A 72,089-nucleotide genomic window follows, 5' to 3' on the forward strand; every position below is an offset into this window, starting at 1 on the left:
AACAGGGATAACAGAGCTCAGGGGAACTCATGGGCTTCCCCATCACAGGGGCTGCATTCTTAAAGGAAAGAAAGCCTTGTACATAAATTATGTGTACTAATATACTGTTCATCCCACGCTCCCCATGACATCCATAATCACCCAGCAGGACTCGGCGTGTGTTTCAAGTGAACATGAGCCACCCTAGTTTAAATCAATGTGTTCAGTCGGTTTGCACTATCTCAGTATTGACACTCACCCCATCATGCTGCATGACAGTGAACAGCTGACAGAATAAATCAGGGATCCTGGACATTACAAGAACTCACTTGACCTTACTTGACTTGACCTATAATATCTTGTTGGCACAGGAGAAGAGTAGACTTTCTCTAGTAAAGTAATCATATCCTCACTAATTTTTCTTCATCCTATTCAGAGCCCACTGTTGTGTGTGCATGGAGTGAGGGGATTTGTGAGGGAGGAAATACCTTTTCCTTCTTGAATATTATTCTAGGAAACCGCAATATAAATCTTTATTCACTAGGGAAGTATTTGTACTGTGAAAAATGTTAATAGAAAAAAAATCTTGTATAAACTGAATTGGAAGTGGGAGTGAGAAAGGTCCACTGCTTTATTCCTGAGCCTGATCATTATTTTTCACTGGAGAGACTGGGGAAGTGTAAATTTTAATAACTATGTTTCTACAAATGACCACAGGGTGTTAACTTTGCATGCTAATCAGAAAGTAATGGCAATAATCTGCTGCCAGAAGACTAGAAAACAGGACAAATTTGTCAAATTTGACACTCCAGCTCTTCTATGCATTGGAAATCTGACTCAACCAACCACGTGTACTGGGGGAAGTGTTCAAAACTTAAAGGCACATGAGGTCTTTGCTCATATAAACTTCCCTGTGCCAGAATGGAGGTCATTGGGAGACTTAGTGAGCAAGACCGTCAGGCATCTATTTCTGCATCTTCCACAGGCAGATATCAGATAGATGAAAGAGATGCTAATGAATGCTGATCGGATAGTATTATGGTGGCTGAAAAAGATAGTATAAGCACATTGCAAGTTGGTTTGTATTTTCCCACACTTTTTTGCCCTAGGTAGAGTTATTACAATAGAATAGTGGCAGAAATTTATACTATTACTTTATGTAAGCATGCTACAGCCTGAACAACTAAACCGCTCACAGTAATATAAAATATATTGCAGTTTAGCCACTACAGTTCTTACAAGTCCATTCAGACTGAGACTGCTCATTTAATTTCTTGTGCTATTTTCATTGTTTCTGTCAAAGCAGATTTTCTTCTAATGGAAGCTCTTGTGATTTCTGAATGATTTTAGTAATAATCTAACCAAGAACGTAATTTTCCTACCTTGATTCCCAGTGAATTATTAAATAATGCATACCATTTATTCTCACATAGAAATTTCTTGCTGAGATCCATGACCTGCTGGAATTAGCTCTGAAGTGTTTGAAATTTTGGTAGTCATAAGTTTTACATATAAAACTTTTGCATGGATTCTTCCTTTTGTTTCTAAGCTTTGCATGCTCACAGTCATGAAATTTTTTCCTTTGTACTATGGGTGTATTTGTATTTACCTTTTTGTTTTTTAGTAATTTTGCCAGCATATGAGTGCTTGATATTTGATACATATTTGAGTCACACAAGTGCCTACATTTTCTGAAAATAAGTATTTTGACACAAGATCAGTCCTCATTCACCTGAAATGACTCACAACTGTGCAAGTGTGGTTTTAGTTTCTTAGACATAAATTAGCCATGACATCCTGAGAAATTAATCCCCAACTTTTGAAGAATCAGTTGTTTAGTTTCATCCAGGGTGAGACAAGAATTGCAGCTTCCATAACAGTCAGGTGCACAGAGGACATCACCTGTCACCTTGTTTAAAAATTCTAGGGGTAAAGGCAGTATTCGTTAAACAGATTATATCACAGTAACAGTGACAGCTTACAGTTTCAGGGTTCTGATCTTCTTTCAGACATTTATTCATCCAATACCCATTTTTTTCCTTTTTTTTTGTCTTGAGGAATTCATGTTTCATCCTAGGTTATCAAGTTGGCACTGTGGTAAAGAGAATGATAGACTCATTAGTGAGTTTTCTATTGGCAAGATTCCACCAGCTTCAGTGAAATTATGCTTGTTTACATGCACTGAAATTTGGCTTAGTGCCTGGATGTGCAATAAAAATTATCTACCTGCTCCTACTTTTTCAAATAGAGACATCCTGTGCATATCTTGGCTTTCTTCTTTCATTCCATTTAAATCAGAGGGAGTCTCCAGATAAGGAAAACCTAGCAGATATGCATAGTGGAAAGCATTAAACTGATACGACTTTAGCAGGAAGTTGCTTTAAAAAGGACTTGGAAATATTTTCAAAATGGTGCAAGGACTGACAAGTGACAGAACTGTCTCTTCTATTCCAGAACAGATGCTGGGTCTTCAGCTGGAACCATTTCATTTGCTTGACTCTTGTAAGCTTGTTTTGGAAAGAAAGACTTTCCCATTCATGCCATTTTATGGAAAAATACAAAACCTTTGTCTCCTGTAAAGATCATATCTTTCCCCTTATGTAGTGCCACATGTCAGTGGCAGGGAGCTCTCTTATATGGCAGGTCTGCCTAAAAGCTTCTTGTATCCGTGCCCTCACTGCCTAACAGCCTGTTTTTCTAGTGTGCCCTTAAATTTTCAGGAATTTGCCAACACTTTCCTTGAATTTTTGTTTTTGAATAAGGACATTTTCCTACTTCATAGCCTGCCACTGGCTTTAGTTAACTAATTAATGTTATTATTTTTAATAGCCAGAGGTTGTAGTCCTTTTCTCTGGGAAGTAAGACTCCTGACTTGTGACCGGTGTATAGTTGGGAGCTGTGGGCCCTGTGTCTCCCGCTTCATGTCAGGGAAGATATTTTGTTAAATTCCATTTCAGTGCAACTTATTTTGGAATTATGCATTTGAGGTTTCTGTGGAGCTTCTTGAGTTACTCGTTTATAGCAATGCTGCAGGGTGCAAATCATAACTCATTTTCCAGAGGTTTTTTCCAATGAGGCAACACTTACAAATTTAAAGTAGTATTTTCAGATGAAAAAGAAAGGTTTCTCAGTAAGCCAGTTCCATGCCTTAAGGCTTTAAAAAATAACTTTTATTTTGAATGATTCAGGTCTAATGGGAGTTCTTATTTTCTGCCGTGTAATCTGAAACTTAGTATTTTCCTTATGAGCCTAAATATAATTATCTGTTACATTATACCAACTTTAACTGATTTTACGATAGGGAATTCAGTTGCAGGTGTTCAAAGCAAAAGGAAAAACCAGAAATATGATGTCACCATCGATACATGTTAGAGTTACATTTCAGAGCAGTATTTTACCATTCGTGTCTATAGACATCAATTCTGATAGACATGAAATTCACATTTTTCTAAAAGATCACAATGCCCTTTTATTATTTATTTTAGTGGTAATATTGACCAGAATTAATTTCACTGCTAAAAGAAATCTTTTTCACAAGAAGTGATATGCTTTAAGGACATTTCATAGAATGATCAATAGTTTGCGTTGGAAGTGACCTTGAAAGGTCATCTCGTTCACCCCCCCTGTAATGAGGAGGGACATCATCAACTAGTTCAGGTTGCTCAGAACCACATCCAACCAGGCCTTGAACATCTCCATGATGGTGCATCCCCCACCTCTCTGGGCAACCTGTGCCAGTGTTTTACCATCCTCATTGTAAGAAATTTCTTCTTCATGTCCAGCGCAAATCTCTCCTCTTTCAGTTTAAAACCATCACCCCTTGCCCTGTCACAACAGGCCCTGCTAAGAAATCTCTTCACATCTTTTTTCAAGCTCCTTTTAAGTATTGAAAGGGCAAAAAGGTCTCCCCTTGGTCTTCTCTTCTCCAGGCTGAACACCCCCAACTCTCTCAGCCTGTCCTCATACGAGAGGTGTTCCACCCCTCTGATCATTTCTGTGGCCCTTCTCTGGACTCTCTCCAACAGGTCTTTCCTGTACTGAGGACTTCAGAACTGAACACAGTACTGCAGGTGGGGCTTCACCAGAGCAGAGGGGCAGGATCACCTCCCTTGACCTGCTGGCCACATTTCTCTGGATGCAGCTCAAGATGCAATTAGCCTTCTGGGCTCCAAGCATATATTGACAGCTTATATCCAATCTTACACCCACCAGTAGTCCCGAGTCCATCTCCTCTGGGGTGCTATAAATCCCTTCATTCTCCAGCCTGTATAGACACCGGGGGTTTTCCTGATCCAGGTGCAGGACATTGCACTTTGTTTAACATCAAACATCATGGCTAAATGTGTGTTTCTTTTTAACTTGGAGCTTAGCTTTAACTTAACTTGACTTTAACTTTAACTTAACCTTAACTTAGCTTTAACTTAACCTTTTAAACCCTGTTTTGTGTCATAAAATCTATTCTTGTGAACAGCAATTGAAGTTATTGCACTGGTGTGTGTGTTGTGATAAAAATAGTAAAATTAGCAAGAGACAACTGAAAAAGGCTACTGTGCTTTTGGGTAGATTGTCCCAAATAATCAATGAAGTAACCTTTTATACAACAGGGCAAAATCCAGAGAGTGTATTTGGTTTCTAGCAAGTGAAACCTGAGTTATGGATAGAAAGATCTTTGCAAGGATGGTATATCTGATGTTTGCAAGAAGTAAATGAAAGCTTATAATGGTGTTGGATAATAGGAACGGATGGGGGGCCATAGGAAGTCAGCTTTTGTGAAGTGCTAAATATCCATCCGTTTTCATTGTACACACTTGAAGTGCTGAAACCTGCTGCAAGAATCATCATTAAGGTTAGGATCTCCAGGGGAAGTAATGGAAATGCAATTCACATCATCCAAGACGTCTGCAGCAAGGCAGTTCTGCTGGAGGCAGGGGACAGTCCACCAGTCAGTGGAAGAGCCCATGCACCCATGTGGTGCCCAAGCACTCCCTGGGTGGGTGCTAACAGCGGCAGGGTATGATGTATACATGAATGCCGACACCACTTCAGCATCTTGGCTGGGTTTTAGAAAGAAAACAGAAGCCTGACGAGGGCTGACTGCCGGCAGGAGAGAGTGGGGTCAGGCTCTATTTGGAGCTCTGACATGGGCGGATGCCGCAGTTCTGGAGAGGGGACAAGAATTTGGCCACGCTTCTGCAATTAGCATTTTCAGCTCCAAGTGGCTCCCGCTCTACATGTGCTTTCTTTGATGGCCCTTCTGAGTGGTCTGACTATGCATGTGCTCAATGAGGGGAGGCTTAACACCCAGCTCCAGGTTTTAAATTTCACAGAAGAAGCCAGATGCCTAGAGGCCAGGTATTCAGTGCCTAATATGTGGGGGTTAACTCTCTTATTGTATCTACCTGCAAGTATTTGACCTCAAGGATCACAGCTCCAATTAAACGTTGTAGGAAATGGAAAACTGCACCCCATGCAGCCCCTGCACACAATTTTAAATAGTTATATATATAGGTCTGTGGCAATTCTTTGTGTAGGCACGTGTGGGGATTCCAACAATAAGCCCCCAGTAAGCTGTATGCAAGAAGCGAGAGGTTCTGCTTTGGAATGCCATGGACAATTTTAATGGCATGCTGCAACCTCCTTTTCTCTTCTGAAAACATTTTCTTCATTTGCTTCTGATTCCAAACTGACTAAGAACTGTGTTACAGAGCGGAGAAGTAAATGCTGCTTAAATTGGTTCCTTTTTTAAACTTTGCTAATGAGTTTCGTGTTGTGATTATCTGCTCCTTTATATTCTGAAAACGAAATTAATGAGACTTTCTGCCAAGCTGAGGGATTGGGCTGACAGAATGTGACTTTAATAGGGGGGAAGGAACAGCAAAGACTTCACATCACGGCGTGGCTTTCTGTTCATCCACCTACATGCGGAGACAACTGTAAAAATGAGAGTCAAATTGCTCCTAATTTCTGCACTTGACATATCATAATTTTCTACCTGCCACTGGGGCTTTTAATGCTGGGTTTTCTGTAAGCCCCATGCCAAAATGAAGGAAGAGTGTTGCCTGAGGCAATTTCCAAGATTGAGAGTCAACAGAAATAAAGTTCATGCCCCATTGCTGGGAGGAAAAGAGCTGGGGTTTGCTGCAGGAAACTTATGTACAGGTAAAGGATGGTGATGAGTTTCTTTTCCCATTAGAAAGTTAAGCAACCATGTGGTGGCTTTTTAACACACTTCAAAGTGTTAAAAAATGTCCCACTGACCCTGCACCATGCAGGACTCACTGTCCCTCACTGCATGCACAGCCTGCACTGGTTGAACACAGAAGGTGTATAGAGGGTGGGCAGTGCTGTGCAGGCCCTCTCCTTGCCCTCAATGCACTGATCTGTCAGAACCACTCCACTGACACCATGTGTTTGTCTCTAATGTATGATACTGATATGTGGCCACGTACAGGGCTCTGTGTGAAACACAGCTGATGCCCTCTTGGGTCAGGCATGGGCTAATCTGGACTAGAGCACATCAGAAGCAGTAAGGTTGTCCTGTGGGTGCACATGTTGGAGCACTTGAAGTCCTCTTTACCCCTCCTCCACTTGTGCCCTGCTCTCTTGTGCTGATGCTAAGAGTACATTCTGCTCAAGCATATCATGCTCAATACCAAGTCTGCTGCCTGGGTTGGATAAGACAGTTCTGCTCACACTTTTGTGCTGGATACCATCTTTCCTAGGCTTTTGGGGGTCCAGCAATGAAAGAGAGAATTTAAGTTCCCAAGAGTAACTTGGGAGACAGGATCTTTGCCACTGTTTCAACAGGGAGCGCAGAGACTTCCTGGCTGACCTAATCCAAATGTAAATGCTGCCATTATCATCTCTACTTCCAAAATAATACCTTCTGTCAGTTTGCAGCATGTATTTTTCAGGGCAAGGTGTTATAAAATTACTAAAGTGAGTCACGGGTTTACCTTGATATGGAGCAGTATTTGGCTAAATGTTTGAAACAATTTTAAGGCTTCTAGATATGCTATACTGGATAGCGCAGGAGTTTTGGTCTGGGAACTTCTAATCCCAGACAAGGAAGGAGTGTGTGAGGATATGTCACATTTGAGGGCAATGAACTGACTTGTTTTGTTAGCCAGGTCACCTGGGTCTCATTAGCCGCAGTCCAGGGCTATAAAAGGCCCGGGTGTCTTTTTGAGCCAAAAAGATAGTCTGTGAGACAGTGCTCTGAGTGGGAGTATGCCATACCAAAATGTAACAGCATTACAATGCACTTGGTATTATTTTCCACCCCTTTCCTTGTGCCTCCTAGTATTTTCTTCAGTTGGGTAAATGCTGTTTGCAAAGCTCAACACAGTGATTTTCAGATTATAGCTGCACTGGGCAATGTGATAGGTATCCAGAGATGCTCAGACTATTGTGGTTTCTAAGAAGCTGTATGGCTGCACCAGCATTAGTTTTTTATATGTCTAATGAACTCTGCTTACTTATTAGGCCTAATTATTCAGAATGGGTTTTGCACCAACAGGTTCTATTTTACATCATAGCCGCTAAGCTTTTTTTTTTATATTATTTTCTCTACATTTTAACTCCTTCTCCCATTTTGCATTTTACTGCATTTGTCACCATTGTCTTTCATCTGACGTTTTCACTATTGGTTACCAGCTTTCTTATAAGCCTTACTGGTCTTTTGCAGGCTTGGTGAACCAGAAGGACCATCCAGTGTTGTTACCTTGGTAGTGCTCTTCTCTGGTCCTTGCACTGTTAGGACCTCAGTCTTAACAGTGAAAAAAAATGAAAAACATGAAAAAACATTTATTCAGGTTTTCAGGATATATCAAGAACCCATCTCTATAAATGTTAAAATTCATAGGGTATCCACTGTTAATTCTGTTCTGTACCACTCCTTGTATTCTCACTTTAAAGCATTTTTTAATACAAATCAGAGATTCCTTTCCATCTAGTGAGTAATTCACCTTTAAGAAGGAGAAGCAGGAGATGGAGTGGAGATTGGTTTTTCACTGCCTTGTATTTTCTGTGTATTTATTTTTCCAAAGACATTTAAGAAACAAATACAGAATGAAGTAGTACCTTTTTTCTTGGTTTTGCTCTCCTCTGACAATTCCCCTTTCCTTCCCTGTCTTCTGTGCTGTAGAAAACTTCAGGCTAATGAATAAGTTAGGAACTGACAGAGAGAGAGTGTATTTTCCTTAGTCATTTACCTAACTGCAAAAAAGTTTTAGGAAAAAGCCTTGAAGGAGCTTGTGCTCCTTGAACAGAAGTTTGTTGGCTTGACTCAGTGCTGGGTTACTCTGGTTGTTTCTGAGGTGCCCTTAAGACTTGCTCTTGCCAAAGGTGAAGCCTGTCCACAAAGGTGAAGATCTTCTCGGAGTGAACTGACTGAACTTCATGTGCTCTCCCTACACAGGCTTTTCAGATGGGGAACAATAGCTCTAAGGGGTATATCCTTGGGAGTTTCATTTCAGTGCTGTGCTTCCTGCCCCATTCAGTAGAATTGTGAAATTGAAGATTTTCTTGAATGACATTGTTTGACCATAATGAAATCAGCATATAATATAGTCTTTCATTATCGTCAGCTCATGAGCATATGAATGCAGGCTGGACAAAAGAGACTGACTGCGCCATGGAGTCCTGTCTTCAGCAGGGTTGGAGAACCACATCTGAGATTGCTAGATCAGAAGAACTTTTACTCCATGTGCTTCAATCTATCAGAGACCACAAAGCATGCATGCTATACCAAATCTAGATCCAGTAAAAGAATAACATCAGTAGCCCTAAAACATTCAAATGCCTTGGTCTTTTTCTTTTTTTTTTTTTTGGTGAATGATCTCCAATATTCAAAAGAATAAAGAAAATAAGAATATACATCTCAAATTTCAGAATAAAGGGGAAAGCAGTTCTTTCCTGACCACAAGCTCCAAATGAATGCCATGGTACAAATAAACAGCATAAACAAAGGATGATCAAGAAGTGAAGATGGTGTATTTTTTCTGCTCTCATCACTGTCAGCATACCAACAAAGTAGCCATACAGGGACTCATAAAACTTAGAATGGTTCTGCTGTTTTCCAAAACGAGTATATATATATATATATATATATATATACAGAGAGAGATATATATATATATATATATATATACAGAGATATATATACATATATATATCTTTCTTGTTGGTCTTTTTGTCTCTCCTACAACAGTGGGTCCAAAAGCTGCAACACAGATAACAGAAAATAGAAGGATGGGGGATTTTCAGCCATTTTGGAGAATGTTACAGAAATTCCTGTGACTTTTATTGAATTTTTTGTTTAATCAGGTAGCTATTTTTTTAGGTTGCACAATGTGGATACCTGTCTCTGTCATGTTCCATCCAGTGTCTGAAATTTTCATTCACTCATCCATCTGCCATGTTAGACTAGTTATTCTTTATGTAACATCTGGAGGATTATTTATTTAGAGATGCAATTACTTATTCATTTGTAAAGCTTCAGCAATGCTTTCCATTCAAAACCAGAACTTCCAATAGTTTAGAGTTTATGGTATGACTGATAACACAATATATTTACTGAGTTGCTATTTAGATGTTTTTCCTGAAGTTGCACAGTGACAACTATCTAAACCTTGTTTCAGTAGGCTGAAGTGTATCATAGTGTATAGCTGTCCCACCCCTGGAAATGTTCAAGGCCAGGTTGGATGGGGCTTTGAGCAACCTGGTCTAGTGGAAAATGCCCCTGCCCATGGCAGGCGGGTTGGAATGAGATGATACTTAAGGTCTCTTTCAACCCAAACCATTCTATGATTTTATGATTCTATGATAGAAACAATTGCATAAACTTTTTTTGCTAATGTGTTTTCTTGAACTCTAGTTTCCCTTGATTTTTTTTTTTTAATTTATTTTTTTACAAGTTTGGAAAACATGAATCTCACAAGCTTGTGAGTTTGTGGAAATTCAACCTGACCAGCAAAGATATTTGCTGACACCCTAGCATCACACATTCAGTGGTCACTGTGATGTTAAGGAATGCTTTAAATCTTTGTTGCCAACATAAAATCATGAGAATTGTACTCATTTGCAGAAGATTTGATGTTGGCCTATTGCGTAAAGATGAAATCTTAGCATAAAAGCCTCAGTAATGACACTGCTCCAGAAATACTGCAGAAAAGGAAAGAATTTCATTAACTTCTGTGAGGTTTCGATTAGGATCTGTATCCGTTCCAGTCTTTAGAAACAAACATAAAACTGCTAGTAACAACCTCTGGACTACGGATCTATGACAGTAGATGAGATATTTTGGAGGGACATTCAGGAGATAATTTGGCTACAACATTTATACCTTATTTCTATAAAAAGATATATGTAATAAAGCAATAGTCATTTACAAGGATGTTTTTGTATATTAACTTTCAACCCTTGTTGTCAGAAGGTGCAGTTTAAGATGGAGTCAGTATATGTAACAACAAAAACTTGCTTGTATAGCAGAATACTGAAAGCCAGAGCTTTGAAATGCACTGTAATTCTGAGGCCTAATTCCAGATGGTTTTGAAATATGTAGAAAAGGAGTGTTCTGACTTTATTTTTATAATGATACTGGCAAAAGCAGATGACATGGCAGTAAAAATGAAAATTTCTGGTTGTTGTGTTAGTCAGAAACTCATGACTTTGCAATACAACTTTACAATAAAAAGAAGATAGGATTCTGCACTCTAATTCTCTGAGCAGTTCCTTTCATTACAGGGGGTAAAACCACCTTAGAAGAATTCAGAGTCAGAGCTAAAGGGTAACATAAAATAAGAACAGTCTCAGAGAATCAGTCTCATTAAAAAATAGTCCTGACTTATTCACAGAAGAGGCATAGCAGAGCTGAGCCTTATTTGTAGAAATCATCATGAACCAGCCAGTAAAAGCCCATGTTTTCTACTCCCTTGGTATTTGCAAAGGATAAGATTTTTTTCTTAGTATGTCTTCAGCTGGCTCTGGGTAATTCCAGCTGTATGCAAAAGTTTCATGTGTGTTGTTCATACTGCCCTGCAGAGCTCTGCAGCTACTACAGAGACATCCAAGACCCAACCCTGGGACAGAGGCAGACGGAGCAGAATTACCGAGACACAACAGTGGGTTGATGTAAACAGCTCTAGCTCTGTCAGTGTGGTGCTGCTGAAAGTTGGGGCTGGCTGGCTCAGGAGCAGCATCGTCCTGGGGTGGTTGGACTGAGCTAGCATAGCTGTTGCTGCACTTCGGTGCAGGCCTTACCACTGTTGATCAACAGCAGTCCTGTATTTCATTGTTGAGGGTAGAGATGCATAACATCCATGAACCCTAAGCTTGAGGATACTATCTCTTAGTGTAGGCTGTACATCTAAGTAAATACATTAGTAGAAGGCTATTGAAAATACTTCAGACTGACATAAGAAATTAACTTGTTAATAGCTTGTTCAATAAGTCTTTGCTGTGTCCTATGTTGTGTAAATTCTGAGGGAACTAATGGACCTGGAGATGTTCATGGAGATGCTCAAGTGATTGGCCTGGCACTATATATACTGTTCTGAAGGTTCTGAGTACAGACAGAGATTTCAATTTGCTTAGAACCTTTCAAAATCTTTCTAACTTTATAAGATAAAAAAGGAGGCAGCTAGATTATTTTGAAAGTAAATAAGGCTTTTTTTTTTTTTCTCCAATTACATTCTTTTTCCCTTAAACTCTGGAGGATTCAATTTGTCTAAGGAAAGCTCCTGTTCAATAGTCTTTCAGGTGCAACAACAAATACTTTTCCATTTTGGCAAAAAGAAGACAAGTTGCATTCTGTGGCTGGACCTGCTGGTGCTGCCATTGTTAAAATCTGATTATGTTTTAGAAAGCCAAGCAAGATAAGCACACCAAAGATGCAGAAAAGTGCAGTGAAAATAGCTAACAGACTCTGAGTTTCTAGGTCTCAGTCACTACAACCTTGGAAAACTTACTAGCATCTGCCTACTCACTGAACACAGCTTACAGGTTCCTCTGAAGACTTTGGATCACACCAGTGCTTTGTAAGACATGTTGTGGTCTGTGTAAACTGGACTTTTCTGAGTCAAATGGCTAAAACAGGTGACATAGCAAATGGAAAATGATGCCAGTCTGGATGGGGCTTTGAGCAACCTGGTCTAGTGGAAAATGTCCCTTCCCATGGCAGGCGGGTTGGAATGAGATGATACTTAAGGTCTCTTCCAGTCCAAACTGTTCTGTGATTCTATGAAACTTAGGGGGGACCTTATCACTCTCTACAACTACCTGAAAGGAAGCTGTAGTGAGGTGGAGATCAGCCTCTTCTCCCAAGAAACAAGTGGGAGGACAAGAGGTAATGGCCTCAAGCTGTGCCAGGGGAGGTTTAAATCGGATATTAGGAAAAATTTCTTCACAGAGAAGGTAATCAGACACTGGAACAAGTTTTCGTGGAAGTGTTGGAATCACCATCCCTGGAAGTGTTCATAAAACCTTGTAGATAAGGTTTCTCAGGGATATGGTTTAGTGATGATCTTGGCAGTCCTGGGGTAACTGTTTGACTTGATGATCTTAAAGGTCTTTTCCAACCTGGTTGATTCTGTGATTCTAAGGCTTATAAGGAAGGTGGTGGGCAAGAGAAGTGTAGGCAGGGGAGAGGTGACAGTAGGAAAGAAAGGATCACATCTGAAGTGGGGTTCTGGGTTCTGTCACTGATGGAAGCTCTGATGCCCAGAGGTCTCTTCCTGCTGTTCTAAATTCCTACTTAAACATCCCGAAAGTCTCTTCTTTTGGAAGGTTTCTAAAAAGTTGTGGTTTGAATAGTCCATAATTTCTTTATTCAGCTGAGTATTAATTATTTCCAGTACTTCTTTTAGGCCTTACTGGTTTCTGGTCCTGCTCCTAATATTTTTTTTTTTAGCAAACTTCATTTTGATGCAGCCCTTGGATGGCATTGTGAGACTGTAATACTTAATTAAATCAGCCTTTCTCACTCTTAGTAGCATTTATTATGAGTCTTGTAGCAGGTTCAGTTATGATCTTATGGGGTCTGGCTGAAGTTTGCATCTATACAAGGAGCTGGCGCCGGCACTACCAGCACTGCTGTTTTTCAAAAACAAGGAATTAATTTGTCAGAGTTATTCTGTATCCCGAGGCTCTTTTGTCTCTAATGGTTGATGCTCTGCCTGTCTGACATGTTCTTGGACAAAACAAGAGTCTTGGTGCTTTCTTTCTTTGAAGATACAAGCAGCATGTTGCTTAATCTTTAGTAGCATATGCCTGTCTGGTCTGCAAAATGCTAAACCTTGGTGAGACTGTGTTGCTTGTTAGTGATCTTGTTTTCTATTACAGTGAAGACCAAGCATACCCGTTTAATTTGTTGTGCAGACTCAGTTCAGCTGTAGTGTCTTTGATTGTCTGTCATGTCTATTGTTCAATAGCCATGTCCACCTCATCCCAGAGTGAATGTTTTTGTTCACATTGCAAATCATAACTGCTTTGTTAAGGGTTGTTTGTCACAGGTTTCAATCATCTGTCTCCCAGAGTTTTTGACTTTGATCCTAGTGACAATCTGGTTTGTGTTATGGACCCAGCTTGTTATCCTTTATCCTCAACAATTGTCTGTATGAAAAATTTGTTTTTCAGGTTTACATCACCCCCATACTCTTCTGTAGGTTGGCCTTCTTTCCACAGTCTGTTTAGGTGGTCATCGCTCATATGTTTCATTTTTATGTGGCATACAGAACTGATCACATTTCTTATGCACAGTTTCATACTTAGCCTTCTTTGCCAGGCATAAATGAAAATTGATGAACAGAAGTGCTTCAGAAGCTGCTGCTTTCTGAAGTCTGCCTTCTGCTGGACTCCTCTGCTGGCAGATACAGAATGAAACACTTTAAACATTTTCCAATAGTTTCACACTTTGTGGAGACTTTTAGCTTGGTGGTGGTCGTAATGGGAGGAGAGAACTGCTGGAGGTGTGCTTAACTGTAGTCTTTTTTTTTCCCCACATAGGATATTTGGTTGTGTAAAGGGGGATGTCTTTTTGCCCCAACTGTTATGGGATGCTTACCCATCAGTGACTGCAATAAATCTGCTTTATTCTGTGTTCTGTGTCTGTACTTTACAGTAACAGCTTTTCTACATGTGTTTCAGACGGGAGCTGCAGTGAAGAGATGCAGAAGTACCTTTGCAAATGCCAGCTCAAGTACTTAGAGAAATCAAAAATGAAGACTGCATCGGGTTAATTAACCCACTTCTTGTTGACTTGGACAGAAGAAATCTCATAGGTGTTACTTCTCACCCACTGATGTCCTTAAATACTACAGTCACAGAGGCTGAGGGAAATCTTAACAGAGAAAAGTAAGACAATGGAGAGAAGGTAAATGACTCATGATAAGCTAAATCACGTATTTGGTGTTTATCTTAATGAAGGAAAGAAATGCAGTGGCCATACTGGTTTTTCGCTTGTGTGAAGTTTTCCTCTGAAAAGCTGAGGAATGCAGTGGAGGTATAGTCATGAGAGTCTCCCATCTTTTCTGACTAAGGTTAATTAGTTAAAGTTTAAAACATAATCAGTAATTGCTATTTATTCATTGCCAGGATGCTGATGTATGAGCAGCCTGTATTGAGGGAGATTCAGTGTTTCTCAGGACTTTCATTGTTAACTGTTCATAAAAGTAGTCTGAGAAGAGTCATAAATATTTTGGAGAATAGGACTTCAAAATACTGTATGGGTGATAATCACTGAAGAAGACTGAAGTCAATCCAGTAAAGTTTCAAATGCAAACCCAGCATGTTTCACATAAGAAAGATTAAATATAGAATGTGGGAAATCTTTTAGGACATGTATTTAACCCATGGAGAAGTATCTAGGGATTGTAGTTGATGACGATTTGAGTATGAGCTGGTAAACAGTGCAACGATAATGAGAAAAATAGCTACTATTATATTTCATTCAGCTACCAAGGGTATTATATGTGAGGTAAGTGTTCTTAGCTTTCTGTAGTTAACACATGATTTGTAGTACTGTGTTCAGTTCTGGGCAACATGTTTTAAAAAAGACCCAGACAAGCTGGGGAGAGATCAGAGAAGAGCAGCTGATGAGATAAACGTCTTAGAAACAAACACCTATGTGGAAAGAAGTGAAAATATGTAATACAGAAATGACTGATGGGAACATGATACCTGACTATCTCACTTCAAAACAGTCTTGCAAAGAGAAGCAGCATTATTGTTCATGTTAAACCAGGAAGATGGTTGAAGTAGTGTCCTGGGTTCAGCAGCAGCAGTCATTTTTCTCCTTCTTAGTAGCTGGTGCAGTGCTGTGTTTTTGACTTTCAGCCTGGGAACAGTGCTGATAACACCCATGTTCTTGGTGCTCAGTAATGTTTACTCTGACGAAGGACTTTGTGAGCCTCATGCTCTGCCAGGGAGGAGGGGAAGCTGGGAGGAAGCAGAGACAGGACACCTGACCCAAACTAACCAAAGAGGCATTCCATACCACAGCACGTCATGCCCACTATATAAACTGGAGGCAAATACCCGGAAGGGTTAGATCACTGCTTGGCTCAGGCTGGGTATCTGTCAGCAGGTGGTGAGCAGTTGTATTCTATCCCGTTGTTATTTCGCTTATTGTTATTATCATTGGTGGTAGCCGTAGTGATTTGTGTTATACCTTAGTTACTGCACTGTTCTTATCTCAACCCGCGTGAGTTACATTCTTCCGATTCTCCTCCTCAGGCCTCTGGGATTGGGGGGGAGGAAGGTGGGGGAGTGAGCGAGCGGTTGCGTGGTTTCTGACTTAGCGACTGGGCTTAAACCACGACAAGTAGTTATGGACAGAGCAGGAATGGAAATATAAATTGAGCAGGGAAGGCTTGTTAAGGGAGTGGAACAAAAAACAACAGCTGCCAAGGAAGAATTTGAAACTGCTGTTATGGGATGAAGTTCTAGCTAGAATAAGTGCTCATCCATCAAGAACAGCTTCTGGGTTAAAAAAAAAGCCTTCTCAAAAGATGCAGGTGAGCGAGTTACACAGTCTCCAATTTTGTCAGATCCTAAAGGTGATCTGGCTTTCCCCTTTTTGTCTGGAATCTTCCACCCTTACCTACCCCTTCTTCCTCAGACGTGGTCCCATATTTTGCATCAGTGAAACACTTTACTATTTGAGTGACTTAAGTTCACGCAGTGGCATTAGTGGAGGTCCTGGAACTACTCCTGGATTTAAACCTGGGTACAAGAATCTGCTCAGAGATGTTGGGAAGTATCTGTAGAAGCTTTTGAGTGCCTCAGACCGTGAAAGAAGCATCCAGCAACTAAAGAAACTTTGCAATCGGAAGCAACATGGCTGTCCTGGTGCAGTATCTTTTAGCTATGAACCTCACAGCTGTTCTAATTAATACCAGACTCATGCCGTGCAGAGGAGGTGTCTGGTTTGAAGGTGCAAGGTATGGTTTCTGTGCAGCTTTGCTTGTTTCCATGTGTATACACTAGCATGTCTGGCTCTAAATTGGAGCTTTCTACCACGTTCTCTGTTGCACCATGTAAACATAATCCCCATTTTCCTGAAATGGCTGAGAACTAAGTGCTGAACCACGCACAGAATCTGTCTGTCCTGAAGCTGTTCTCCCATTCTTTCCAGCCTGGTCTTGATAAAGTAGAGCTCTTTGTGATTTATAACAAGGTATTGCCATCACACTGCAAAGCTTGCTGATACACAGTTATCTAGGGTTACAGAACACTTCTATTAGACTATTTACACAATAAAACACAAGGAGTAAAAACTAGGGGCCCAGGAACAGGATTTATGCAGGACTATAATCTGTATGGAACCTCTCCTTTTGAAAATATTTAAAATACTGATAGATTGATCCTTGTATCAGCTCAGTCAACCAGGGAAGAATTTTATCCTAAGTCTCCCAATTTGAGACAGTGTGATGAAATAGTTTAAGGAATTGCCAGCTCTCCAGGCAGTATTCTGGCTTCCACACCTTGCTTTTCCCCTCAAACACTCTGAACACTTGAATAAAAGTGAAATATTTAATAGGAAGAAAAAGCCTGGGGGACAAATGATTGTCTGATGCAAATCAGCACTGTGAAGGAATGATACTGCTGTTCTCTGTTCAGTATCTTGCTCTTTCTTGGCAGCATTGTCCTGCAGAAATGTGTTGGTTTTCCCTTTTACAAGATTAAAACCTTTTTGTATCAGCATACTCTAGCCCTGTATTTCTGACTTTTATCTAATTTTAATGGAACTGTAAAAGGTTTTTTTTTTCCAGATAAAACTTGGCCATCGGCAGCTGAGTGCAGGAAATACAAGGAAGTCTCAAGGCATCTGAAAGAGGCAATTTGATGATTTTTGAGATAAAAGAGTACAAACAATAATAAAAGTTGAAGACATTTTATGAGCACTTTTCATTGACATCTACAACTTCAAAGCCTTTTGAGACATATTATTATTTAAATTTCCAGGTCAGTGGTCAGGAGGATGAAATATACCATCTATGAAATATTAAAAAGGAAAGGAAGGAATTATAATAAAGCATTCACAGTCATTCATGTGCATGTGCAGACATATTTAAATTTACCCCACAGTTCTGAGTGTTTTTTTGGCCTGCTCAGGGTATTTGTCAATGCCAGCACTGGTGTAGTCTAAACACCATAAATTGTCTTCTGTTCAGCTTCATTAAAGTCACTTTACTACAGCTTTAACCAGTAAGCTTTCTTTGTTACTGCCAATAATACATTACTTTCTCTTTCTGGTTTTCACTTATGCATTCAGGGATATATTCATTTGCCAGTTAATTATACAAAGTATATGGACTCCCTAAGGGTCAGACAGACTTCACATTTGACTCTTTTCCCACTGGCAATATGGCAAGTACGCTGTCATTTAATTTACTAGATTTCCAGTCTACTATCAAAGACAAGATACAGAGCTGGTAAGACTTTTGTCTTTTGTCTTTTGTCTTGAGACATGGTTATTCTTTATTTAAAGAAAAGAAAAAAAGAGAAGAAAAGAGAAGAAAAGAGAAGACAAGAAAAGAGAAAAGAGAAAAGAAAAAAGGAAAGAAAAGAAAAGAGAAAAGAAAAGAAAAGAAAAAAAAGAAAAGAAAAGAAAAGAAAAGAAAAGAAAAGAAAAGAAAAGAAAAGAAAAGAAAAGAAAAGAAAAGAAAGAAAAGAAAAGAAAAAAAGAAAAAAGAAAAGAAAAGAAAAAAAGAAAAAAGAAAAGAAAAAAAGAAAAGAAAAGAAAAGAAAAGAAAAGAAAAGAAAAGAAAAGAAAAGAAAAGAAAAGAAAAGAAAAGAAAAGAAAAGAAAAGAAAAGAAAAGAAAAAAGAAAAGGAAAAGAAAAGGAAAAGAAAAGAGAAAAAAAAGGAAAGAAAAGAACAATAAGGTGCTAAGGAGAAATGTGACACATCGTACGCTTGTGCTGTCTGTGTAAATTGAGGTTCTCTTCTCTGTTCCCAGAATTCACCATTTGTGGACTGCTGCTAATATTTGCAGATGGCTTTTGTCACTGGGTATGCTCCACACAGCTGGAATCTTCACTTGGCCTGGAAAGAAATGTGTTTGCTGGGCACTCTTTAGTTATCTCAACAGTGTCAGCTTCTGTGGGAACAGTAACAACATATGGTCTGCTCTGATCACATCTACTTTGCTTTGTGACTTGCTGGCTGGTGCTGTAGCCAGGCTAATCATGAGGTGAATTGGAGTGCCAGAAATTTGTTTTCCCCTTTGCCATGGAAGTGCTGCTCTGTTTTCCCTCAGCCCAGTTGTGCAACATGAGGCATGGTCTGCTCATAAGATTGTTGTTTTGATTTAACCTTTTGTTGCCTCTCATCAGCTTGATATTTCCTTAGAAAAGCTTTTGGATCAACTTTTGACTTCAGCACTCTGGTTGGTGAACCTAGGTGTACCTGTGAAACCTACAGCAGCAGGTTGTGATAGCTGAAAGAAGCGTTCAAGACATGCAATTTATAGAATAGCTTCTTATGACTATGAGAACTTAGGTGGTAGACACTTACACCTACCTTCAAAGGGAAGCTGTTTATACAGCCTTATCTTTGTGGTAGGACATAAAGGTACTTTTACCTTCTCCATGCTCGAACTCCTGAGCTTTGTTCATTTGTACTTCAGGCCCAGGAGCCACCACATCAGGATGTGTTTACCTCTTTGGGTGATATTCTGCTGTATTCTCATATATGAAGCTGAGACAGATGCCCAAGACTAGTTTCTAATGGTCTTTCTTAGAATAGCCTCATTTCAAACCATCATATTAGATGTAGTGGGAAAAATCCTATTCCACACACTGACACAGTTGCCATACAGGCATCACAAAATCTTTTGTAGCTGGTTTAAATCAAGCAGTTTGAATGAGCCACAACCTTTACTCTATGAAAAAACTTACCTATACAAAAATGAAATTCTAATAATAACAACTGTTTATATGCAGAGCTTATTTTTCATTGTAGTTACTGTCTGGTGAAACTGATCTCTGCTTCCCAAGAAATATTTTATACATTTTCTAGTTGCAATTTTGCCAGGATTCCAGTTCAGCTTGGAGATTTTGTACTGATGATAATTAGTTTCAGCTCATACTTACTAGTAGGCATTTCTCCAAGTCAGTAAAAATTAAAAGAAGTATTATAGTATTTTTAAAAGGATGGGGTATTTTTGTTTCTAGAAGGTCAGAAAACCAAACACAAAAGGAAAAATACAGCAAGGCACTACATGTGTAAATTCAATACTCTAAAGAAGACAACAGGAAAATATTGCAGTGTTTTCAACCTCATCTATCAGAGTGCTGAGGATTATGTCTTTTGCATAAACATCTTTCGATGGGTAAAAACCCAAAAATCCTTCCATAATAGGGACTGTAGCTGACAGCTTAAATCTTTTGCAGTGAGAACTGAGAAAAGTTCTGGATGTTAATAGAAGCTTTTACTGATAATGGCTTGAAGTTCATGAATGCTACAAGTATGTTATTTCTGGTGTAAGGTTAAAAAGAGCATAATATGGTACTCATTAAACTATACAGCCAAAAATAACATCTGTCTCTCATGAATAAGGGATAAGGTCTCATTTTAGATCTCTTCATATTTGAAAACAGTATTTTTGCTAGAAAATTAAGAGTTTTTGTACCCTTAAAAAAAACCCAAAACAAACCAACAGCATTAAACATCACAGTAATATAATCATAACATTTTATCACAAAATGATAAAAATATACAAATATTGGTTGAATTTAGTTATTATACCTTTGGAAACTCCAGTCATGATTCACACTGCCCAAACAAGCCTTTGAAGTTTCCAGTAGGCAACATAGGTATTTGCCACATATGCTGGAGAGGGAAGTGGGTCTTTTCATCAATGACCATTGAGTGCTGTGGAACACAGTTCATATGTGAGGATGTAAGGTTTAGGCTCCACTGTAACGGCCTGAGGCTGTACAGAACTGAATGCCTTTTGGGATTCTCAGCACCTTTAGGTTCTTCTGGTTTAGTGCCTAGGACATGTTCATCATCACTGGTATTTGTTTGTTGAATTCATGGATTTCAGTTGTTTCAGAAATTATTTATAAATTCATCTAGAATTCAGCAGTTTGTTTCATATAGAAAAGGAATATTTTAGGAAAGCATTGAAATGCTGCAGCCTGATATCTTTGAGTAACAAAATTTTAGCAGCCAGCTGTGTTCCATTCAGTAACGTGCACGGATTTACTGCTACTGAAAAAAAACCCTAAGGTTAGCTTTCCTTCCTCTTGGAAATCAAATGCATCACCCAGAAGACATTTTTTACTTGCTTCCTGCAAAAAGTAGAACGTTTTGTCACAGTGTGGTGAGTTATTGTCATAGACCCAGGCCCTGCTGCTGCCCTTTGTTGAAGGCAAATGAAGTCTTGTGTACATCTGCGTTGGATCCTTACCGCAGTAACGTGGCACTGGATGTGTGTGACTTTTGACCTCGCAGAAGCAAGCATCACACCATCATGTTTTCATAACTAAGGTTATCTTTCTCTAAGGTGTTCTATGTCAGTTTTGGCAGGAGACTTGTAGCCGTTTTCAAGCCCAGGCTGAGAGCAGGTGAAAGCAAGCTCTGTAAGGCAGATGTTTAGTTGAAAATGTCCTCTGGAAAATGCCAGACCTTGTGGGTGAGCTGGGTGCTAGGTACCCTCAGATGGGCAGCTTCAAGTAGCTTGTAGAATGGCTGTGTGTCTGTGTGTGGGTGTGAGCTGGTGGCTCAGAGAGGCCACAATAAGCTTCTGCACTCCAACTGATCTTTAAAGTGAGTGCAGAGGCAGTGATTGTGGCTTGTGTAGTGCCTGGCTGCTGAGTGCGTGTGAAACAATGTGCAATAAAAATGATGGATAACAAATGTCATATTGCATTATAAATATGCATTTTTCACGGTTCAGGGCAAAAATGCATCCATCAATAATAAACACATTTTCTGTTTGGAACACCTGTTACAATTAATTCTGGATAATTAGTTATATTTTTTTTTAACCAAAACCAGCAGCAACAGGGGCATTACTTATCTTCAGCCTGATTTTCATTTTGATATCACACAAATCCTTTTGGCTTTGATAAAGGGTTTGTAAGCTTTATAGCAGGTCCATAGTATAGGTCAAAGAATTTGGCTAATACAGGAAAAAGAAAACTTCTAAGCACAGGTTATCTTGATTTGTTAGTCTGTTTTTTATTTTTTTCTTCTTCTTCTTCTTCTTCCCCCCCCCCCCGTTGGAATTTAATTAGCCAGGGTTGGTTTAAATGTAAATGTTGCAAAATGATGTTGTGAGTAGATAGTAACTCTGTAATCTCAGTGTTCATTTGGTAATAAAGTATTGTTATTTAAAAATGCTTAACCAAAATAAAGCATTGGAGCCACATGTTACTGTTAATCAATCTTAAAAATTTAGCTTTGTTCAGGATGAGTCTCAGATAGGTGTGGAAGTTGTCAAAGTTTTCTCATTCATATGCTGCAACCCTCATAACCCAAATAAAATGGGTTCAGAAATTTACACTTCTGGGGAGCCTCCAAAGGCAATGAGAAACTTGTTGGGTATGTATTGTGGTGCCCATCTTTTAGCCATTATTCCAAATGGGAGAATTCACAGTTCTGATGTAGGCATCTAGGGATGTCTGCCCAGTGAGCAAGGGAAGGACAGGAATGCTAACCCAGGACATTGAGCAAGGGGCTGATCAGAGAAGCTGAGGATGTGTGGGAAGCCTTTCATCCTACTCTGTCTCTCAAAAAGGCTTAGACAGCTAACTCTGAAGGAAGGTGCCTCTATCTCTTCTTGGCATTTGCAGCCATGAATCCTTTCCTGCAAGTAGGTGGGTGGCCAGGCCTTTCTCACATAAAGTGCAGCTGTAATAGGAGGAGGGGAAGGAGTGCGTGGTGCATTTGCACTTCTGGCAAAGAGCTAAGTCAGCAGAGATCTGTCTGAAATAAAGGAAGGTTATGTTCAAGTTCCTGCTCCAGTGAATATTTAATTATCTATGCAAAAATAGGTAATTGTCTAGCTTTAGTCTGCTAGTCTTTAAGTTCAGCAAACCATCCCAAATCAGTTATTCACACTGTTCTCATTTGGTCCAGTATAACACAGCTTCAACAGGAGAGACAGTATTCTTTCAAATGCTCAATAACCTGGTGGTTAAAGCATTTTCTTGGAAGTTGTCTCCATATCACTGTGCTAATTTGTACCTTACATGGACTTGAATTGGGTTCATTTGCATCCCAGTATTTTAGTACTTGAGTTACAGAGTACTTTGATCTATTCCACAGTTACAGGCTTCTAAGTGAAACTAAGAGGGTGGTTCTGGAATCAAATCTGACATTTTGTGTGTGGTGAAGCATGCTTACAATACTCTTTCTTCCTTAAAATGCAGAGAGCACCTCATGTGTGAAATCTTAAGCTGTGGTTTAACTCTGAGGCAGGGTCTGAGCTGCATGGTATGGTCATGATCGCTGCACCTCTGTGTGTGGCCAGCAGCAAAAATGGATTTACCAAAGATATGTTTTATGAAAAAATTAGGGTTACGTTTACACAAGCCAGTTCAGACATGCATCTCTCCTGCACTCTGATGTGGTAGTTGGTATGGCTTATGCCCTGAAACAGAACGGTTGCAGTGACATGGCTTTCTATTTGAACAAAGGAAGGTACTTGTAAAGGTAAGCAGAGCACTGAAGACTTAAATTCTGCATGTAGGTACCCATCTCTAGGTCCCTCAAATATGAGCATGGGTGTGTTGTAGTGTGCCCTGATGGTTTTGACCCATTTCTTAGAGGATGTCAGAGTAGGTGTCCTGGGTTCAGCAGCAGCAGTCATTTTTCTCCTTCTTAGTAGCTGGTGCAGTGCTGTGTTTTTGACTTTCAGCCTGGGAACAGTGCTGATAACACTGATGTTCTTAGTTGGTGCTCAGTAATGTTTACTCTGACGAAGGACTTTGTGAGCCTCATGCTCTGCCAGGGAGGAGGGGAAGCTGGGAGGAAGCAGAGACAGGACACCTGACCCAAACTAACCAAAGAGGCATTCCATACCACAGCACGTCATGCCCACTATATAAACTGGAGGCAAATACCCGGAAGGGTTAGATCACTGCTTGGCTCAGGCTGGGTATCGGTCAGCAGGTGGTGAGCAGTTGTATTCTATCCCATTGTTATTTCGCTTATTGTTATTATCATTGGTGGTAGTCGTAGTGATTTGTGTTATACCTTAGTTACTGCACTGTTCTTATCTCAACCCGCGTGAGTTACATTCTTCCGATTCTCCTCCTCAGGCCTCTGGGATTGGGGGGGAGGAAGGTGGGGGAGTGAGCGAGCGGTTGCGTGGTTTCTGACTTAGCGACTGGGCTTAAGCCACAACAGTAGGCTTTGATGTTATTAAGCTTCAAGGTCTAGAAAGCACAGTCAGGGAGTAGGACCTTGTCTTGTTCCATGCTGCAGGAGCAGAAAAACTGCTCTGCAGCAAATAAAATTTAAATATAAGAGGAAAATAAAGAAAGCATTAGTAATTATGGTCCTAGCACACTAGTTAACCTAGGCCCTATTATTATCAAAGTTTTGTGTAACGTGGAATATGCTGTGAACTGAGGTAGGAAAAATGAGTTATTTGTCAGGTACTTACAGCATGTGTGAGATGAGCTACTGGGGAAAGCCCAGGTATGTTAGAAAACTAAGCAAATCATTCTGGAAATTAGGAGAAAGACACTGATACCTTGATTCTAAAAGAGATGGTACCTAAAGGATATGAAAGGCCATTTTCAGTACTGGTCTTCCTTGTTCTCATTCCATTTGAGATGGTACCTAAAGGATATGAAAGGCCATTTTCAGTACTGGTCTTCCTTGTTCTCATTCCATTTATCTCAATATTCAATGACGCACAACAAATAAAATCACAAGTAGTTGTATAGCATCTTATCTAAGGTGACTGTGAAATGCATATTAAGTTATTACCTTAGTACTGTATTAACTTCTGAGACTTAAGATAGGATTCATTAAAGGCAGCATATTGTGCAAGGAGCTAATAAGAAACACCATAATGTAGTGTATATTGTATGCCTTTCTCTCAAAGGGATTAGAACTCCCAGATCTGGAAGAAAGGGCCTGTGTTTCCCACCACTTTATTAATACCTTAAATCACATTCCTCTAATCTAATCCATATCAGATGTGCTCTGAACAGGCAAAGATTCTTTTCTTCTGATAAGACTCATGGCTGTAACCTGAAGTCTGACTTGCATAGAAAGAAATAAGGAGTTGTTCTCACTGCATGTTTTAGGTCTCAGTTTACCCCAACACCTGGAAATCTTTTCATTGAAATCAAAGAACAATTTCCTAGAAGAATGATGTACGGAAAACTACTGGGGAGAAAATGTCAGCATTAACTTCATATTTTCTTGTATTTCTCTGGTTGTCACAGATTTAGTATCAGCCAGGGATAGCTTTTGTGTTCAGCATGTCAGGAAAATTGCTTTTAGTCTTGGTATCAGGATGTGGAACACTATGTTCAGCTAACTTATACTGTATGGTTTGGTTTTTATTTCAAATTTAATTTAATAAAGATGGGTCAATTGCAGTAGCTAATATAGGTTGATGTTGTAGAGGAAAAGGTTTGTGAATATAATCTCTGAAATACCCTTCATGGAATATGAGCCTGTTTTCAATCTCCCTTAAGACTGGTTTTCATGTAGTTTTTAAAACTCAAAGTGGAGAAGCATTAGTTTTAAAGAAAAACATTGTTAATGCAGCATATTTTCCATTTAATTAAATGAATCCTGTATACATGTACAATGTGAATTCCAGATCCTTTAGATTTTGCAGTACTAAAATCTGGTAAGATGCCAGAAAAAGTTAATTGAAGAGATACATTCCTAGAAAACGCATCATATGATAACTGTGCTTCAAAACACAAACCCATTTCTGGTCCCTATCTAGCACAAATTCAACAGCTTCCACAGGATGAAATCAGAGCATTTTGTGACAAGGCTTCAACAAAAACATACAAAAATCAAAATTAGGCTGAGAATGGGAAATAGGAATTAAAAAGCACTTACAATAATCATATTCTACTTATGCAAGCTGTGGGATGACATCAAAATACTTTTCAGGCATTAGCGACACCTCTCAACAGCTTCATTGTTGCTTATTGCATTATTTTACAGATGGGTTAAACTGAGAAAGCATGAAATTTAAATGGCTTGGTCCCATGAGGGATCATTTGCAGAGCTGAGAACAGAAGCTGTCCTGCCCAACTGCTTCCCAGTATTGACAAGACCAATCATTTTAAAATAAAAACTTTGAACTTAGTTTTCAAAATTGTAACTTCTTAAAAAATGCTGAGATAAAATCCTCATTGTTTCTTGAATAAAAAAAATTGGATTCCATGTCCACAGAAAAATGAAGAGAGGGTAACATTAGCTGAAAACAAGCAGAATTTCTCAGAAACTATTAGAAGAGGTTTGTTTTGAAGCCATTTCTAACCTTTATGTTAGAATTTCTGGTTTTACTGAAAGGACCAACTTTTTCCCATAAACTGGAGTATTGGTACATCTGAATTTGTACAGAGGAAAAGATGGAAATAGAAGGTCAGCCTACCCTTGGATTCAGAGAATACCAGCAAAACCACAGTTTTGGTATGATGCCAATGTAAGCAGATTTACACCACACATCCTATCAGGAGTGTTCATAACAAGTTGTTCCCTGAACAGAGGAATTGAGGATTTCTATGGATTCCTGACCTGTTGTCTGTACTATGTAGGCTGTCCTTCAAGACCCCTGGTTCCCTCTCCCTGCCCCTGCCTCAGCCATCTCGCTCCCTATACACTTTGTACATTACTGGTGTGCCCTCAGTTTTGCTCAGTAACTCACTCTCTCTTCTCCTTTAATACCTACAGTTCTGCCCCTTCACCCCCCAAAACACCTCAATCCCCTACCACAACCCAGCATACTTAGCACCGTCTCCCAGCTCCATCCTACTGGTCTGGCAGCAGGCAGCATATGTAGTGACGAGCTGGGGACCTCATTTGTTGCTTGAGGGGCTCATGGGCTCGTTAGCTACATGGCCTGTCATGCTCAGTAGCACTAAGTGGATGAGGAATGAGAGCACCTTTTCTTACAGCAAAGGCAGTAGCAGCAAATCTCTCTCTCTCTTAATGGCAAGTGACGGATTTTCTGTTAAATTCAGCTGAAATGAGGAAAAGGCAGTATTAGGGGAGACCTGGCAGAAGGATGGATGGGGTCACGTTCATACAGGTATCATGGCCACATACATATATTTTCCCTGCAAAACCCCCCAGTATTTTATAAGTTACATTATTCAGACACCTACTTGATTAGTATTCTAAACAATATGAGTTGATTTTTAATAACCATCATTTACTGAACTTGTGGTGAAAGGTGGATGTGTAGAAATATAAATGGCAGGAGTAAATGCATACATGCTAAAAAACTTGATGTCCTTCATAGAAAATATAAGAGAAATGCACCTCTCAGAGAAGCCTTGAAGGACTCTGTTATGCTGCGGACAGAGAAATGGAGGTATTTGTTTGCTGTCCAAAAAACTGATGTCTATGACACAGCTGAAGTATGATGTACTTCTTGTGGAAAAGCACCCTCTTCTCACTGGGGATTCACAGAAGTTTCAGGAATCCAGAAGAAAACTCCCTGTTACCTCAACAGCTTTGAAAAGGTACAGAAAACCTCCTCTTACCTTCCTGTGCAATGATGTCAGTATTCCCAATGATTTTGCTGCAGTGACAAACTCTGGATGGAGAAGGAGCTAAAGCTAAAATAAAAACTAAACCCCATTAGGACTATTTTTAAAGAACAACTCTGCTGCCATGGATTTTTTCCAAGAAATTTTTGCCCATCTGTCCATATGCCCTGGCCATATTTCCATCCTCTCCGTAAAAGACATTTCACATCCAGTTGAGTGTCATTAGCTGCCCTTATTGCACCCAAAGTTCTGCTGTTTTCTCACCTCCCACGCTTGGGACAGAAAAAGACCCCATCAAAACCAGTCATCAACTTTAATGCCTCCCATGCTTCCTTCCTTTTTATGTTCTACAATTATACAGGCAATGAAACACAGCTGTAACTAAAAAGCAGAATAACCATTCCGCCACTGCTTAGCAATTTGACTTCTGAGGGAAATACTCATTTCAGGACCATGAGATTGCAATAGGTTTCAGTGAGTTTTTTACATATTTTGCTCTGGTTTCCTATTGGGAATATTTCAGTGTATGGTCTTCATATAGCTTTCTGGCTTGCAGATTACAAAGTCACTGCTGGAAAAAGATTTAAGCCTAAACCCCATGTTTAATCTATTGTGCCTATGTTATGACAGTTTTATCTGATCTTGGCAGGTCAAAAGTCTTTAGGGAACAGTTGAAAACATCTTTCTAAACTTATTATTGTCAGTCTAAACCAGGTCTTTAAAACTAAATAGCTGCAAGCTTTGGCATAAAGCAGCTGTACATTTATTAGACATAATATTACACTGCAGAATTACTGCATCTTAGATTACTCAGGCTGATAATGTTTTGTACTATTCTGATACAAATGAGATTATGTGATGTCTGCTAACAATGCAACAAAACTTTTAAGTGCACTTCTAGTAGAACACACATATTAATGTTACAGCCTTGTCAAAGCTGAGAAGCATTCTAGATTTTCTGTAATTGCAGAATGCTTTATGATGCCTCCAGAATTTCCATTTATTAATAATCAGAATTAAAAGAAAAGAAGCATATTTATTCTGAATCATAGACTATCAGGTTGGAAGGGATCTCAGGGATCATGTGGTCTGACCTTCTTGGCCAAGCGTGACCGAGACAGTATGTCCTAGCACCCTGTCCAGCTGAATCTTTGAAGTGTCCAACTTTGGAGAACCCACCACTTCCTCAGCGAGATTATTCCAATGGCTGATTGTTCTCATTGTGAAAAATTTTCCTCTTGTGTCCAACCAGAATCTAGCCAGAAGTAACTTTTACCCATTAGCCCTCTGGTTTTCTGTGTGACTCCTTGTAAAAAGGGAGTCTTCATCTTCTTTGCAGCCACCCTTTAAATACAGAAAGATGGTGATAAGGTATCTCCTAAGCCTTCTTTACTCAGTGCTGAACAAGGCCAGCTCTCACAGGCTTCCCTCACACTTCAGTCTGCCCAGTCTTCTGGTCATCTTTGTCACTCTTCTCTGGACCTTCTCCAGCCTGTGCACATGTTTCGTACAGTGAGTACCAAACCTGATCACAGTAATCCAGGTGTGGCCTCACAAGTGCTGAGTAGAGTGGGATGATGACTTCTTTATCTCTGCTAGTGATGCCCTTGTTGATGTAACCCAGCATCCTGTTGGCTTTCTTTGCCACAGCTGCATACCCCTCACTCCTATTTAGCTTGTTGTCCAGTAATACCACTAATACACACAGGTGGAAAGTGACAGGGCTATGAAAGATCTCAAGTGTAGGTCAAAGGAATCGTAGAATCACAGAATGGTTTGGGGGTTGAAAAAGACCATAAAGATTATCTAGTTCCACCCCCCCTGCCATGAGCAGGGACATCTTCCCCTAGACCAGACTGTTCAAAGCCCTGCCAGGGATGGAACACCCACAGCTTCTCTGAGCACCCTGTGTCAGTGCCTTACCACCCTCACAGTAAAGAATTTCTTCCTAATATTTAATCTAAATCTACCTTTTTCTAATCATAGCCATTTCCCCTTGTCCTATCCCTAGATGCCCTTGTAAAAAGTCCCTTTCCAAATTTCTTTTAGGCCCTCTTTCTGTACTGGAAGGCTGCTCTAAGGTCTCCCTGGAACCTTTTCTTGTCCAGGCTGAACAAGCCAAACCCGTTCTATTTTCATAGGAGAGGTGCTCCAACCCCCTGATCATCTTTGTGGCCTCCTCTGGACTTGCTCCAACAGGTCTACATCCTTCTTATGCTGGGGGTTCAGAGCTGAACACAGTACTGCAGGTGAGGTCTCAAGAGAACAGAATAGATGGGCAGGATTACCTCCCTTGACCTGATGGTCAAGCTTCTTTTAATGCAGCCTAGCACATGGCTGGCTTGTGGGCTGCAAGCTCCCACTGCAAGCTCATGGTGAGCTTCTCATCAATCAATACCCCCAAGTCCTTCTCCTCAGGCCTGCTCTCAATCCATTCTCTGCCCAGCCTGTATTTGTGCTTGGGGTTGCCCTGACCCATGTGCAGGACCTTGCATTTGGCCTTGTTGAATTTCATGAGGTTTGTATTGGTCCACCTCTCAAGCCTGTCAAGGTCCCTCTGGATCTCATCTGTTCCCTCCAGTGTGTTGACTGCACTGCACAGCTTGGTATCATCAGCAAACTTGCTGAGGTTGCATCAATCCCACTGTCCATGTCACTGACAAAGATGTTAAACAGTGACGGTCCCAGTATGAACCTCTGAGGAACACCAGTCATCACTGGTCTCCACTTGGACATTGAGCTGTTGACCACAACTCTCTAAGTGCAACCATCCATCCAATTCCTTGTCCACTGAGTGGTCCATCTGTCATACCATGCTTCTCCAGCTTAGAAGTAAGCGTCTGTCATGTGGGAAAGTGTCAAATGCCTTGTTGAAATGCAGGTAGATGACGTCAGTTGCTCTTCCCTTATCCACCAGTGCCACAGCCCATCATAGAACACCACCAAATTTATCAGGCACTATTTGCCCTGAGTGAAGCCATGTTGACTGTCACCAATCACTCCCTTATTGTCCATGTGGCTTAGCATAGCTTCTGGAAGGATCTACTCCCTGATCGTGCCAGGCACTGAGGTGAGACTGACTGGCCTGTAGTTCCCTGGGTACTCCTTTTTTACCCTTTTTACAAGTGAGGCTACATTTTCCCTTTTCCAGTCAGCAGAAACTTCACCAGACTGCCACGACTTCTCAAATACAATAGGAAAGCAAAGAACCAGTTACGTCAAATCTCTCTCTAATCAGTAACAGAAAATAACTGTACTGAATATAGAAGTTAACATTAAAGAAATAAGATGATATGGCTTTGGTGAGTCCCATGCATCTGTGAGATCCAGAGCACAGAGACCAAATATTTAAATTAACCAAGTGTTCAAACACACTCAAGTTCAGCCTGTGATGCCATTAATATTTCTGGACTTAATGTACACAGAACTGGTACTCTTTAGGATAATTATAGAAGGCCTGGGCTTTGTAACTTGAATAAACTTCTTTGCTTAAAGGATACAAAGAACTGTAAGCCCAGACACGACCCAGCTGTGGTATACAAGGAGGCCTAGAATAGGCAGGATGCTGAAGCTCTAGGACCTGTGCTCAGACAGATCTCAAAGGTGTTAGAAAAGTGGCAGTCACTCTTCTGTCACCTCACATGGTGTACACACCACAACTCATCCTGGGGCTATCAGGAGTAGTCAGGCTGTGCACTCAGGGGCATCTGTGCCCAGGCAATGTCCGCAGCTGGAGGCACATGGTGTCATTGCCCTGCTTGCAAGGTGTTAACCCTGTCCATGATCTTAGCTCGCTCCCGTGACAAGTCTGTCTGTGCTGACTCTCATTGGATCTTGCAGTGCCCTTGGCTTAGTGATGAGGTAGTCTTGGGACGTCAAAGACACTCATGTATGGTGCAGACAGCTGCATGTCTGCTCTTGGGAAGGCAGGATTTATAGCTTGGACTCGGCATTACACTGGTGCAGTCACATGGCATCTGGACTGCAGCTGGTTACGGAGCAAGCTAGGAATGTGAGGGACTCTTCATGGGACTGTAGATGTGCTCTGATTCTCCTTGTGAAGATGATTTTACAGAGTTTTTCCACAGGAAATATAACGGTTAAAAATTCTCCAAAAGAAAGCAAGAGTAACAAATACCAGTTATCTCTTTGTTTTGTTGGCTGCACTCCCAGAAGGCCAAAGAACTGCTATTCCATGTATTTCTTCCACGTCACCTGAACAAAATTGAAGCATTGTAAATTAATTGAACTCAAAAAAGCTCCTGGGGTCTGGTAAGTTGCTCCATTTCATGTAAAATCCTGGGCTTCTGGCTATTAGCACTGTCCTCTGACAAATTCAGGAAACTCTTGCTATACATCACGTATATCTCTGGAGGTAGATAGAAACACATGCGCACAGAATAAATATTCCTGAAAGAATTAGCTGACAAAATCCTCATGGTAGATTTGGCCATTGGAAATAAGTTTTCTTTTCCATTTGAGTGATAAAATTGCTTTTGAAATTCTGGGATTTAGAAACTATTTCATATTGCTTACAGAAAAGGTACCTATAATCCATTATTTAGTTTTACCACTTAAAGAATACATTTGTACAGCCCAAATGCTACATTATTTTTTAGTATGGACTTAATTATTTTTTAATATACACTTTAATACTATATTGCAGGTCTTTAGATAATTGAATGTTCAATTAATTGCATAATGGATTTATGATATGATTTGTATGGTGCTTGCTCCCACAACGACTCCTCAACTCGGATTCATTTTGCTCTGCTGTAATTGCGTAGTTATAGTAATGTGGTTTGGTACAACATTCTTCCTCATCCAGTCCTTAAAAAGTAAAACCTTTCATTTTGATTTTGTGCATTTGATTTTTTACAGCAACAATCACAATTTGCAAATTACTTCAGTACATAGACTAATACAGAGCCTGTGTTGGGTATTGCATGCATCTTGTTTCTCTGCATTTTTACTTTAATGATTTGAACTCGTGGCAGTATCTTCTAGAAATCTGTTTTATTAAATGCCATTCTGCAGCCATTAAGATAATTTAAAAAAAAAAATGTTTCTTTTGAACTAAACCTATCATTGACTAATAGTTTTTTCTTTTAAATTATTAGACAAATATTGTTAGGCTGTAACATGGATGTTAATCTGCCCAGCTTCCATGTGTTTATGTGTTGCTTAGTATTTGCAGTTATTTTCATTCCTGTTATGCCTAAAACCCCCTTATGTCTAAGCATCCTTTGAAAATGCACCCAATAATAATAGTATAATCCCTATGTTATGGTTTGCGCACAAATGTAGCTGACATATCAGCTTGCTATCCATTGAGTCTGCTATTGCTTGATAACACACATGGGAAAATATATAACGTGATACGCATACACACCGCTTGCTTTGTCAGAAATACACACAAACATGAATAATTTGACTTTCCCATTGGTTACAATGATTGCATTGTGTTGGGATCAATTGCTTGGAAAGCAAAGGAAAATCATGAGGGATTCAGAGAGCTGGGCCTCTTTTTGAAAGACGGTCTAGTTCCACGTTGGTCTGAACACACTGGAGGACCCCATCTACATCTCCATTTAATAAGCTCGAATACATAGTATCATTAGACTGTATTTCTAATAGCATCACCATTTAGGCATTGATATTAAACTCACAGAGGTTTATCAATTGAAGTAAAATAAAGACAACTACACTGAAACGCTAGTGGTTAACATCATGGTGATTTATATAGACTTCAGACTTGCATACAGTGAAATATGATCTTCTGATGAATGGCATTTTTTAGAATCAAAGATAACATTTTTGTTTATTTTTAGGTACAATTAGGACAACAATAAAACTTAAATTTGTCTAGCAAGGCAATTAAATTGGAGACTGATCCCACTACATTACTACTTACATGCTCAGAAACAGGCATTTACTAAAATACGTTCTTGAGTTTTTCCAGATATATTGCTTGATTCTGTGTATGTAAAAATTATGCAATAGTTATTAATACAGAATATAGTGTCTAATGCACAGGTGGCATGTGAAGCTTCCTATTTCCTAAAGTAAGAACCTTGAAACCACAGGAGGAAAAAGCATAGGAGAAATAGGAGAGCTACCTGGAATGGCAGACTCACAGAGTGAGACACAGCAAGAAAAAAAGTGACCGTTACTGTCTGAAGATAAAATCCTGATGCTGCATTTGTATTTGCAGAGGATCACAGATTATGTTAGAATAAAAGTTGAAACCAAGACCTTAATTTAAAGTAAAGTAAATGTAAAGCCCAGTACACTTAATTTTTATGGGCTTAGGGTTTGGTTCGATTTTCCAAGGGCAGACTTGTGTCCTAGTTGAAGCTGTCTGGGATATCTCCTGCATCAGCAGTGGCAGGAAAAGTTCCTGCTCCCTTACAGTGAGTTGCTCCAGGGGTAGGAGGGCTTTTCCACTTTGTAGTTCTGCTTGCTACAAGGTGAAGGGAGACAAAGTGTCAGAGGACTGGAAAGTGGAAATCCATCCACTGCCCAGATTCCTGCTCATGGGTCAGCTACAGTCACAGGCTTTTTATGGAGGAGACATGGCAATGACGGATGTGTGTAGGAAGATGATTTAAAGTATGAGACTGGCAGGCGCTTTCAGGGAAAGGAGGCTGTATCAAGTAACCTAGAGACCCTGAGCTTGGCATGATCCTCTCCACATACAGTAGGGTCTATAGCATGTACAAAGCAGGTATCTGACATCCTTGCTGACTTTCCTGAATACTGCTTCCCCAGTGTTCTTTGAGGCTAGGCCTGAATGTCCCATACAGTAAAATGGCATTGAGAAAGGATGCTGAAGGGAGGGATGAGGTCTTCTTTCATATTACAGCTGTTCTTGTAATTTATATTTGCCTCTTGAATGTCAGGGATTGGTCATTTTTTAAAGAGAAATCACTTTCTTTATCATGAGCTGTGTTACTATAGGCTGGAAGGAAATCCTGCGCTGTCACTGCAGTTGGTGGAGAGAATGGCAGTCAGTCAGTTTTGGTCTGGCTGCTGTCACCAGCACTGGTTTTCACATTAATTTCAGTGACTTGTGGATATGAATTCCATGTGCACACAGTCTGGCAGAGTTTGTTTGTTTATTTCTATTTTGATGGCTTCTTTGTCTCGGAGATTATTTTAGGGCAGGGCTGACATCCTCACCCTGTCCAAAGCAAAGACAGACTGTAGCCTTGCTGCCACAGTGCAAGGATCCCATTTGAAGCTTTATCCCCTGTCAGAACAGGCAGCAACGTTATAGCATGGAATCTGACAGGAGGAACTTCCTCAAGTTTCTTTTTTTTTTTTTTAATTGAGCCAGATTAAAAATATGAATCTACTATTATATATGTTCAATGGAGAATTAATTTCACTGTTGTGTGTTCAGGTTTGTGCCACTTGTATATATATTCTGAATTGTGATTTGAATCATGAAGTTTTCTGCTTTCCTTATTGAAAGAGTCTGTATACATACAGCATCATCAATTAGTCTAAGTGAATGATCCCATTTTTTTATACAATGCTTTGAAGGTACAAAACACTGAAGTGTTTCATGTCATCTCCTTGATGATCATGATCCTATTTCAAACATAGCTGTTTGCTACACAAGGCTGTTACAACATCTAGCCTTGGCGGCAGCACTGTATATGTAATTTAGCAATTCTCCACATACTTGCAATTACAGAATTAGGAACTAGGGTAAACCTTCCTAAGTTTTAGTAAGAAGGGAGTCCTTGGAAAACCTCCTGAGGGGACTTCGGCCATGAGAATTAAGAGGGCTGCATGTTCAAATCAGTAGGCTCTGTTGCTGTTTCCATACCAAAGCTGGGGAGCTAAGGTGAAGATGAAGGTGCTTTGCTTCTTTGCTTTCTGTGCAAAGGAAATTCTTCCATGGCTGTATATGCTGCTGTTAAACATTTCCTTTCTCATTCAGTGTCCTTTTCAGATAAATGGTATCGCTGTTCTCAGGAGCATGCACTTCTCTAGATCAGCCTGCAATACTGCAGTAGTTTGACTCTATGTGCTCTTTAAGATAGACAGCTTATATCTGGATATTTGAGAGCAAGAAGTTTTTTCAGCACTTTCAACAGCGCCAAGTATTTTGTTGCTGTTGTGAATCATACTAGACACAATTTGACTTTTTTTTTTTCTTAAATAAAAACAGGCTTATTGGTTTATTCTGTCAATGAAACACTTTCTGTCCAACAGTTCTATCTGCTACACCAACACAATGTGCATCTTTAGTCTGACCATTTCTATTAGATAAATAATTTTTTAAGATCATATATTCTTTCTGCTTTGAGGGGAAAAAAGTGTCTACTGTAAGACATATTATTTTGGATTAGTATCACATAATTTAGTGGTTTATGTGTATGGTACATAATTTTTTTAGTGGAGTAAATTCATATGTGATGAGTTCCAAAGCCTGCCATCAAAAGGTCATAATTCTGAACTATAGAGGTCAAGCCTTAATTAGCTTTACATCATCTTGATTTTTTATTCCAATCTTGGAGCATGGTTGTATTGACTTTTGGCCTTCCATCTCACTGATTGCAGCTCCAGTCTTGGTATTTAAATAGACTTGAAGAGCAACAGGGACTTGGAAGGCATTTAACACAGCCAGAAGGATGTAGACGTTTCTGGAAATGGATGCGAGTGAAGCATGAGGCTAGATTGTAAAACCCAGCTGACCTTGTTACCACTTATTGTCTCTTTCTTCCTCATGCAGACAGACTGTAGTGGATTAATAGAAGCCAAGAACCTGATTTTATGTATCACAATTTATTTTTCTTTGTAGATAGGATCAGACACAAAGCATTTCAAACATAGACTGAGTTTTGTTTTAGACTTCCTCCATTTTTTGGTATTTGAAGAGAGGAGCAATGACTCTTTTACCTGCATTAAAAGGTCATTTTCTAATACTGTACAATACAGCATAACTTGGTGTCATGTCTGTCTACTTTCACAGGACATTTTCTGATGCAAAGCACAGCCTAGTGAAATATAGGTCAAATACAGTATGCAATGTTGAGAAGCAAACTCCATACTTCATTGTTAACTCAGATTGTGCCCTGAGCAAGCAGAGCAGAAGGCAAACACAAATAACGTGCTGTCTAACCTGAGATAGGGAAAGGAACTAGTGAAAAAGCAGAACAGCAGAGCAGTGTCTGTAAGCATCATCCTAGTTACATGAATGTTTAGTCTTTTAATTTTGAATGGAATTTTGTTTATGTAACTTAATCTGGTCAGAGAGGTTTAGATAGTGATTATAACAGATGACTGAGAACCTCAAATTGAAAATATTACTTGCTTTGAAATACTGTTTTTCAGTATGATGCTCTAAAAATTATCTATTACTGAAAAGCAAGTATTTAAAAGGTAGAAATATACATTACCCTTTTTTTAGTTTTGTTTTCTTTCTTTATTGTTCACTTCTATTGCCTGATAGAAATGAGCTGAATGTAGGTTTCTATTCATGAGGTGACTTAGAAACCTCTGTGTCTTGTAGTGCATTAGCCTTATTCATCAGGTACGCTCAGTGCAACACGATATCTTGAAACTCACAAATCTCAGATAATGTTTTTTTCTTGCAGAGTCCCATTTCTTAAATCAAGGCACATTCTCACTGTGATTTGTTTTCGTTTATTTACAGGTTGAAATGCGAGCATCCACATTTAATACTCTATTTGCATCTTTGTTGTCCTGGTCACTAAAGACACTGCATAGCCACCATGGTAACAAAGAAGATGATTTCTTTTTTCATACCTCTTGTTGAACTTGTCCACGTCTTAGTTAGAGTCAGAAGGGTCCTTTGCAGATGAGACAGCTGAACAGCCACACAGTATTAACCAGCTGCATGTTAAAATGGAGTTAAGAATAGAATGATCTTCCAAAAGAGCAATATTATAAAATGGAAGAGAGCCATAAAATGATTTAAACTGATGACACAACAAAGGCGAGACGCTGTGGGTTTCCCATGACAACTAATGCATTGTCTCTTCCTCAGACTCATGGTGTCTTGTAAATTTTTGCAAGTTTGTTTTTTTTTAATAAAGCATGGGAAAGGATACAATGGACTGAACTTCTGTGAACAAAATGTGTTAAGAGTAGGGTTTTCTGTTGGTTTTTAAAGATACTGAGAAGCTGTGATTCTTAGCGGTTCGTGTCCTCAGGAATAACTTAGTAATGTGGTAAGATCAATGTCAGTTATCTCCATGGGAAGGAAAGGCATCTCACCCAAGTCACCATTTTTCTTGACTCTTCAGAAACAGAAGCAGAACTGAATTGGAGAAAAACTGCTGTCAACGGTGCTGCTCATTTTTCCTCAAGACAATATCTTATGAAATGAGAACTGTTTTGGCAGTAGAATTATTGCCCATTGCCAAAAGTGAAGTAGGGAATGGAATATAGGGAAAACCCCAGCTGCCACAAAACCTGTGGAGTGATATGAATATACCATGAATATACAGCTCCATCAAATTTTGGGCTCCATCTTTATGTTTCCTCCCAAAACATGAATGTGATTTACAGCCCTCCACATATGAGTCTTAACTTCTTTTTTGGATGCTAAAAATTCCATCATTGACATCATTGTTTCTTCTGCCAGTTTAGTACACTATGTATTGAAGTCAAATCAAATGCTGTAGAAGTGTAAAATTCAGGGGCTTTCCCTTACCAGTGGCTTCAGTGCCAGAGCTCCTATCTTGGCACCTCTATCTTGTCTAGTTCATAACTTAGACTTCTGGTTTAGGACAACCCTAGTTTGGTCTGGAGAGCACAACCAAGCAGATAAATGCAGACAGCATTTGGAGGATGAATCCACAACGGTACAGTTAGCTAATTGGAGCAAAGATTTCAGTGCAATATGGAGTCACCAGTCTTAGTTGTACTGCAAATGATTACAACATAAGGAAGCATTAGTGCCTCAAGTGGATCTTAACAACAGAAAATCAAAGATACCCTGGAAGGTCTGGAGCTTGAATATGGCTTGACATAGTATTTCTGGGATTTTTACCACTCAGGCTCAGACCCAGTTTAGAGGAAACATAACAGAAGTGAAGCAATCACTATTAGTAAATATAAGGTCTGATCCTGGTGTTTTAATATTTCTATAATTAGCTCTCTTTCAAATACAAGGAAATTGCTGCAGCTGCATTATGCTTCCTGTTAATGTTAATGGGTTTGATTCTGATTTCAAGAGGATTTTTGTCAGTAGTCAAATGTAATTTAATGAAGTGCTGCCACTGCAATGCTAGTATTGCATTTGTACTCCACTGAAACCACACAGTTCAGCATTGTACAGAAATAATTTGCACTTAAACAACCAGAGCAGGGAAAGGTGCCTTTCCTGTTCATATGGCACGGCACTGTCAGGCTACTAACGTGGTTACAGGCATTGCAGGTGCCTTAAAACCACATTGCATTGACAAGGAATTCTCTTTCATTGTACTGGAACATTTTTGAAAGCAAAGATATGCCTAGTTATAAATATTGTGTGTATTTTTTTAAATCTATTTATATAATCTACTGTTTAATAACTGTTTGCCATTAAGGAAATATATTTAGCTTTTGCGTAGGTGCCAAAAAAAATTTACAGTATTTAATTTTCTCAGGAAATCAGTGTTTCTGGGATGCATTTTTCTGTGGTGAATGGATTGCTTCTGCCTTCTGGGGTCTTTTCTATTCATTGTGTTTGGACTGTGTTTGGGAAGCTTTTGCTTACTTCCAGTCTTCCAGAGCTTGCAGCTGATTGCATCTCTGACTTGCGTGTGAAAACAGATTCAAATACTCGTTGCTTGTTGCTAACAGTGCAGTTTTATGTTGCAATGCTCATAGTCTGGTACCTGTGGCCTGTTACCATAGATCTCTGAAGTCTTTTCTGTAGAGAGCAGGTGGCAACACACATACATCCCCTGGTGCATGGCAGCGTATTAAATTGCCCAGTGATAATGGGGAAAAAACAGTAACACCTGAACCTGCTTGCAAGAGCTACAGCATTTCTCTGCAGTCACGGCTTCCTCACTCAGGCAGATGAGCTTAGGTCAGGGTGTACTGCTGTCACTTCAGGACAAAAAGCCCATTCTCGGGCCTCATGCAGCTGAATAAGGCTGTGCATCTTGTGTGCACAGGTAAGTAGCTGAATCAGGGCTCTGGTTGTGTGGCTGCACATGCAGGACAAGATCAGAAGCCTGACTGTGTGAGCTCAGAGATTGTTCAGATCCCACTTTCCAGTGTTATGCCCCTCCACAGGAAGCCCCTCTAGGGCTTTCAGGTTTGGCTGCATGCATCTGTCAAGCAATATTTGTACTTGAAAAGGAACTCTAATTAGTTGTATAATAACTGAAGAATAGAATTTCTACAGAAGCAAGGCCAGCACCAGCCAGCATTAACTGTGGGAAATGTTTCTTATTCATAGCTCACACTTGGGTTTTTTGCTCCAGCTGAAATTTTTCTGTGTTCTGACTATAAAACTCTGGTTAGAGGCCGGCTACTGGAAAGGAAAAAGGAACTGTACAAGATAGGCCTTGGGCTGTGCACTTCAGCCAGCGTGCACTGATGGTGGGTTCTGGTTTGACCTGAGCAGCAAGCAGAGGGCAGAAGTCTCCATTACGGAAATCAGAAGCGTTACTTTTGTGAATAGTGTTGGAGTCCAGGGATACTCACTTCACGTGGGTTGAAACCTCAGAGCTAGGTCAGTGGGGCTGCACTCGGGCCAGGGACTGCATCAATGGCAGAGCTACAGAAATTCACAGTTCGATGTTATTACAACAATCAAACCAGAGTAATAACAGCAAAGAGCTGATTTTGCTACAGAAACTCAATTATCAGAATGAGAGTGCTGTTGAGCTGACTTTCCTGTGAGATCTGGCTGTTGTCTGTATAGTAGATTAAACAAAGCTGGGCACTGGACCCTGATATTCTATGTTGTTAAATTGTTAGAATGGACCCAGGTATGAACTCTGTGTGTGGATGGGGAGTTCAAGATCAGGCTAACTCCAGTGGGCAGTTTGGTGGCAATATGGGTTGATAGCATAGAATAAAGTCATTTCATGCTAGCTGGTGTCAGAATGTAATATTTGATTGTTATTACAGATATAGTCATGGCAGGGGGATTGGAACTAGATGATCTTAACGTACTTTCCAACCCTGACTATTTTATGATTCCATATAGTCCATTGATGAAGCCATGGCACATCAGAGGAAGTTCTCTGATGTTCTTCGTGGAACAGGCATACAAGGGATTTACAAACACCTGGTACATGGTTGTAAGGAAGCTTTGAAGTGGCTGGGTCTTTGGTTTATTGTGAGTTTTATTAGTATATTTATCTATAAATAGATAGCCAAACAATATGCAATACAAAATAGGTAAAAAATTACTTTAAATGTGAATGAATGTAAATATATGAAGAATTGAAATTACATTTTTTTCCCTTTTTCATTTGTACACCACAGAATTTACACATGCTTGAGAAAGTGGAAGAACCACGGTTAACGTATCTTTTTATCTCAATTGTCCAAAGCCAAAATTAACTGAGCAGAGGAAAGCTTAATGGCCCTGGAGGGTGTCCTAGAATATTGTTTTATTTATATAAGAAAACAATCCTTGCTGCAGCCATGGAGTTTGCAGGCTGTGCTTCACAAATGTGGGTAGTCCTGTGTGGTCAGGAATATGTTCACAGCAGCAAGACAGTAATGTTTCATAAATGATCTCTGTGGAATGCTGAAGCTGGAATTTCAAGGGGTCAGTGACCTAATCCTCTTGTATCTTAACCCTTCTGCCTGTCATTCAGAAATTGTCTGCTCTCTTGATTTGAAGAGACGATGTCACACTAAAACAAGACATTCTGACATGGGTTCACCATAATCCTACAGCAGTAGAGTTGGAAACAGTAGCAGACTGCTTTTGATCAGCATTCTTGCAGTGGTTGCGATGCAGCTATTTTACACCAAATGTCCATCTCTTGGAAATGTTATGTATCCTTTGCATCTCCTTTTAGTCTGATTTGCCTGTATTTGCTGAGCTGCCCCAGGACTCCTCAGACAGTATGCACTCTGCTGTAAATTAGTTGCAGTGGTGGAAGTGAGAATTGTGTTTGGTCTTTCTTTTGGATCTGGAACCGATCACCCAAACTACTATTTTGGTAAATTATAATCCAAGTTTATCTGCAGCACAACCTATATGAATGCCTAAGGCTACTACTTCATGGGATGATCATAAATCAGAAATGCATCAGTGATTACAGGTTTAGAAAATCTGTTTATGTAGTTGTTTGGTATCAGACTTAAAAATTCAGCTCATCTCACTCGCATAAACTCCTGCATTCACAGATACCTTAATAGCTGTCTCCCACTGATTTCCATAATCTGCCATGAATGTGACCCCAATCCTTTTGTTGAAACGAAGTCTTGTGATTATTAAGCCTTTTTCTGTCTGAATACCAGGGTGTGTCTTGATCTGCTGTTTTCAGTTTGCTTTGGGTTGTTACTGGCTTTAGGACCATTCACAACAGCTGTATGGCAGATTGCTTGGACACCACTCCAGCTAAAACAACACTGGCTGAGAATTCTGTTCTCCTTTGTCTGTGTCATTTTGTTTTGCTGAAAATCATCAAGACCTCTCTATATATGACCTATCCTCTGTTTTCAACCCCTGCAATTCAAGCTGTACATTTAACTGTGTTTAGGTGCTATGAGTTGGTTTCACCTCCTCACCTAACTTGGCTAGATGGAAGTGAGGCGTCCAGGCTTAGGCAGTAGTTAGGCTTCCTCTGTAGTCAGTATTAGACACTTGTTTTCTTTTGGATGTACCTGTCTAGCTACCTCGAAGAGATGCCTGTAAAGTTGCTATAGACTTAACAGAAGAAAAAGAGGCATCTAACTCTTAGTCTACTAATTCAGTAGCTCCAAAACATACAACATTAAGATATTAACCATAATTTATAGCCAGCAAAATCCTAAGAGATGCTTGATCCTCTTGACTTCTTTAGGATAAGTGGCAAAAATGCAATTCTCTGTTGTACACCACCTCTGTAACTGAGCTCCTAAAAGAAATTCCGAAAAAAAGTTTTTTTTTTTCTTGAGGTTTCATTTTCCAGATGGTGTTATTGATATTTAGGCACCAAAGAACTGTGTGTTGGCTGAAGTCTGACTGCAAGTTTGTGAGCAGTTATGGTCCAGATCTCTCCAACTCTCTTGGTCAGTAGCAGTCACCTTAATCTACAGGCAGACACTGGGCAGCTGCGACCACATCACAAGCTGGTGTACCATGTGTCAGAGCAAGCAGAGAGAATGGGAAACAGAGGTTGTATGCCCTCAGACATGAGTTGGGAACAGAAGAATTCAAGGCTTTGATTTCGGAGAAGCAGAGTATTCCAATGAACTGGTTTTGTAAGACCTGTACTGAAATTACTGATTTCTATGAATGATTCTAACTGACACAGTGCAAATATTGTAGGAAATAAATACCTAAGGAATACGATTGCTTTAAATAAACAGAAAAAATAGTCTTAATATTGAAACTCCTGGATGTGTTATGATGCTAAAAAAGGAATAAACTAATTACTACCATGGAGACTTTAAATATGAAATTGATGGGAAGGGAGGGTTTATTGCACTATCAGGGGAACTTTAAATATGAAATTGATGAGAAGGGAAGGTTTATTGCATCTCCAATTGGGAAGCTAAGTGTAAACATCAAATGGGAAGATACCACCTTTTGTTACCTCACCTCTAATGTAGAGTTCCTTCTATAAAATATAGCAAGTGCATGTACTTAACTAATCAAACTATTTATAGGCATACTTGGTAAAGCCTTTGGCCTTAGGTTTTTTTTTTAATTTGGTTACCTTAGCAGGTCTATTCTTGTTCTTTGGTTAGTTCTAGTTGTATAAGAAGTAAATTCATTCCTTCTGTCACTTCTGATTTGTTCCTGCTCCTTCTGAATCTTCTTCCATTGGCATCTCTTTCTGGCCTTAGACTAAAAGCATTAATTTATACAGCATTCAACAAAACATTTCCAGAAGTCTGTTAGCATTATTATCTTCCCCTCCAGTGAACTCAGTACTTGTTTGTACAGCACGTACTGCATAAAGTCTAAAAGGTGTTGGATATAAAGGAGTCTTGGCTTCCAGAACAAATCTGTGTCTGTGTATCTAATCAGAGGCATCTTTCTCACTCCAGGCTGGTGAAAACTCAATTGCGATAGAGATCAGTGAAGACCAGCGTTTTTGCAGGTGCATCTTTTGTTGCGGTAGTTGTAAAGCTGGCTTCTGGATTGTTTGGAAGGTGGTCCAAGTCCAAAGAAGAAAAACATTATGAAGAGCAGAGATTAATACAAATATTAATGTTCCCACTGACTGTTTAGAAGCCATAGCATTTGATAGCATCTGCGAGAAGTTTCCTGTGTGTCTGTGTAGTACAAACTGCAGATTTTAAAATGGATTTTTTTTGTGAAAGCTGAAACAAGTTGCTGTAATCTTTTAAAGCATTTAAAAAACATAATATTTTTCTCAGAATGAGAATATATTTAACTCTGTCTACACCAAAAGAGTTTTAAAAATGTTCTCTAGCTATTCAAGTTCTTTCAGTTCACATGAGCATTAGTTACACTGCAATGTTTGGAACACTTGCACCAATTTTAAACCTATCCAAGGAGCTAGGTAGGTACAGAAAGTACAGAGACTATTTGGCCGGACACAGCTTTACTACTGAGATTTTATTGCCAGCTATAGCTGAGGTGTAAATTCCAGTCCAACTTTAGGATAATTTCATAAAACACACAGTTCAGCAAAGGCTACCTGGGATCAGAGGAGAGATAGCTGTTTAAGGAATAGAGCTGACATATGAGCTATAATATTCTACCCAGTAATTGAACTGGAAATTCTGTTTTCTACTTTTAGGATTTACAAAAGGTTAATCTGCCTGGATCCAAGAACCTTTTTTGACTAGCATGGTTAATCTATTTAGTTTCCACAGCTGAGTGAACACAGACATATGGCATGGACCACAGCCAGTTCCTTTGACCCTCCTGCCTGAGTGACCAGTGGCCCATTGATTAAGAAATAACTTTTATCCAGATTCGATCCTCTTCTTGTAGGTCCTGTAATGACTGACTGTGTGTGAACATATGTGTAAACACAGAATCATAGAATCAGCTAGGTTGAAAAAGACCTTCAAGATCATCAAGTCCAACCATTACCCCAGGACTGCCAAGTGCACCACTAAACCATGTCTCTGAGGGCCTCATCTACACATTTTTTGATCACTTCCAGGGACAGTGATTCCACCACTTCTCTGAGCAGCCTGTTCCAATACTTGATCACCCTTTTGTTGAAGAAATATTTCATAATATCCAGTCTAAGCCTCCCCTGGTGCAGCTTGAGGCCATTACCACTTGTCCTATTGCTTATAACCTGGGAGACGGGACCAACCTCCACCTCACTACAACCTTTCAGGTAGTTGTAGAGAGTGATAAGGTCCCCCCTAAGTTTCACAGAATCATTGACATCCTTTAAATTCCCTATAGAACTGGAATTCAGTGTTGGTTTTAAATATTGCAAAGCTGAGTCTTCTCCCTCTGTCCTGTCACCTCCCCTGAAAAAGAATTGTACATTCCTACATTACATTAGCATTTAAGATTCCTAGAATAATGAATAACAATTGTATCAGGTTGTCTGAGTGCAGGTCGTGCCAAATTTGTGTAACAATTAGAAATACAAAACCAAATGTTATATTTCTTGTATGAAAACAGTGCAGGATGATGGGAGAAAAAAGTGCCCAGCTTGAGCTTTGCTTTGCAAAAAACCTCAAAACCTCAAGGACCAAACACCTGGTCCTGCTGAATTTTTAAGCACTTTTCTAATCCCAGACATGTGAATAAACAAATTGGTTTTGGAAAATTCATAAATAGACTTCAAAGATTTGCTTAAGCGTTTTGCTGGTGGAATCATCAAGGATCTGGAAGATCTTATTTCTATTTCTCTGTCAGGTCTTTCATGATGTTTTTAAGAGCAGCTCACTAAAGTTTCATGTCAAAGCCCATGTAGAAAGGCCACACATTTGCAGAGATTTTAGGTATGGAATATGTATGGCTAGGGCACGTGCAAATCTGTTAGTTTCATGAGACATCCTTTCAAAGTAATGACACAACTATTTGATGGATGTAGGATCAATTTATTTAAAACATGGTAGTCTGGCCAATCCAGCAATGTAGATATCCTTGAATAACCTTTGACAGCACTCCCAACTGTTCTTTGAACAAGCGGAGAAGTATGTCAGAGGCCTTAGTTTTGCTCATGTTGGGCTTCCTCCAAGATACCACTTATGGACTTCTGAGTCAGTGGGGCCCCTGTTCCCTGCAGGGTATTGTGAGAGCACAACACACTCGGGGCTTCAAAGCCACTGCCCCAGGGAGGAATTGTGTTTGTGGCAACCAGGATAACAGAGAGAAAGACAAAATAAGTGACCTACGGAATTAATCTGTAAGAAAACTCATACTTTAGGATTTTTTTTGTTGTTTTTTTGTTGTTTGCTTGTTTTTTTAACCCAAGGAAAATGAAGGAAACAATGTAAATGTCCAAAGAGGTGTGAGTAGGATGTGTCAAATAGGCTGAGCCCTGATGTAGGAAGCAGTTTTAATCCACTGATAAAACTCTACTGTTAATTTCTATTGGAACACTGACTAGGACAAAATCATAGCACACATTCCTTAGTTGTTTTGGTTTTGGTTGTTTGGTTTTTCTATTGGTTGGGGTTTTGTTTTTTATTATGTCCTTCAACCCAAACAAGGGGTCCAGTCCCTGGAATCAAATGACATGTCAAATTCACAGAAACAATCCATGACATTCCAAGAAATGTCACAAGGTTAAATCACTTTTCATTGTTTTGAAGAGAGACAGAGAATACAGTAAAAAGAAATAACAGGGGAAACAAGAAAGGAAGGCAACAACTAAAACAGAGACACAAATTTGTTTTACAAAGATTTATGCCACCAGTTTAAAAAAAAAAAATAAAAAAAGAAAAGCAAATCACAGTGCTTTATTCTGCCATCCCTCCAACTAGGGTAAAGGGGGAATACAATCAATTTATTTACTGAAGGTTTTTAATGCTCTGTTTTTTCAATAATGACTCTGGTTTTTTTTTGTTATGCAGTGCATTTTCTAACAACAGAAGAAAGAACAGAAGAAATACTGTATCAGGCTGGTACTGTGTGAACCCCAATGTCATGCTTTTATTTCTCTGCATGTTTTATAGGTATCTGAGTGAAGTCACACTGACCGCATGATCATGGGTCTGAGAGAGAAAGCTCCAAATACATTATGGAGTTACGTAAGCAAAAGTAATATATTGTAGATCAACATGAAGTCTAAAGGCAACCTGTATCCTATTTTTTAGGCCTAATTTCACTTATGTCAAGTGAATTTGTGTTTGTACGTAGTGTGCTAAGAAAGCAGTATTACAAATGTCTATTACACTACATCAGATCAAAACATGTTGAACTTCAGTGGCATAGAGTGCTAGCCAGATTAAGATGCTTATTAATTATGTCAAGGAATATTGATAGAGAAGGTAATGAAGAAGAGACCAAATCTTGGCAGTCCCACTGGAGAGTGAGGCTGACAAATGGATTTTTCCTTAGGGGACTTTCAGATGCATAATCCAGTGTTTCTATGTGAGAAAAATGCATCTTAAATTAAGGTTTGGCTGAGGAGACTGTAATAAACTTAAATGATAACAAATGGCAGCTCTGTGTGCTTCATTCAAAGAAATCCTGATAGCATAACCTTCCAATAGGAAGAGCATTCTATATACCACAGAAGATTAAGTAAGAGAAACCTGAAATGCAAACAAAATACCATGAATAGCCCCTTTAGTTAGAGATTATAATAAAATGTCAACTGGCTTAATGGGGCAGATCATCTACAGCTTCCAGTAAACGTCCTAATTCAATTTGTTCTCTAAAGACAAGCATTCTTGTTCATGAGTGGCTACAGGAAGTGGAATTTAATTTCTCTTACATAATTATGCTTTTCTAAGTAAATATGGGGACTTCAGTGCAAAGCATTCACATAAATTACCTCAAGAATACATAAGAAATTACTTAAGAACATGTAGTATCCATCTCCTACAGCTTCACATCTGATTTCCTAGGTAGAATTTGATAAGTGTTGAGCATCGTATCTGCAAAATAAGCTTTGATTTAAAAATTGGTGGGAGTCAGTTATAATTTTCTGCCTCTTTAGGTTTTTTTTTTTCTTCTGTAGATATTGAAGTGAAAGAGGTTTGTTACAGCAAGAAAGAATATTAAATACTATACTTCAAATTGCCTAGTGAGTAATGATACTGGTTCAAATGTTCAAATGTTTCCAAATGTTTCCAAAGCTGGCTTCAAATCCTATTTTTGTGTCCTTGGCTGATTTTAGACCTTCTGGCTCCACCAACTTGGTCCAAGCCATTCAATTTTCCCCAGTAATTTCTGCTTTTTTCTCCATTCTTGCTAGCTCAGCTTTTGGCCCTTAGGTCTTGTCTGTTCAGGTTAAAATGTGCTGCAAGGTTACTGGGTGGTGAGGTAGTGAGTACATGTATGCTAAGGTGTAGCACAGGCTTATTTTTCCCTGTCTTTTAGATTGCTCTGAAGGTTACCTGAAGCCTGATATTACAGATGTCAAATAGCAGTATAGATGTCAAATGTGTTGGACAATCAGTAAGATATATATAACCTAAAGTCCAGTTGCTATTGCAAAGCACTTACCACCTTAGATGCCTGATGGTTATTTAAAAGTATAGTCAGTAACTTGGCAGTTCCATTATATGTAACACTGTGAACCAGCAGCATGAAAAACATCCCTTCTTTTCTACCTCTCCTTCATGTTACCTCTTTAGCAGCTGTCCTCAAACAACCTGCCTTAGAATATGTCCTGATAACTCATTTGTTTTGCAGCAAAGGATAATTTTTAAGTCCTTGGAGAACGGGAGCAGAATCTAAATCCTGTATTTCTGCAGTGGAGGCAGGCGGAAGATCCAGGAAATGCCCAGTGATTAGTGGTTTGAAGGGTGTGTTGGGGGCAGGCAGGCCAATGGCCACTTGCAGTTGCCGTCTGACAGCTGAGCAGATGAGCTGAAGAAATTGGAACCAGCTCAGGGAGGAGGTTATAAATTTGGGGGCTGATATCAAACCTCTGGTCTGATTAACTGGGATGTGGCTGCTGAGGAACTGGTGCTTTAGTAGCAGGCTGCTGATTTTTCAGTCCACCTGTAGAGCTGAAGAGGTAATTTGTGTTGGGTCTGTAAGCCTTTTGCCAGAGCAGCTGTCACTACTCTCCTCGAGCCGAAGTATCCAGGTAAGTGCTTTTTGGACTGCATAAAACTTCAGGTCCTGCCTTACGCAGGGTCCTTTCTAGGGTCCCTGAGCTCAGTCTTAAATGTAGTCAGCTTTCTGCTTTGTGCTCCTCTCATTGGAAAACTGCAAAATTGTGTCAGGGAGGGAGAGTAGAGAAAGTCACATCTGTATGTTTGTGTGAGCATCAGCTTCTGCAGGTCCAAAGGTGGGTATTGAAGTAGCATTGCCAACTGACCAGCTTGCTCAAAATGAGCTAGATTACAGTGGAAATGTTTGCTATAAGTATTTTGTTCACTAAATTGTATGGTTCTTTTTCTGAAGGTGATTAAATTCTTCCTGTTGCTTCCTTGTAGGGATTTGCATGTCCTAACTCTAAGGCTGCAATGTGGGAAGATGCTTCTTCTTAATTCTGTAAAATTCAAACATAATTTCCTTCCTTCTTTTGTGTGGGCTGAGTTCCCTGTGACATTTTAAATCAGACATTTCACACTCATTAAGTTTTAATTTAAACAGTTTCAAATTAACGAAAAGCCTTAAAGTAAATAAAAGAATGAAAAAATGTTTTAAAACTTCTAAGAAGCTTCATACTTAAGTCTGTGCCTGAATAGTTACAGGACACATGCTTGACTTTAGCTGAGACCAGTTAGACACAGAACTGAGCCCAGGCTGTCTACTATTGTTATCAGCATTATCAACCTCAAAATATGATTATGCCACGAAGTTTATGACTTCGTATTTTTCTAAAACTAGCAGTTAGTTCTGATGCATAGTTCTAACTGACCTCCTTTTCCCAGTTTTAATAACTGCCTCCTTTTAAACAAAATTAAATGACTACTTCATGGTTTAAAAAAAAATTGAATTTGGACTGCTGGTATGCTTCTGCTTAGCTTGGTGAATGCACATGTGTCTTTTTCCAGTCATAATTCAACAACATTGAAGAAAAAAAAAAGTATCTTGCATGTTTGGATGCCAAAAGAAGAACTTTCACTTTGCCAAGTTTCAATCTGGTTGAATTTGGATAGCTGAATAGCTATGGCCCCACTGGGAAACCCACAGGTATTATCAGAGATCAAAACCAACATAAACCACAGCAGCATCCATTAACAATTCTGTAGCTCTTGTATGAAGGCTATATATAAGGCCAACTAGCACATGGCATAGGGTCTTCTCCTGGTGGCTTGTCCTCTATTGTCATTATGCCATGTTTCTCCTAAGTGAGGAGGCTCCTTGGTTCCCTGTGCAGTGTGTTTTCCCCCTGCTGTGGGACATATTCTCCAGCTTTCTTACCTCCTCCCTCCCACTAGAACCAGCAAAAGAATTATGATGCAGAAAGCCCTGGTGAGGGGTTGTGTTAGCACTTTCGGGCTGCTTTTCCCATTCTGTCTTGATCCCAGCCAGGCTGGCTCCAAAGGTTTTCTTCTCATGCTTGGCATCACAGGCAACAGCTGCTCACCTAAATAGTATCAGGGCAGGCCCCTCTTGCTTAGATTTCCTATATAGTGGTTTTTGTAATTTATAATTTAACAGTGTATGGGGCTTGTCATCAGGCATCAAATGAGGAGGCTTAATGCAGGAATCTCCACTGTTAATTCTTGCTGTTTTTTGTATGTCACTTTAAACTGTACTTGTGTTCATTTGAGCTTCCTAGGTGTTACGTTTATTGCTGTCAAGAGGTTTACAGTTTTGACACTAACTAGCTGAATTTTTGATATATTGCTCTAAGTTGACAAATGCCTGATCAACATTTGCCGAGTTGGAGGAAGACACTGATCTTACAATGTATAATTCCATGCATTCATGACAAATATGGTTATTTAAGAGCTTTTCTCAGAGTTACAGTAATATGGCCAGTCAACAGGCAAACTGAGCTGCAGTAGGACTAATTTATAGCAGAATGAACTTGGATGTCTTTCTAGAATGGTAGCACAGTTTAACCCTTTACTTAGTTAAACAACATTTTCTTTACGTGCTTTGGTGCTAGCATTATTTTGAAATGGAGCAATGCCCATTTTTTGCTAGCTAAGACCCTTCGCTGCTGCTTTAAATGGATACATGTAAATAAACTCTAATGCAATTAACTAAACATAACTTTAGTAGACTTTAGGATAATGGTTGTTTGTCACATGCTTTGAATTTAAGGGTGGGGGTGATAAGACTTGGACTTATGTGTTTGATTTTGTAGACTCAGTCCAGACATGAAGTTTCACCAGTTTGTCTGGTTTGTACTAGCATTCTTTGTCACTGAAGAGAGCAAAGCCTTTACTGTAAAACTTACGTAAATAAATCGGTTCCAGTTCCATCCTTATTTGTGAAAGGAACAAATCTTGTGTGACTGTTTCCTGTTTTACAGTTCAGTGACAAAAAGGGGAATGCAACTGCCAAAAAGGGTAGGGCCAGATGGCTGAGAGACTTCTTCCTTTTTTCCTCATCCCACCCCTGGTGCTAATTAGTCAGGGAGAAGGGGGAGGAACCTTCCTCCAGATAACCTGCTGCAGATGTTCTTTTTAACACAGGTAAAGGCAAACCATACTCTTTGAATAGGTTTTGTTTGCCCTTACACCTATTATGAAATAAATTAGAGAGACAAATAGTCATGACACAAAACCAGAGAGTGAGCAGGCCAGAGGTGTGAGTGTGCTATATTTCCTTCTTGGTGGTGGGGACATTCTCGGCATTGGAGAATACAGCCAGGCAGAAATTAAGGGGTCATCCTATGGAGTCAAATTCTATCTTCTGTCAAAATGTTTGGGGAAGTTCCAGAGGAGTTTGTGTGTTACCACTGACACACAAGCTCTCACACAGGTAGTCCCAGTCAAGGGTGAAACCCTTACCTTGCCTGCAGTTCTGGTATCCTCAACGTAAGAAGGACACGGAGCTGTTGGAGAAAGTCCAGAGGAGGGCCACGAGGATGATCAGGGGACTTAAGCTCCAGATAGTCTGAGAAAGTTGGGGTTGTGCAGCCTGGAGAAGAGAAGGCTGCGTGGAGACCTCAGAGCAGCCTTCCAGTATCTGAAGGGGGCTTACAAGGGTACTGGAGAGGGACTCTTCATCACGAACTGTAGCAGTAGGACAACGGGTAACAGGTTAAAACTTAAACAGGGGAAGTTCAGGTTAGATATAAGGAAGAAATTCTTTAGTGTGAGGGTGGTGAGGCACTGGAATGGGTTGCCCAAAGAAGTGGTGAATGCCTCATCCCTAGCAGAGTTCAAGGCCAGGCTGGACAGACCTTTGGGTGACATGATCTAGGGTGAAGCATCCCTGCTTCAGGGATGTTGGAAGTAGATGATCTTAAAATCCTTCCCAAAACCCAAACCATTCTGTGATTCCATGATTCTATGATTTTGGACCCTGCCCTTCAGCACTTTCAAGGGTACCAGAAGACGCAAACATAAGTTTGACTGTAACGGGATTATTCATGAGAAACATTATTATTACTTTGCAAGAAGCCCTAACTGAAAGTTGAATATTATTTTTAAAATGTTAAATTTCCTGTTGTAGAAATATTAAATAGATGGCCTCCCCTTGGCTGGCTTAGAGAGTGGGACTCAGTTCACTTGCCGTTTCCAGCAGGAAATGGAGCTGGCAGGTGCAACCCTGCCAGCCAGCACAGAAACATAAACACATAATTTTTTTTTTCCTCAAAATCTTTTCCACAGTAAGTTTTGGTATTTTACTTTTTTCCTATGATTCAGGATATTTTTTATTATAGTAGGGCTTTTCCAGTTCCTCGGCAGTGCTAATAACAAATTCCAAAGCCCAAAAGAAGAGTTATAGAGAAACTCGGTAGGAGATTCCATAAAAATATCTTATTTTCTGAAGAACCATTCCTTCCTTGATTCAGCTTCTCATTTTGTCATTGCTACAGCTTGCTGGCTCTGTCAGCCTTTGCAATAGCTTGTGTCTCCTGCTGAGTCTTCTTTAGGTTCTTTCTCAGCTTTTCTTAATGCATGTGTTGAAATTTTCTATCTAGTAAAAACACCTGCTTATTAAACAATGTAAAAAGACACTGGACTCAGCTATACATCAAACTATCAGGTTGCAGTAGTTATCTTTGGTCTGTTAAAAAATCATGTTTACAATGAAAAAGTATACCACATGCCATTACACTTTTCTAATGGAAACAAAGAATACCTGAGTGACATTACTAGTCCTTGTATTTATTTTGCTCATTCAAGTTTAGAAAAGAGTTGAGTTTTCTTAGAATTCTCATCTGAAAACAGATGGTGTAAATGAAGGAATTCCTGAACACTTTCCTGCAATTAGGAAACTGCCATTCAATTTAGGAGAAAGCAGTTCAACTGAATTTAAGTATTCAGTTGAAATCTCTCAATGAAAGTCACTGTCAGTATGCAGTCATCATTTCTACCCTAGGGAATAAAGCTCTTAGCTGTTGTCAACAAGATCAATTGTGAGTGTAAGCAGGTTTAATTAATTCCTTAATTTTAAAATGAAAATGGATAAGACTATTGAAATACTCTGCTTATAAAATAAGCTACGTAGCTCCCTCTTGAGTCAAGATCCCTGTGCTCAGGACAAAGTAATGAATATTTTAAAATTCTGCTGTATTTATTTTGCTTCTCCTTGTGCATAAATTGCATCAGAATCTCTTTCCTGATGTTATGTAGATCTCAAAGTGATGCTTCTCTTTGAGGACGTATATTTTAATTTCAGCTTTTTACACTTACGTATCGTGGGCTAAAATGTGAACAAATTGTCAATTCTTATCTTTATTTGTCTGAATGTTAACTTATATAAAACCAATACTCTGAACACAAAATCAGGGGGACAAATGTTCAAAATCTGAACAAATAGTACGAAAAGTGGTGAAAATATCCTTTGCAGAGTTCCCCCTATTTTCATAACAAAATGCTTGTATTTTAGGCCATGAATTATATGCTGATTATCTGCTAGTGAGATATGCCTGGGCTGGTAGGAATTAGCATATCAGTGTCCTGCTGTGTCTGGGGCTAAAATGAGGTAGTTTGAGCTGCATGCCTGTCGTTTCCCTATGTAGGCAACAGAACTGTGTTGAAATTAAAATCATACCTTGATTGTCTAAGAAGGATAATGGATGCAAATGAAGAGTGCTGCTGTTTTTGCCTGTTTGCAAGAACAGATGATGAGTTGGCAAAAAGCATCTCCTGGGGTGGAAGAAAGACTGAGGGGAGCTGGGAAATAGGCTGAGACTTGATGACTTCATTGCCTTGTAAGTGTTGTCAAAGTGCAGAAGTTGCATCTCCGGGGCTGCTGCTTCTTAGTTCCCTCTGAGACTGAACCTTAAACTGAGACTACGAGGACTTCCAGGGTTTCTTCTTTTGCTTCTCTTGTGCTTTGCAAGGCTTTGCTTTGCCTGTTCCTCCCTGTTAGCTTTCCTTCTTCCACCTGGTTTGGACAGCGTCCAAAGGGCTATGAATGGCTTCTCTGGCATGGCCAACTGAACCAAGAGGTTTTTGCTGCCTCTGAAGCCTGTTGCAAGATATGATGCTGCTTGCAGAAAGTGAAAGGGGAAGTGAGATGAGGAAGTGAGAAGGGAACAGTTGCAGATGGTCAGCATTTCCCATACATGTTGCACGATGAGGAGAGCCTTGAAAGGTGGGACAGAAAGATCTCATCCTTCTACTAGACCATTGGCACCTTTGGATTTCAGCCCTGACTAAGCTGCTTAAACAGAACTCTAGGGTTAAATATTTGCTGTGCCTGGATCCCTTTCCTGGCTCGGTTCATAGAATCATAGAATAGTTAGGTTTGGAACGGATTTTAAGATCATCTACTTCCAACTTCCTTGCCATCATCAGGGATGCTTCACCCTAGATCATGTCACCCAAAGGTCTGTCCAGCCTGGCCTTGAAAACTGCTAGGGATGAGGCATTCACCACTTCTTTGGGCAACCCATTCCAGTGTCTCACCACCCTCACACTAAAGAATTTCTTCCTTATATCTAACCTGAACTTCCCCTGTTTAAGTTTTAACCTGTTACCCGTTGTCCTACTGCTACAGTTCCTGATGAAGAGTCCCTCTTCAGCACCCTTGTAAGACTCCTTCAGATACTGGAAGGCTGCTCTGAGGTCTCCACGCAGCCTTCTCTTCTCCGGGCTGAACAACCCCAACTTTCTCAGACTATCCATCTTCATACGGGAGGAGCTTAAGTCCCCTGATCATCCTCGTGGCCCTCCTCTGGACTTGTTCCAACAGTTCCATGTCATTTTTATGTTGAGGACACCAGAACTGTACACAATACTCCAGGTGAGGTCTCATAAGAGCAGAGTAGAGGGGCAGGATCACCTCCTTCAACCTGCTGGTCACACTCCTTTTGATGCAGCCCAGGATACAGTTGGCTTTCTGGGCTGCAAGTGCACACTGAAGCCGGCTCAGGTTCATTTTCTCATTGACCAACACCCCCAGGTCCTTCTCCACAGGGCTGCTCTGAATCTCTTCTCTTCCCAACCCTTGGCTGTGCCCGGGATTGCCCCGACCCAGGTGTAGGACCTTGCACTTGTCATGGTTAAACTTCATAGGGTTGGCATTAGCCAACCTCACAAGCGTGTCAAGGTCCCTCTGGATGGCATTCCTTCCCTCCAGCGTATCAAGCGAACCACACAGCTTGGTGTCATCGGCAAACTTGCTGAGGGCGCACTCAATCCCACTGTCCATGTCAGTGACAAAGATGTTGAACAAGACCGGTCCCAACACCGATCCCTGAGGAACACCACTCGTTACTGGTCTCCAGCTGGACATTGAGCCATTGACCACAACTCCTTGTGTGTGGCCACCCAGCCAGTTCTTTACCCACTGAGTGGTCCATCCATCAAATTGATGTCTCTCCAATGATCTCAAATTGATGTCCCTCGGAGTCAAGGATGTCGTGTGGGACAGTGTTGAATGCTTTGCACAAGTCCAGGTAGATGACACCAGCTGCTCTACCCCTGTCCATCAGTTCCATAGCCCCATCACAGAAGGCCACCAAATTGGTCAGGCAGGATTTCCCCTTAGTGAAGCCATGCTGGCTGTCACCAAGCACCTTGTTGTTTTTCATGTGCCTTAGCATTCCTTCCAGGAGAATCTGCTCCAAGATTTTGCCAGTCACAGAGGTGAGACTGACTGGTCTGTAGTTCCCTGGCTCATCCATTTTCCCCTTCTTGAAAATGGGGGTTACATTTCCCTTTTTCCAGTTGTCGGGAACTTCATCTGATTGCCACAATTTTTCAAATATGATGGAAAGTGAATTAGCAACTTCATTTGCCAGTTCCTTCAGGACCTGCGGATGGATTTCATCAGGTCCCATGGACTTGTGTATGTTCAGGTTCTTACCTGGCATAGGCTGTGCTCTGCCTCTGAGAAGAAATGCCCGATTAGGAATGTAGTGGGTTCAGCCCATTTTCCAGACAGGGGAATCCACTATTTTTCTATTTGAATTATGTCTGCTTACTTAAGTTTCTTCTTGTTAATATTATTCCCCAGGGAAAAGGCCTTTTTCCCTCCTGTTAAACCTTACCACCAGCTACTAGTCTGCCCTATAAATGTAATTTGTATATACAATAAAAACAGGACCAGATGGAGCAGACACATCAGTGTTTTAGTCTTTATTTCTATCTTGTGACAGCTTCTGCCTAGCAAAGCTAATGTAACCTAATGTCTTCCAGGGAGGTTACATTGTACTAGTATTGTACCTGCATAAGTATTTTTCTTGTTCATTTCACAGTAGAGGAATAATGAGGACTATTAACAGGAGATATGGCACTGGCAAGATTTTTATCCAGCTTTAATTGCTCTGAAATTTGAGATCTAAAATGGCCTGGATTCTTTATTATTATGATGATTTTTCTACAGCTGGTAGGAGTAAAACTGGTTGGTTCTGATGGTTTCTAAGCTAATTACCTTGTCCTCTGTTACTCTCCTGTCAAGTGATTGTTATAAGTTAGTTTTGACTGCATTGAAGGAAATGTTAAATTCATGCATTTAAATACACAGGAGTCTGGACAGTAAAAAGCTGCATACTTTTACACTTCCTGTGTGTATCATGGTATATATGTAATATAAGCAGAAATGTATTAATGAACACAGTTGAAAAAGAAAAGTGGATATAAAGAATGCGATGTTGTACAGTTGGAAGAACATGTGTCTGAGAAGCTTATCTTTTTGATTTCTTTTCTTTTGGATATTTGTCTTTGTATGCTCATTCCTGAGCATCAAATTCTGGAAGTTACTTTTCTCACAAAATATGCTTCTGGGCGTGAAAGCACATACATCACAGAGATACCAGTGAGTGTTTGAGTACACTTATGAAATCAACAGAGACTCAAATGAGTATGATTAATTCTGAAAGCTATAATTGTTTTTAGAAGAGGCTTTTGAGTATTCTGCTAAGTGAAAATAGTCTGAGGGTGGCTACTTGTGTTTTGCAGTGCCATAAATTTTTAGTTGTCAGAGCTTAGGTTCTAGCTTTTATTGCTGCTTTTCTGTGGCAGCCATGGCTGCTATTCTGAATTTATTTTTATTTCCTTCCCGTGTTACATTTTGTTGCCAATTTTTTAAATTTTTCATTTCTAAGTAAAGCTTTCAGTCCCATGTTTTCAGCAAATAAATTTTTAAAGTATATTGGCTTTAATGATCTCATTCACTTGGGGAGTTATTTGTGTTCTAGGAGTGATTTGTGTGGTCTAACTGAACTGGTATAACTATATTTGATACTAACTTGATTACCTCTTCTGTGTTGTTTTCCAGCTAGAATGTACACTCAAATATACCCACATGCTTCCAGTGGCTCCACATGTTCCCACTGACTATGTAAGATTTGCAAGCAATATATCTAATTGCACTTTTCATTATGTAGTCAATAGGCATGTAAGTTAATTGCACGGTTTTGCTTTAATTTTAGTGATACGATAAAAATTGATTTTTCGTCCTTCTGACATTCACTAAATGGGCAGCACAATACTGCTTCAACAGAGATGAATGTCCAGTGTTTTCAGTGACCTGCCTTCCCACAGCTTTAATGGTGGAACTAGTTTTTTGGCATTGTGTGTAGTCAGGTGATGAACTTGCAGATACAGAGTTGTATTCTTCCCTCTTCTTTGTAATGTAGTCTTACTGAAGTTTTGCAATACACAGTTGGCACATTGTTGTTCTTTTCTCTCTCTTTTCCCTTCTCATCTTGAAAGGCCCAGACTGGTTAGTAACTTTACCGGCAATACAAAAGAAAGTGCATTTGGTCCTGAGGGCACCTCTCCACCTGATTGATATAAACATGCATTAGAACAGTTCTCTGAAATTGCTTTGTGGGTCTCAGAAAACAATCTGGTTAAAAGCATAGATTGCTCATAAAAAAATCTCTTATACTCCATTAAACAATCAGTATACAATGGCTCTTCTTTCCTGTCAGGATGCCTTGACCTGTTTGTTGGTTTATAAGAGCCATACAAGCTCTTCCTTTCCTAGCCCGTTTTTCTCAGCACTTTGGTGTACTGCTGTTTTCCAAATTTGAGAACAGCTACAGCTCCCCTGTGGCTAGTAGTCTCCATTTGCCATAGTCACAGCTTACATAATCTGTGTGACCCTGTATCCAAGTGGCAGGAGGTCTAAATTGTCAATATGTTTATTGCCTTTCATAGATTACATACTGTTAGTGAAATTGGATCATTTGATAATTTATAGCAAATTATGTACACATTGGCTGCTTGTGACTTGGTATCCTTTCCAACTTCTGAGTTGTCTGATCAAACACAGTAAGAGAAAATACTACCTAAACCCTCTACCTGGGAGTCTTGCTGAAAACAATGTGCATATATACATCTTTTAAAATTTCTGTGAAATCTAGGTTTGGCAAATGACACAGTTACGTCCTCCAGCTGTCTGTCCCATTAACTTGCTGTTATTTGCTCACTGTAGTATGGCCAGCAAAATGACAATCAAGTATCCATAACTCTGGAAATTCATTTATTGTGCTCAGTTTCCAACAAACTGAACATGTACAGCAGGAAAAGTACCATAGGGCTTCAGGAAAGGAAAGAGCAGGGCTGTGGTTCAATGTCAAATATTCTACTGATTTGTAATTTTCTTACGGGGTGTTTTCCAAATGGCTATGCTAGGGGCAAATTGACATGGCTCTAACATTCTAGTTAACATGGAAGATTAGGGGGATGCTTTTGCAATCTATTTCTGTTTAAGCACTGAAGATTGTAAAAGAAGGCCTGAATGGCATTGATAATGTTCATAGTGGGATTGAGTGCATCATCAGCAAGTTCGCAGATGACAGCAAGCTGAGTGGTGCAGTTGACATGCCTGAGGTATAGGATGTCATCCAGAGGGACTTGGACAAGCTCAGGAAGTGGGCCATGCCTCATGAGGTTCAGCAAGGCCAAGTGCAGGGTCCTGCACCTGGATCAGGTTAACCCACAGTATCAATACAGGCTGGAGGATGAAGGAATTTAGAGCACCCCAGAAGAGGACTTGGGACTGCTGATGGGTGTAAGATTGGACATGAACTGGCAATGTACATTTGCAGCCTAGAAGGCCAATTGTATCTTGGGCTGCATTCAAAGAAATGTGGCCAGCGGGTCAAGGGAGGTGATCCTGCCCCTCTACTCTGCTCTGATGAGGCCCCACCTGCAGTACTGTTTTCAGTTCTGAAGTACAGGAAAGACATGGACTCTCTCTGGAGTGAGTCCAGAGAAGGGCCACAGAAATGATCAGACAGATAGAACACCTCTCCTGTGAGAACAGGCTGAGAGAGTTGGGGACTGTTGTGGTTTAAGTGCAGTCGGCAACCCATGCAGCCCGCTCGCTCACTCCCCCCCTTTTTACCCCAGAGGGACAAGGAGGGGAATCTAAAAGAATGTAATTCCCATGGGCTGAGATAAGAACAGTTCAGTAACTAAGGTATAACACAAACCCACTACTGCTACCACCAATAATAATAATGATAAGGGAAAATGCAAGTGAAGAGAATACAATACCACCCGTCGATACCCAGCTCAACCGAGCAGTGAACCAGCCCTTCCGGGTAGCTCTCAGTTACATCCTGGGCATGACGTGCTGTGGTATGGAATAGCCCTTTGGCTAGTTTGGGTCAGGTGCCCTGTCTCTGCTTCCTCCCAGGTTCCCCTCCCCCCTGACAGAGCATGAAACTCAGAAAGTCCCTGATCAGACTAAACATTTGAGCAGTAACTAAAAACATCGGTGTTATCAGCACTGTTTCCTGGTCAAAAGTCAAAACCACAGCACTGCACCAGCTACTAAGGAGAAAAAATAACTGCTATAGCTGAACCCAGGAGAGGGACATTCAGCCTGGAGAAGACTTCAGAGAGAGTTTGTTGTGGCCTCCAATACTTAAAAGGGGGAGTAATAATATAAAAGATGGGAAGAAGCTTTTTAGCAGGACCTGTTGCAATAGGATGAGGGGCAATGGTTTTAAACTGGAAGAGGAGATTCAGGCTGGATGTGAAGAAGAAATTTTTTACAATGAATGTGGTAAAACACTGTAACAGATTGCCCAGAGAGGTGCTGGATGCGCCATTATGGAGACATTCAAGGCTAGCCTGGAAGTGGTTCTGGGCAACCAGATTTAATCGAAGATGTCCCTGCTTATAGCAGGGGGATTGGACTAGATGGTCTTTGAAGGTCATTTCCACTCAAGCTTTTCTATGATGCTATCATCATAGAACAGTTTAAGAAAAAATCATAGAATCATAGAATAGTTAGGGTTGGAAAGGATTTTAAGATCATCTACTTCCAACTTTCTTGCCATCATCAGGAACGCCTCACACTAAACCATGTCACCCAAGGCTCTGTCCAACCTGGCCTTGAACACCACCAGGGATGGAGCATTCACAACTTCCCTCGGCAACCCATTCCTGTGCCTCACCACCCTAACAGTAAAGAACTTCTTTACATCCAATCTAAACTTCCCCTCTTTAAGTTTTAACCCATTACCCCTTGCCCTATCACTACAGTCCCTAGTGAAGAGTCCCTCTTCAGCATCCTTAGAGCCCCCCTTCAGATACTGGAAGGCTGCTCTGAGGTCTCCATGCAGCCTTCTCTTCTCCAGGCTGAACAGCCCCAACTTTCTCAGACTATCTTCATACAGGAGGTGCTCCAGTCCCCTGATCATCCTCATAGCCCTCCTCTGGACTTGTTCCAAGAGTTCCGTGTCCTTTTTATGTTGAGGACACCAGAACTGCACACAATACTCCAAATGAGGTCTCATAAGAGCAGAGTAGAGAGGCAGGATCACCTCCTTCAACCTGCTGGTCATGCTCCTTTTGATGCAGCCCAGGATACAGTTGGCTTTCTGGGCTGCAAGCACACACTGCCAGTTCGTCGACTAACACCCCCAGGTCCTTCTCCACAGGGCTGCTCTGAATCTCTTCTCTGCCCAACCTGTAGCTGTGCCTGGGATTGCTCCGACCCAGGTGTAGGACCTTGCACTTGTCATGGTTAAACTTCATAAGGTTGGCATCAGCCCACTTCACAAGCGTGTCAAGGTCCCTCTGGATGACATTTCTTCCCTCCAGCGTATCAACTGAACCACACAGCTTGGTGTCATCGGCAAACTTGCTGAGGGCGCACTCAATCCCACTGTCCATGTCAGTGACAAAGATGTTGAACAAGACCTGCCCCAACACCAATCCCTGAGGGACACCACTTGTCACTGGTCTCCATCCGGACATTGAGCCATTGACCACAACTCTTTGTGTGCGGCCATCCAACCAGTTCTTTACCCACCGAGTGATCCACCTATCAAATTGATGTCTCCAATTCAGAGTCAAGGATGTCGTGTGGGACAGTGTTGAATGCTTTGCACAAGTCCAGGTGGATGACACCAGCTCCTCTACCCCTGTCCGTGAGTTCCATAGCCCCATCACAGAAGGCCACCAAATTGGTCAGGCAGGATTTCCCCTTAGTGAGGCCATGCTGGCTGTCACCAACTACCTTGTTGTTTTTCATCAAAATGATTTTTGTCAAAACGAAAAGAACCAAATCCAGGCTTTCTTGCGCCCATGTTGATCTCTCAAAATTAGCAGAGATCTTATGCAAACTATTAGCAGACTGCCCTGAAACCTCCAGCTGGGTGATTGATTGTGTCTGTGCTGCAGGTTGGCTACAGTTACTGAAGATGACAGGCATCAAATATTTCCTGTTCGTTACAGTCACAAAGTGTTCTGTTCCAGACACTGTTGGTTTAACACTATTTGTCCTCAGGTGTGTATACATATCTCAATTGAATAAACTGTGAAGCTGTGGGATCAGCTTTTTGGATTTGTGCATCTGAGTGAAGACCATTGTTGAGTTTTAAGAAGTGATGTTACCAAAACAATGATAAAACATTGTCTAAGTCATTGTTAATGATCTTTGAGGTATCTGCAGTCCTGTGGTCCTTGATGGTTATGTTGATGTTGAAAACCATCTGTCCTCATGTTACTAATAACTGAAATGTGTTATTATGGTCCCTAAAGTCCAGTGAAGTGCTTGCACAGGCTTAGAGACTGAATGTGGTAAAGCATAATTCAGTGACATAACTGAAGAAAGTCCTGACTGGCATATCAAAAAGAAAGTTCTGGTGAAGCAAGCTGGGTTTAAAAAGCTGTCTCAATTATGTTTTTGACAAAGACAAATAGACTTGCATAACCTAGAAGTTAAGTTTTGCTGATCTGTCTCTCAAAATAACTAGTGTTTGGGAATAAATTGTGTCAGATACACTGACATTTTCATACTAACTTAAGTACTTTAGTGTAGGAACTTAGGGAAAATGATAAACAGCATTATGAACAGAATCTGTGATGCTACAAATTTTTACTGTCATGCATCGGGGTGATGCCATTAATCATAAATAGTAGACTTGCGTGTGAGTTGTGTTGATGACCAAGTGAGTGGTAAAAACCTGCTATCCCATTTTAGGAAAGCTGAGTAAGTCACACCCATGAGCTGGAGTGCCCTATGATAAATTGCACTTTTGAAGTGGCTGGCTATGTGATAATACTCCAGTTGTCTAAATTGCTTTTAAAAGGTGTTATCCTAAAACAAACAAACAAAAACCCACAAACCCAAACCAATAATCTGTTTCTCCTCAAAATGTGACCTACTAAGCCAGAATCATACCCATGTATGGCAAACAATAGTGAGTTAGCAGAGGGGACTTTGACACTGATTGCAGCTTGAGATGGAAACGATATGCAGTCAAAAATCCAAGAGGCACATTTCCAATAGTATTAAAGTACTTGTTCCTAGACACAGTAGATCATCAGATATTGGATCTTAATCTCCCAGCATTCCTACAAGAACACTATTTCAAGACATATTAGAAGGTTTTGAGAATGTTTTAATGATTGTTCTCCTTTCACTGATATGAGTTCTCTCTGATTTCTTAAAAGCACTTTCAGGCAGTTGTTTAGTTGTTCTTCAGCGTGAGTGCATACAGTAAATACTGGCAATTTTTTGAGGAAGCCTTAATATGTCAGTACAGATAACATGACTAAAAGGTAGTCTCTTCCCTACTTCTGCCAGTTGAAATCCCTCCTTTCATGCCCATTTACGATCAGTGTCTCCGTGACTGTCTAAAACAACCTATCTTTTGGAGCTAGTATGCTTACTTGAGTATAACAGTGGCACCTGGGTAATCCAAGCATGCCCAGATCATGGAGATGGTTTGGGCCTTGCACTTCCTCCCAAGTGGCTGGGAGGATGAGAGCACTGTTAAAAAGCCTCTCATAAGTATAAAACTTAGAGTCGGCATTATTTCTTGTATCTTATGCTTGTTTTCACTGGGCTTGTGGGTACAACTGTTTTCCAACTGAAACAGAATTTTTAAGACTTGTGTAACACTGCCTGTGGAAGTCTGTTGTATTGCATGTCTGTTGCCGAGCTATCAGCAGAAGTCATGTGTAAGTACCCTGGGTTTTGGACAATCCTCCCTGAGACCTCTCCTGCTACAGCTCAACTTTTCTATACATCTATATTAGCCTGGATACATCTCTCCCCTGCATCCAAGCTGAGGTCACTGCTCCAGACAGCAAGAGAGGTATGCTAGTGCTTACATACTACAAAACAGAGCAGTGTAACCATCCTCGGTTCCAGCTTTTCAAGGGCTGCTCACTTCTCAGGACATTTGGAGCTTGTTTTCTCAGACAGTACAGATGATTTTAAACAGGTCTGGCAGCAGGAAACCTTCAAGTCTCTGAAGTCAAATTTTATTTACCCTTGAGAGCGATTTTAAGAATAAAGCACAACTGATAGAGCAATGGAAATCTTTCAAAGGAAGATGTGTGTTCCTCTTCAAAAGATGCATCCTACCAACAAAATCTTTCCTATTTCTAGTCTAGGATTCTTCAGAGGTGCATGTTGTTTCCATATTTTACAATATAGGTTGTAACTTACGCTGTCTTAGCTTTAGGAGTTATTTTCAAGCTCATTTATGTGAGTAAAAGCTTAGCTTATGAAGAAATTATCCCAGGTTGTCAAGTTTAGCTTTATCTACTGATGTTGAAATGACAAATGTTAGTTTTATTTGTAAAGATGTCTGAGTACCTGCACTGGCTAAAGAAGCTTGAAGAGGCAGTGACCATGGCTATGTAGTACAATCCAGAGGTTATTTTGAAAATGTCAGTGTATTCCTGAATGTTAATAATAACTGAATATGTGTACATCTAGTCACACCTGTGAGTGAGCTAAGCTTTTGGAGAAAGAATAAAGTCAGACCAAGCTGGTTTGTAGCCTTGCCTTGCCTGTCTGTTATTTTGAAAACTGAAATGCAGTATCTGTGAACCCAAACCACAGTGGGACGAGGTAGTTTTGACTGTGTCAAGGCTCTTGTACAGGTCTCATGCCCAGTGAGTAGCAGCTGCCATTTGAAGGTGACCTTTTGTTGCCTGAGTTCAGTTTCCATCTGCTTAAACAAATGACAGTCTAGGAAGCCGGACACTGGTCCACAGGCTGCCAGGTAACTGACTTCTGTGAGATGGAAAGCCTACCTAACTCTTCATCCCCTCCAGTAGTACTAGTGCCCTAAACCAAAGGGTTGGGTTGTTTTTTTTGGTGGAATAATCCCAAGAGATATTATAGGTACAGCAGAGTTGCTTTGGTGTAGTCCTTTTCAAATATGTGGTAGCAAATCCTTCTCTTGCAGCCTTCCTGTGATCTGGTTCATTGTGTCTATTTCTGGAGGGCACAGAGCAAAAGTGACTATATCCAGCTGCTTTCGTATTTTCCAAGGATAATAGCAGCAGTAAATTTTAGAATACCCTAAATTAATCAAAGAAAAATTCATTAAATTTTAGAGACTGTGAAATTGCTAGGCATTATTTACACATCTTGTGATAATTCAAAAAGGTACTGATCCAATAGCTGATCCATCTAGGAAATGCTGTATTAATGGTAACTTCCAAAGCAAGGCTTGGTGTAACAAAGTGCAGAACTGTTGCATGTTAGGTAAGCTCTGATTTTTGTACACCCGATTATTTATTTCTTTTTTCTTGAAAAGAAAATGCTCTGACACCCACAAAATTCCTCTACAATAGCACTGGAAATGTTCTGTTCAATGTTGCATTGCTGGCTGCCATTCCTATCTCCTGTAGGGTTTTTTCATGCTAAGTATGTTTTAATAAAATTAATGATTTAAGCACATTTCAGTATGAACTGACTGGAAAGAATTTAGTTTCCATGTCTTCTTTCCTTAATCTTGGTGCATAAATGGGTATTTGGATTTTTGCAGTTCAGCAGCAGAAACCTTGTATTTGACAATCTTTGGTCTCCCTTTGAATGTACATAAATTCTGGTAGTACATCATGGTCCTGATTGAGACCTGCCAAACATTGTACAAATCAAGAGGCTGTCTCTGCTCTAAAGAATGTATAATCTAAAGAACCCTGTCAAACTGGATTTACTTTTCATTTCTCTCTTTGTTTCAGAGTCTATTGTGCTGTTAAAAACCATTTTTGATATAGCTCATTCACCTCAGATTTAGTTTTGGCCATTGTATGTTTCTCATAAAACCAAAATTTCTGTAGTCAGGCTTGAAGAAGAATTGAACCTTTTTAAAAGTGAGTTTCTGTTGTATGTGTTTAGGGAGACTGTCTTGGAAAATGCATTCTCAGGAGGCTCAAACCTAATAAGAACCCAAAGTTCATTGACATCAACTAGAATATTAGGACCCAGATTGTGACTGAATGTTTGAGGTTTGTGGCACTGAAGAAAACATATACAGCAAAAGTTTATACTGCTATCTTGAAAACATATTATATTAGAAATCTGACGAGTGAAATGTCAACAAAAAGAAACCTTACATAGTAATTGAATGTAATCTAATTTGTTACAAATACATGTCACCGCTGTCACTGATCAAACTGCTAAAGGTAACAGCCTCTTGGGCATTAGGGGCCTATGGAAATCCTCCTGTTCTGTGCATGCAGCCTTTGTGGATCTAGTAACCCTACACTTTATTTTGGAAAAGAGCAGAAAGCTGACAAAACGGTAGGGACAACTTGTATGCAAGAGTGGCTTCTCAAGTGGATTGAATATTTTGTGGTTCTGATTTTACACCTGCAAAGTTCAGATTTTTTTGGGATGCTATATTTACATGTTTGTATGGGACTCCAGCATGTTTACATGTCCTTGCATCTACTCTGTCTGTTGTGAGTGCAGCTTTGAAAGGAGGTGGAGTAAGGAGAATTTTAAGCTTGTTTTATGCCTCTTAATGCCATCTGAGGAAAAGGTATTGCTCTACATGAGAGTATGTTCCAGAAAAAAGATCATACCTATTTATAGGAGCAAATACTGAAAACCAATATCAACTCTAGCTGGCAATCTAATATCTCCTCTGTTATTCCAAGACTTATTTAACTTCCAGGAGTTAAGAAAATACAACTCCAACATGAAAACGTAGTTTCAAACTGTCAAGCTCCAGGGGGTACTGCAGCAGGTAAAGGACTTACAATAGCAGCATCTATTCCCAGCTGGGTTCAGGCTACGGACTGGCATTCTGCCCTTGGAGATACAATGAAGATAAGAATAAAAAAAGTTAATTAATTACCTGGCATGTAAGATTACTGACCGTCACTTTTTAACAGACTTTCAGACACATTTTTATTTCTATGGTCTGCATACACTGTATCTAAAATACTGTGATTCTTGTCTCATCTCCATGAAATGTCTTTATGAGGCACAGAGGGTTGTTCCAAAGTGTAGGAGCTGCTCCCCATGTGTCACCTATTCAGCACAGGGAGCTCTGACTGCTTGGTTGAGCTCTTCAGGGATAGAAAGTCAGTCACATAGAATTGTTCCAACAAGTCTTTGCAGGTCATGTTTTTCTATGCAGATCTCTTCTAACCTACTGAAAAAGAAATTTGAGGCTCCAGAGGAGTCTGAAACATGCTGCTTATTATTAATGCACTCTAACCACCACTTTCTAGACTTTCTGAACTAGAAGAAGATTATATCAGTGTTGTGGCAAGGCAAGGGACCACACGCAAATAAAGAATGCAGGTGCAGTTGGGAAAGGAAATTCAACCTTGTGCATCATGTCTGAATAAAAACCTATGTGTACCAATAGGAAGTAAGGGAATACGTTGATACTGAGCTGTACAGATGCAAAGGGGTTATTTTCATCTGCCTAGGAGCTGGCTTTTCCCCCTTTCCCATTCAAGCACTTGCTGGGACGATACAAGCAATTTATAAACGGAGAAGAGACTCGATTTCGAGTATTTGCAAATTCAGCTGTTGCAAAGGCTTCTCCCCTTTTCATCTTTGTTGTATCATTTTCTCTGCCCTGCTGCTTTTATTTTCTGTGTCTGCAGGATCAGGTAGAGATACCTGAGCTGACTTTAATGATCTGCGAATGCCACTAAAAGCAGCTCACTGTCAGCAGGCCAGCGTGCCAGACTGGCTCCCTCGTTCTGCTGGGAGGAAAAGACCTGTCCTTTACCTCCAAGTACGTGTTGATAAAATAAAGCCTGAGGGATATAATCTGTCTCTACAGGGTTCCCAGATCAGGCTCTACTTGGTCTCTCACTTCCTCAACCATGTCCGCTCTCAGTCTCACATGCTCGCACCTTCTTTTTTTGTCTCTTTGGGGACATGCATGACAGTAAGGCTAAGAATACTTTTGGCCGAGAGCTTCAAAGCTACCGCAGGAGACAGATGCATCATTCTCACTGAAGTTCATGGGAGCTGTGTGTCTAAATTCTCCATGCTGCTTGGAGTTTCTTTGTAGTGGCTGATCACAGTACCAATACCACTGGAGTACTGTGATCCAAATAACATGCGTGATCAATGATATCAAACTAATGAGCTGTTGGTAGTATCCTGGATGCTTGTTAACCTCCTACTTTGGGCTGCCCTGGGAAGCCTGGTGTGGCCTGGCTTTGTGCTGTCCTCTGCCCTTCCCGTCCCCTACCTTACCTGGGCTGCCCTCCCCGTTTGCTTGCTTGCCAGCTTCCGCTCTGGAGGAAGATCCTGCCTTTGCCCAGCAAAGACCTAGTGCAAAACTGCTGTGCAAGGTGAGATCTATGGGGTCAGAATAGCCTGGGAATGGAAAAGTTCTTTTGAGGTGATCGCATGTCCTTGAGATCAAGGGGGAATATCAGACCTCCTTATGCTGCAGTCCCTGTTCCTGCAGAGTGTCCCTAACTGATCTTGGCCTCATGGGAGAAGAGGGCATGGACAGACTCCTGCCTTGCTGGCAGGAGACTGTGCACACTGCCTCACCCTTTCTGGAGGATCAGTGGTGTTTTGATGCCTTTTTTGGTATAAATAAGAGTTTGGAATGGTATTGTCCGTCACTAGTCTGCATATAATTGAACTGCTTTTAGCTTTTTAACTGCTTTACCTGTGCATTAGTCATACAGTCATTATACCTAAAACAGCTGGAAGATGTATTTGTTAGCATCACTGATCCTTTATGGCTTTCAAAGACTCCATTTTATTGAGAATAATAAAAGTGGTATTAGGATGCAAATGTCTCTGGTCCCAGTTTTATGCATGGATTTAGTGAGCACTGTGTGCTACTTTGTCTAAACCCTATTGTACTCTGAAACTAACAAGAGTAATGCTAGTAGGAGAATTTAAAGGGAACCAATCCTGATTTCTCAGTTAATAATGTAAGGAGTACCTGATCTGGGATTTCTATTCTTTCAAATTATTGCCCTGGCTTAAATTTCTTCTAGGTTTATTTTCCCACATGCAGAAATATCTTCCAAGCTTTTTATAAAGTCTGGAGAAAGAAATATCTACATTTCTTAACCATTTTTTTTTTTTGTTCAGTGAAATTTACTCTTTTGAACTAAAAGATAACTCTTTATAATCTGCAGTGCTGTAAACCTGAAAATCAAATCAACTTTGATGTTACATTTTCCCCTCTCTTCGGACAATGCAGAATCTCCTCTTCTCCTGTCCATCAGCAATAACAGAAAAAAACCTCAAGCCATCCCTCAAAAGAGAGCATGGTTTTGTGAGAAAATGAGTTTTCTTTGGACATGTTTTCTAAATATGTCAGCCTCTCTTACTGCTGTGATGATTTCAATAATGTTTTTGTCCTGCGTTTTCCCTGTTTGTTTCTAATCTAGAAGCTCTTTAGACTGGGAGCCTTTTAAATTGTCATTTACAAGAAGGCAACTTAAAATGCTGCATGGTTGTGGAAATCGTCTAGATTTTGTTGAAGACATGCTACTGCCAGACGCAAGAATGGCTCATCCCAAAGGAATCACAGCTGTATCAAACAAGGCACTTACTTGTACCTGAGGTATCAAGTGCTGCAGACATTTTAAAATGCATTTGTCTTCTAATAGGCTTTTGCTTTGTTTTGCAACAGATAATGTTATGGGTTATGGGTCACTTAATACTGTATTAGACATTGAAACAAATACAACAAGGAAAGGCTAGTTGGATGTCCCTGTGTGGGACAGGCTAAGGTTGACTTTGGCAAGTTGCAGATAAGATAGTAATCTGTGACTTTTCTGTAACATCAAGGCACCAAAATTTTTAGCCTTTGATTGTCCATAACCACTATCCAATTGAGCAGATTGCCTGTTTTCTGTACTTATGAGGGGAAGATGCATGTATAGCAAAGTATCATCTGTCATGAAAGTACCCAACAGTGAAAATGTAGTGGCTGGAATTAAACCTATTTGTTCTGTAGCTGATTTACTGGAAAGTTGCTATATATGGTTATTGTTCTGGGAAGTGTCACTGTTGCGCACTGTCAGAGATCAGCCCATTTTGAGATTGGAACGCCCTGAGAAATCTGATCTACATTTGAAATTGGCCCTGCTTGGAGTAGAGGGGTGGACTAGGTGACCTCCAGAGGTCCCTTTCAGCCTGAGTTATTCTATGATTCTGTGGAAGGTTCCCCGATCTATTCAGGGACATTATTCTGTAAAGCCTCTGTCCGGCCATCTGTTAATCTTTGACTGCATGGGCCACATACAGAATATCAGCCTCTCCCATGCTAAATCTTGCAGGTGAAGAGACTAAAATTATAGTGTGTTTGCAGACTGTGTAGCCATACGGCATATTATAGATAAATCTAGAAGGGTTAGAAATGGTAAAAAGAAGCATCTCAACACAGAGAACAAAGCCATTAAGAAATGCAGTGAGCTGGCTCTGAAGGGAAAAACAGGGCAGAGTGGAGCTTCATTATCCTTCACCTGAACTAAGATACTGGGTCAACAAGTGACACTTACTTGGCATTACCCTGTAAATGGTAATGGATTAAAAGCATTTCTGTTTTTCACTGCAGTGATAGAGAAATTGTATGTGATGGGGAGTTGCAATAAGAATGGAGCATCCAGCATTCATATATGGCCTTAAAACGACAGAAAAGTAATTCCTGTGGAGCAAAATCCTTCCTCCCTGAAGCTGAAAAGCAGTGAACTCACTCCTCAAAGTAAAACTAATGGTTATAAAAATCTTTTTCTTATTGCATGGTGTTTGCTAGTTTATGATGAGGCAGAAGTATCCTAGCTGCATAACCCTGGAAAATGTCACATCCCAAACTTTCTGTTTTGCTTATCAGATTTTGAGGGGAGAAAATATAATGTCCTGCAATAGTAGACAGGAAGGAAGTATCTGCCTAAATTAGGCAGGTTCACAGTCCCATTAAATCCTTTTCTGCTCAGCTGAATGCTTGGTATCTTGTAGCAGACTTATCAACGGAATGGGCCACACTTTGAAGAGACACTGAGAGAAGCTTTAAAAACTGTTTTCTCTAAACTGTTAACATCATCTGTTGTTACTAATGGGCAATTAAAAAAAGACAACCAAAATTCCCAAGAGAATAATATATGTGGTATATATAATATATATAATAATATATAATAATTATCTATCCAATAATAGTGCAATAGATATGCAAATGCAAAAAGCACATAAAAAGATTACAGTCCTGACCATTGCTGTGGAGCTCAGGGGAAAGGGAAGGCACAAGTGACAGTAAGAAAAGGAGGAATTCCTTTCACATCTATGGCAATTCTCTTAATTTTTGTGATAACATGATAAATATTTTTCTTTGATCCATAAGATTTGTAAAACTAAGAGGGAATTCTGTGGAATTCCCTGTTCCACAATGTGTGTTTACACTAAATATTTATTTATTGTTTATGAGGTGGTTACTTCAAATTTAAATTGACATTTATTTATATTGTAGAATAGGTCACACCCCAAGCTCTGAGAAAACTTTATTTAAGGCAAGAAAAAGGTGAACATGTGATAAAGATGGGAAACATTATTGAAGTGATGGCAATGAGACCAGGGTAGTTTATGCGAGAAAGCAGTTTGGAGGAGGATTGGAAGGAAATTGATAATCAGGGTATGAGTGCTATTGTCAGATATTTGAAGTGGTGTATGGGTGTGAAGACAGCAATTGGAGGAAGTAAAGGACATCATCTGTGGTTCACTTTAATTTTCCCATTACTTAAATTTTAAAAAAGCCCAAAGATTTCTAATTAAAAGAGAAAACAAGCAAACAAAACCAACCCAAAACCACGTTTCAGTGATGACTGTGAAGTTGATGCTGAGTTTGCTTAGGTCAATTATTAGTAGTCTTTACATGGCAGTATTTCTTTAGCCCTGGCTTAGGACCAGAGAGCTGTTAGACTTGGGTTAGTGCAAGCTTTTAGAGACCCACTCTTTCATACAGTAGTGCAAAGAATAGTTTCCTTTCTGTGCAGTAAGTCTGTTTCTGGGAAAAGGCATCTTTTTTTCCAGAGCCTGTTAAGAGAGCTGCAGGAAAAACAAAAATTAGTTATTGAAGGGGCAAGTGAGATGTTCTTACACACAAACAGGTTGGAGATCATCCAGCACAAAGTTAGCAGAAGGAGAAACTGAAAACAACAGTTACATGAGACAAAAAAAAGAGAAGAAAACCATAACCCCTGGTGAGATCTGTATGTCTTGAGAGGATCTGTGGTAACTCAGCAAAATGCCGTGGTTTATAGTTTCTTTTCAGTGGCCCTGTTTCACTTTTACTCTACTGGCTTTGCCCAGGTAGTCATACAGGAGAGATAAGTGGGTAATGGAGTATGGTTGTGCAAAGCAGAATATTCAAGTGATACATACAGATACATA

This window comes from Pezoporus occidentalis, unplaced genomic scaffold, assembly GCF_034315485.1.
Source record: "Pezoporus occidentalis ecotype Australia unplaced genomic scaffold, CSIRO_AGI_Poc_V1 ctg181, whole genome shotgun sequence".
Taxonomy (NCBI): Eukaryota; Metazoa; Chordata; class Aves; order Psittaciformes; family Psittacidae; genus Pezoporus; species Pezoporus occidentalis.